General features: G+C 47.7%; 1 protein-coding gene across 5 annotated transcripts; it reads left to right on the plus strand.

Moving 5' to 3' along the window:
- The first annotated feature begins 23096 nt into the window (after window positions 1-23096).
- ZBTB21 (zinc finger and BTB domain containing 21) lies at window positions 23097-41904 on the plus strand. 5 transcript variants are annotated; one of them, XM_029215054.1, is made up of 3 exons: window positions 23097-23172; window positions 26110-26307; window positions 34624-41904. In XM_029215054.1, exon 3 carries the CDS (start codon window positions 34636-34638, stop codon window positions 37786-37788), a length of 3153 nt encoding a protein of 1050 aa, XP_029070887.1. In that variant the 5' UTR covers window positions 23097-23172; window positions 26110-26307; window positions 34624-34635; the 3' UTR covers window positions 37789-41904. The 5 variants fall into 5 exon arrangements, with proteins under 5 accessions (XP_029070887.1, XP_029070886.1, XP_029070888.1 ...); XM_029215053.1 differs by lacking the exon at window positions 23097-23172 and adding an exon at window positions 23713-24127 and having other exon boundaries at window positions 24586-26307; XM_029215055.1 differs by lacking the exon at window positions 23097-23172 and adding an exon at window positions 23713-24127.
- The last annotated feature ends 12253 nt before the right edge of the window (window positions 41905-54157 follow it).

Genomic DNA, 54157 nt, shown 5'->3' on the forward strand with positions numbered 1-54157 from the left:
GTCAAGGTGCATGTATTTTTCGAATCGGTGTTTTGGGGTTTGGGGGGTTTTCCGGATGTATACCCAGGAGTGGAATTGCTGGGTCATATGATAGTTCTATTTTCAGTTTTTGAGCAACCTCCATACTGTTTTCCAGTTGGCCTCTTTCTTGACTCTGCAAGCAGCATTGGACACTGGATCACTCCCACCTTCTAGAACACTTTTGTTTACCTACCTCTCCTGGCCTATGTGATGCTTTTGTGTGGATTTTAAAAAGCCACTGCTCAGAGCAGATGCAACTCCATGGGCATCCAGCCCATGAGCAGAGTGAAGGTGGCCACCTTCACCTGGAGCCTTTGTGCAGTGCACAGACTGCACAACTGCACAGGGCAGTTCTGCAGGACTACGGGCTGAGGATGGGCCATCTGATAGCAAGACGTCAGAGGCACAGAACAGGGAACTCGAGCAGACCCCAGAAAAGGTAGGTGGGGGTAGGACAAGGTTTCTGGAAGAAAGGCAGAATGGAGAAGGAGAGGGCATGTCTTCCGGTGGGATAAGAGCTTCCCAGTGAACTCTCACCGAGAATCTGACCCGGTGCTTACGTGAGGGCATATTCTGGAGTAAGGCTCGTGATGCATGTAACTTACTCTCACGTGATTCAGCTCCATATCTATGTATGTATGTAAAGGGGGAGAGCAAAGGCTCAAGCAAACGGGGTCAAAGGTAGATGGACATTCTTTGTACTCTTCCCATACTTGCAATTTTCTGTAAATTTCAAGTGATTTCCAGCTAAGGTGCTCTTTTAAAAAGAGATCAGAAGTTGCCAGGGGCTGGGGAGGAGAGAGGGGTGAACAGGGAAAGCTCAGAGGATTTGCAGGGTGGTGACACTACTCAGGACGATACTGTGAGGGCGGATACGTGTCATCCCACACGTGTCCTCACGCATGGCATGTACAACACTGAGGGACCCTTAACGTAAACCATGAACTTTGGGTGATAATGATGTGTCAATACAGGCTCACCAGTGGTGACAAATGTACTATCTGGTGGAGGGTGGCAGTAATGGAGGAGGCTGTGCCTGTGTGGGGAAAGGGGGTATATGGGAAATCTCTCAATATCGCTGTGAGCTTAAAACCATTCCAGAAAAATCTCTTATTTATTTATTTTAAATTTATTTATTTATTTTTGGCCATGCCACGTGACTCTTGGGACCTTAGTTCCCTGACCAGGGATTGAACCCGAGCCCTCATCAATGAAAGCGCGGAGCCTTAACCACTGGATCACCAGGGAATTCCCCAAATGTCTTTAAAGTTTTTTCTAAAAAGTAGCAGCGGCTGAACCCATAGGACACCCAGTCGACAACCTGGAGAGCCCACCTTCATGCAACCCCGGATGGACCGTGGCCCAGGACCGTGTGCTCTCAAGGACCTACAGCAGCAGATCAGCTTCTCAGAGGCCCAGGTCTCCCCTGCAAACTCTCCATCTCAGGCCTCCCCCAGCATGGGGCCCTCGGGGTTAGGCCGTGGGCTATGGAGGGGCTGTGTGGACAGGAACCCAGGAACGCCCACATAGGCGGGAACTGTGCGCAAGGAACAGTGGCCGGATGCCGCGTATCACTGTATTCACATCCAGGAAAGGCGCCACTGCCTTGGGTCCCCACGTGCAGGCGTCTGGAGAAAGCTGGTCCAGAGGCCACAGCTGAGGTCTGGAGGCCGGGCTGAGACCTGCCACTTCTGCCCGGACTCGACTTGCTCAAGCCCTCAGAGAGAGGCGGACGACCAGCCCCAGGACAGCATCTCCTGACCTGACCCAGGAGGACAGCCTGGCTGCACCTCCCAAGGAAAAATCCCAAAGGTGGCAGGAGCGGGGTCTGGGCTAGTACAGGGGGGCAGGCCCACAACCTGAGCTCCACCGAGAACAGGCCTGAGGCTCCCAGGCTGACCTTCAGCGCCCGCTGCTTGGCCCGCTCGTAAGCCGTGCCGGGGAACCAAGGGATGGGCAGCTCTTGCCACGTGCGGCCAGCCTGGGGCAGACAGAAGCCAGCGGACAAAGGCTTGGCGGAGGAAGACAGAGCCCCGCCCAGCACAGTCACCACCATGTCGCTTTCCCCATTCTCAGGTTCAGGGTTGAACATGGGCTCCCAACCGATGCAGTTTCCAGCTAATGTTTCCCTGCAAGGTATATAAACATCATAGCATTGGTTTTGACTCTTCGGTTCAAAAGTATTCGCCCAAACGAGTGATCTCACCATTCACATTTCTGTGTATAGAAATATCCAAAGGAGACAAGTCTCCCGAAGCAATGCTTGCCAAAGATATCCTCTCCTAACATCCTTGTTTATGGAAAAATTAAGTGTCTGTACTGAAGGTTCAGCAAAGAGTCGGAGGAAGAATCCTTGTGTGACGGACGCCAGCACAGTCCCAGAAAACCTTCCTACGTCTTCTGTTTAAACAGATCAGGGGGCTCATGCCCCAAACCTAAAACCCAGAAACGAAAAGAGTTAGGAGAGATTGCTCTGAAACTCTGTCTTCCTCTAGGCTTCTCAGGGGAGTATAGTACAGGGCAAGAAAGTTTTCCCTTCTGCCCTTCTAGGTTCTTTGGCTGGTCTGATCATTAAATCCACATAAGAGAGATTCACGGGAGAAACAAGCAAAGAAAATGACTTACGTATGGGCAGCCAGGTAACTGAAGCTTGTATAATGTCTTGAGGAAGGAAAGGGGTGGGGTCTGGGGACACGAAGGGGAGGAGGGCCCTTCACAAGGAAGGCAGAGGAGATGTTTGGAAAACAAAGGTTGCCCTGTTATGCAGGTAAGTTTCTCAGGTAAAAAGGCATCCCTGGTGAGCGCTCTCTTCCTGGTACCTTCCCCCTCTGCAATGTAAGCAGGCAGAGGGGGAGGTATAGAAATTTTCCTGAATCTGCTGGGGGTTTGATTGCATTTAGCCCAAAATAATCACGAGAAAGTGGCATATTTTGGGGTGGCAAAACGTGCCCCCCTTCAACAGCACGATTTCAAAAGACGTCAGGACCCTGTGAACTTGAGTCTTCACACTTTTGAAGGAGAGCTTGTTTGGCATTCTTTATGTTTTTCTCTTTAAGATGGATTTTATCGAGGTAAAATGTACATATGATAAAATTTACTCATTTAGTGATATATACCTCTATCAAACCATTATGTTGTACACCTGAAACTAATACGATGTTATATATCAATTATATCTCAATAAAAGCGTTCATCACTTGCAGGTGTACAGCTCTTCTCCGTCAAGATATAGAGCTTTCCCATCACCCCAAGAAGTTCCCTCCTGTCCCTTCCCTGTCAATCACCTCCCCGCCTCAGCACTCCTGACTTACGTTCCTATATTTTTGCCTTTTCCAGAATGTCACATAAATAGAACCATAGAGTACGCAGCTTTTAGTGTCTGGCTTCTTTCACGTAGCACAATGCTTTTGAGGTCGTCATGTTCCTGTCTCGGTAACTGTTTACTGCTGAGGAGGGGGTGTTCCGTTGTATGGAGGTGACACTACTGCTTTATCCAAGTGCCAGGTGATGGCCATGTGGGTTGTTTCCAGTTTGGGTGATAAAGTTGCTAGATGTTTTCTCCTCTCGTGGGTAAACACCTGGGAGTGACACAGATGGCTCACGGGGGACCGCATATGTTTAACTGCAGAAGAAACTGTCGACCTGTCTTCCAAAGGGGTTGTAACACTGCACGTTCCCGCCCGCTGTGTGTGAGTCCCATACCCCCACAGCCTTGCTGACACCTGATATTGCGGGCCTTTAAAATGTTACCCATTCCAACAGGTGTGTAGGGTATCTCATTGTGATGTTAAGGTTCGTTTCCCTAATGACTAATGATGTTGAGCAGCTCTTCGCGTGTTCATTTGGGGTCTGTATCTCTTGTCTGGAGTCTGCTCAGCCCATTTTTAGAAATGGAAGCTGCATTTTCTTATTCCGGCTGCTCATGAGTGGTGGGGTGGGAGGCATCTCAACCTGTCAGTTCTAATCATTTTCCTTCATGTCACCTTTAGGACGCCCTGAGCATCCCTGAGGTTCTGTAGGACACATGCAGCCAATCTGGGAAAGCTCCTCGGGGTAAAGATCCCAGTACCTGGGCACGTGGGTCATTTGTGAGTACATGAAGTCCTCTCGTGGACGCTGTAGGGATGGTTCAGTAAAGTGCCTCTCCAATTCTGTGTTCACATGCTCTCTTGAGTGGGAAAGAAAGTGTGGACCATGCAGCTGTTGCATTTAGAATCCCCTGAACCTGAAGCCTGCCTGGTGCTGGGCCCTCAGGGGTGGCCGATTTCAGCTGGTCTGAACAAGTTCTTCTGGCAGTGAAGGCCACAGGAGCCCTGTAGCAAGGCCACCTTAAGGCTCTAGACGGGAAGGGCGTGGCTGGACCCAGAATGGACTGCCCCAGACCTCTGGAACCGCATACACATATGCTAAGAAGGGGTTAGCCATCTGTTGATGGTGCTTTTGAAACCCATTCTGGAGGCACGAGCCCCGCCACGGTCTGGGTGGGCAGCTTCCCAGAGCACGCAGAAGTCCAGGAGATGCACTTTGAACGCACGACTCAGCAGCTCATGGGAAATGTGACTTTTTAAAATGGAGAGCGACTGCGTGAAGTCGTGTGCATGCTGGGAAATCAAGGTAGGTTTCCTTGCGTGGTAGATACAGGCCTTCACCTGACAATGTCAGCGGACGCACCCACTTGGGTTTGAGGAAAGATGCAGTCGGAGGACCAGAGAACCAAGCCGGGGCCTGCAAAAGGGGTGCAGCAGAGCGGGCTGGCAACCAGGCAGATGGATTTAGGGCCTTGGGGATAAGCAGGCAGGAGTCAGGCTCTAGCACCCTGGGATTGGGAGCTGGTTCATCCAGGGATGGAGAAGTCCCTCCAGGGTCATCAGCCATTGCGGGGAAGGGGCTCCAGGGACAGGGCAGGGTGAAGCCTCCACACCAGCATCACACATAGGACGGATTACGATGACAAAGTGCAGTCGTCCTGCAGGTGGTTGGAGGAAAGTTATGGCACAGTAGGTACCACCAGGTCTGGCTGGGTTGGGGGAGGGTGGGGTGTTGTTGCCAAGCAACGGGTCCCTGTGTCCTCCGCCTCCCCACCCCCAAGCTGGGTCCCATGAATTGACACGTGTCCAGCACTGCGTGAAAGTGTCAAGCCCTGGAGCTCCTGGGCTCCTACCCCCCACCAAGGTCATCGTCCTCCCTGTGCACAGTCTGTGCGGCCCCTTAGCTTCAGCCTGCAGTGACCCACCCCCCAGGCTCCTCCCACCCCCACACAGCCTGGCTCCTGCTGGCTACGCCTGATGCTCTGGGGCCCGCTCCAGCTGGAGGACATTGGGCAACTTGTGGAGCTGCTTTTGATTGTCAAAACTAAGAGGGTTGCTACTGACATCTCATGGGTACGGGGCCAGGGATTCTGCTCAACCTTCTACAGTTCACAGGATGGCTCCCGCGCCCAGGAATAATTCAACAGCCCCCAGCACTTCCTGATTCACGTCCGTCAGGCATCCAGCCAGCCCGTGACAGATGTGTCCAGTGCAGCGGCCCGTCATTGACACTTGTGGTACTCTAGGCCATTGAGATGCTTATGAATTGCCATGTCGTCATGAGCTATCATTAACTCCATTGTATTTTCATCCTCATCAGGGAAAAAAGCAATAACGGAAAACGCAAAGGTAAGTGGAGAGGGCGTGAGTGGCAAATATGCCTGATCATTTGTGCATAGGTGGGAATGAAGCGGAGTGTCTGTTGATGACGCACAGTTATGGCCGCACTTCCGTCCTGCACAGACGTCGCGTCCAAGGTCTGAGAAACCCACGTGTCATTCTCTTCAATGGTGAGCCTTCTCTATTCTCATTCTTGCATTGTTCATTTTAACTGGGAGGTTTACAAAACCTTAACTCATTTTCAAAACACAAAACTAAATTAAAAACTAGATTAGTCATATGTGATGGTTAATTTTATGTGTCAACTTGGCTAGGCTGCAGTACCCAGATTTTGGTCAAACATGATTTTAGATGTTTCTGTGAAGGTAATTTTTTAGGCGAGATTAATATTGAATCTGTAGACTTTGAATAAAACAGGTTGCCCTCTGTACTGGGGGGTGGTCTCATCCAATCAGCTGAAGACAAAACAGGTCGACGTCCCCCAAAGAAGAAGGAATTCTGCCGAAAACGGACTTTGGGCTCAAACTGCAACTCTTCCCTGAGTCCCCAGTCTGCCCGCCCACCCTACAGATTTTGGATTTACCAGCCCCCATAACTGTGTAAAATAATTCCTTAAAATAAATATCTCCCTCTCTCTCAATATACAATAGATATATAGATACACAGACACACAGACACACACACCCTGTTACCCTACTGATTATTGGTTATGCTTCTGTGGAGAACCCTAACACACTACATTTATTATTTTTCTTGTAAAACGGCACTTGTTTGAGATTTTTAAACGGCTGACACTTCATTATTCACACGACATTGGCTATTCTTCCCTTCACAAAGATTTTTTTTTCTGTTTTTCAGGATATTGAATATATTTCCCTGTGCGGTACAGTAGGTCCTTGTTGTTTATCTGTTTTTTATATAGTAGTTTGGGTCTGCTAATCCCAAACTCCTAATTTATCCCTCCTCCTCCCCTTTCCCTTTGGCAACCATAACTTTGTTTTCTATGTCTGTCCGTTTCTGTTTCATAGGTAAGTTCGCTTGTGTCATATTTTAGATTCCACGTATAAGTGGGGCATCATGATATTTGTCTCTCTCTGACTTACTTGTATGATCATCTCTGTGTCCATCCATGTTGCTGCAAATGGCATTATTTCATTCTTTTTTATGGCTAACATTTCATTGTGTGTGTGTGTGTGTGTATATATATATATACACACACACGTATATATATACCACATCTTCTTTATCCATTCATCTGTCGATGGACATTTAGGCTGCTTCCATGTCTTGGCTATTGTGAATAGTGCTGCTATGAACACTGGCGTGCACGTATCTTTTCAAATTAGAGTTTCCTGTGGACATACGCCCAGCAGTGAGATTGCTGGATCATATGGTGACTCTATTTTTAGTTTTTTGAGGAACCGCCATACTGTTCTCCACCGTGGCTGCACCACTTTACATTCCCACCAATGGTACACAAGGGTCCCCTTTTCTCCACGCCCTCTCCAGCATCTGTTATTTGTAGACTTTTTGATGATGGCCTTTCTGACCGGTGTGAGGTGGTACCTCACTGTACTTTTGATTTGCGTTTCTCTAACGATTAGTGATGCTGAGCATCTTTTCATGTGCCTCTTGGCCGTCTGCATGACTCCTTTGGAGAAATGTCTATTTAGGTCTTCTGCCCATTTTTCGATTGGGTTTTGTTTCTTTTTTTAATTATTGAGTTCTATGAGCTGTTTGTATGTTTTGGAAATTAAGCCCTTGATGGTCGCATCGTTTGCAAATATTTTCTCCCAGTCTGTAGGTTGTCGTTTCATTTTGTTTACAGTTTCCTTTGCTGTGCAAAACCTGTAAGTTTCCCTTCACGAAGATTCTGAATTCCACCAATACCTGGGTCACCGTGCGCATGTGTAGCTTGTATAATCACAGTGGTGAGTACGTCTGAAGAACAATGTTGAAAGTGGCTGTCCTGTCCACCCATGGCAGGGGTCCATAGGCACGGAGACTCTGCCAGATCCAGCTGCATGCAAGACACAAACAGAAGCTCAGATCACGTGTGTCTCCCTCCTGGGTACAGGGAGAAGGGAGTGGGAAACCAGCTCGATTCGGAATGGAAAATGGGACGTTTAGAGGAGAAGGAAGCTCAGGACAAGTTGAAGCCGGAAAAAGCTGGACCAGAGTTAGAGGAACTGTGCCGTGAGACACAGGGGAAAGGGCTCCCCACTGCTTGAAGCTGACCAGCAATTCCCAGTGGATGATGGTACTGAGGACCAGGACCTCATATCTCGTTTTACGTTTCATAGACGCTAGAATGCAAAGGAATGCAATAAATATTCATTGAATGAACAAATGAATGAGTAAATCCCATAAAGTCAAAATATAAGAAGTTTCTGTGCACACACAGGTGGGTTAATTCCTGTACTCTCCCCAACTATTAATGAAACCTCACATAGGAGCAGCCAGCACCTGCTCTAACACATCCTTCAGTGGTTGCCCAATGCTCATTTGTGAAATCCATTTTTAAAAATCTGCTATTTCAAGTGTCTGGAGTGAAAATAGTGTCCCCACCATTTTTAGAAGTTTCCACAAGAGGCAGTGTGGTGGGGTGAATCGTGTCCCCCAAAAGATATGCTGAAGTCCTGACCCCAATATCCGTGACTGTGGCCTTCTTTGGAAACAGGGTCTTTGCAGATGTCATCAAGTTAAAATGTGGTCGTTGTGGATGAGCTGGTCTGTAATCTAATGACTGGGGTCATAAGGAGAGAGAGATAAAGACACAGAGGACACACAGGGAGGCCGTGTGACAACGGGGCAGAGACTGGAGTGCTGCGTCTACAAGCCAAGGAGGGCCATGGAGTGTGGCGCCCACAGAAGCTGGGAGAGGCGGGAAGGACCCTCCCGTAGAGTCCGCAGAGGAAGCATGGCCCTGCTAACTCCTTGATTTGGGACCTGTGGCCCCCAGAACTGTGAGAGCACAAAGTTCTCTTGTTTAAGCCACACGGTCTGTGATGTATAGAATGAGTGCACATAAAATGGCACAGAACAAGGCTATGCTCTGAGAGCCAGTACTAGCAGTGAGCTGAACAGGAAACAAATTCTGAAACAAGTAACTCATACTCTTAGAGGTTTACATCATGCTGGGCACCTGTCCACTGTCTAACACTTGAGACTCACTAACTCAACCCTTCAACAACCTAGGGGGAGACCAAGGCACAGAGAGGTTAAGTAACTCACTCAAGGTCACACAGCTCATCCCTGGCAGGGTAGGGATGTGACTCAGTTTGGACCCAGAGCCTCCTTCTTCAGCACTAAGTGGTCCAGCATGTGGACCTCTTCTGTCGCCGCAGCTGAGCCTCTGGATCTGGAAGCACGCTCTCTGCAGCACCGTGGTCTCCGTACGAAGCTCCAGGGTTATTCCCAATGAGACACTTTGCGGGCAGCACAACGCCTAGACTTGAAAGTGAGTCGGCCGTGTCAGGAGAGATGTGAGTGCCTTCACTGGACAACTATTCAGTGAACAGCTACTATGTGCCGTCACCACCAGAACGGTCAAAAACTCTGGGTCAGACCTGACCGCACACATTCAGCCCTTCCCCTCCTCCTTGCGCCCCAGCCCCACCCTCCCACCTTCAACCCCGCCTCCACCCAACAGCTCCCTACTCCATCCCATCCCTGCTCCAGGCCTCCCTCTCTCAGCTGCCTTGTGCATGTGACCAGGCCCCACCCCTACATCTCTGACCGCGCGACCCAGCCCGACCTGGCCCTGTCCACCGCCATCAGAGCTTATGACTATCTCCCAAGTCCTATCTGCTCTCCCCACGTCAATCCAATTGTACCACCCCCAACCCCTGGCCCCATCTTCCTTTCCACCCTCATCCCCCACTACTCCTCCTTGATCTTCATGCCTCATCTGGTCTCCAAGAGCATGAAGCTCCTCTCCGTGACAGGCAGGATGCTAAACCCTGGGGCTGCAAGCAGGGAGAAAAGGTGCGGGGACAGGTGACAAGGTACCTGCGATTGCCTCCAAGTGATAAGTGCTGGGCCCCGAATGCACCTGAATCCCAATGGAACAGCGAGGAAAAACTACTTAGCCCCGTGCAGAGGTCAAGGAGGGCTCCCCAGAAGAGGTGACACCAGGTTGAGGCTGGGAGAATGGCAAGGAGCTGGCTAAGCATGAGGTGGGAGAAGGACATTGCAGGGAGGAGGAGGGAGAAGCTGTGTGAGCTCCCTGAGCTGAAGTTAGCTCTACCGGATGGCATCTTGGCCCACCTGCAGGCTTCAAAGGGCTGGAGAGACAGGCTGAGCTGCAACAGCCCAGCCTCATGTGCCTTGCTAAGGTCCAGAGATGGCAGGACATCCCTAACCGCCACTGTTGAGTTCCACTCCGCTTTAGGTTCTATTCATACATAGAACATACATTCCTGGTTCTCTTGCCAGATGCTTCCTCACCTCCTCTGGACCCAGAGAGACAAATAGCTTGGGGCCGCTCTGCTGGGGGCAGCCTCTCAGAGTTCTTGTAGGGTCACTGCAATTGGGACTGTGATCTTAGGCCCGCTGTGGCCGTCCCACGCAGTGCTGGGCATGTGTCAACGCGTGGGACCCAGCTTGGGGGTGGGGAGGCGGAGGACACAGGGACCCGTTGCCTGGCAACAACACTCCACCCTCCCCCAACCCAGCCAGACCTGGTGGTACCTACTGTGCCATAACTTTCCTCCAACCACCTGCAGGACGACTGCACTTTGTCATCGTAATCCGTCCTATGTGTGATGCTGGTGTGGAGGCTTCACCCTGCCCTGTCCCTGGAGCCCCTTCCCCGCAATGGCTGATGACCCTGGAGGGACTTCTCCATCCCTGGATGAACCAGCTCCCAATCCCAGGGTGCTAGAGCCTGACTCCTGCCTGCTTATCCCCAAGGCCCTAAATCCATCTGCCTGGTTGCCAGCCCGCTCTGCTGCACCCCTTTTGCAGGCCCCGGCTTGGTTCTCTGGTCCTCCGACTGCATCTTTCCTCAAACCCAAGTGGGTGCGTCCGCTGACATTGTCAGGTGAAGGCCTGTATCTACCACGCAAGGAAACCTACCTTGATTTCCCAGCATGCACACGACTTCACGCAGTCGCTCTCCATTTTAAAAAGTCACATTTCCCATGAGCTGCTGATTCGTGCGTTCAAAGTGCATCTCCTGGACTTCTGCGTGCTCTGGGAAGCTGCCCACCCAGACTGTGGCGGGGCTCGTGCCTCCAGAATGGGTTTCAAAAGCACCATCAACAGACGGCTAACGCCTTCTTAGCAGGTGTGTAATACAGTTGAATCCCTTCCCATCCGAGACAAAAGCTACTTACTGGATACACGCTGCCACGTTTGGGAGTGTTTGTTAATTAATCCGGCACTGATTAAAGCAGCCAGAGCAAAGGTTCAACAGGCAGGGGTGGCAGGCTGTGGGGCAGTGGCCAGAGTGGAGCTAATGGCATGCACGAGGGCATGAGAAGGAAGTGGAAAAGGGGGAGCAGCGGTCTGGACTGGGCCCTAGGGAACACCTCCCTCCCTCTCTACCCGGCAAACCCAGGGAGTCACAGTGCCCTAGAATCACCCCGCTGGATGTTTGCATCAGTGCCTATGCCTGCTGTCTTATTTCAGGCCCTTTCCATTTCCCATCGCAAACATTGCAGAAGACCCACAGCTTCCAGGCTCTTCCCTCTCCTCCCCTCCAGTCCTCTGCAGAACACCCAGGCTCACCAGCTGGACATGTCTCTCCCGATGGTAAAATCTCTCACTCTGTCCTTGTCACCCAAGGGAAGGCATGGGCTCACAGAGCCCGCACCTGTCCATGCTCAGCCCTCAGCCCCGTGGGCACCAGCTGGGCCCACGTTAGTGCAGTGTGGACTCCGTGAAGGCAGGAGCTTTGCTTTACCTATTGATCTGTCCTAAGGGCTAGAAGAGTGCCCAGCATGAAGTAGGTGCAGGAGAAAGCAAGAGAGAAAGACAGAAAGACAGAAAGAAAGAAAGAAAAGAAAGAAAGGAAGGAAGGAAGGAAGGAAGGAAGGAAGGAAGGAAGGAAGGAAGGAAGAAAGAAAGAAAAAGAAAGAAAAGAAAAGAAAGAAAGAAAGAAAAGAAAGAGAAAGAAAGAAAAAGAAAGAAAGAAAGAAAAGAAAGAAAGAAAAGAAATGAAAAGAAAGAAAAGAAAGAAAGAAAGAGAAAGAAAGAAAGAAAGAAAAAGAAAAAGAAAGAAAGAAAAGAAAGAAAAAGACAGACAGAAAGAAAGAAAGAAAGAAAGGGAGAGAGAGAGAGGGAGGGAGGGATGGAGGAAGAAAGAAGACAAGTAAGTGACCGTTGGGTTTGGTCCCATGGAGGTCACCGGTGACCTTGGCAAGTGATGGAGACTCAGGAAGACTGGAGTGAACTGAGGAACACCCAGGGGGAGGGGTGTGAACAGAAATGGGGACACAGACACCTTCCAAGTGTCCTGATCATGCTGTATTTCATGTTGATGACCTCATGCACACCATTGGCAAGTTGAGCTCCTTCAAGACGGGGCCTGAGCCTTGTGCATCTCTGCACCCCACTAGCAGCACAAGCACCCCCGCCCCTTGGCCCATGCTCAGTAAACTTACTCACTGAACACCTGGATAAAGCTGTTGGTGAGGGCTTCCCTGGTGGCACAGTGGTTCAGAATCCGCCTGCCAATGCAGGGGACACGGGTTCGAGCCCTGGTCTGGGAAGATCCCACATGCTGCAGAGCAACTAAGCCCGTGCGCCACAACTCCTGAGCCTGTGCTCTAGAGCCCGCGAGCCACAACTCCTGAGCCCGTGTGCCACAACTACTGAGGCCCGCACACCTAGAACCCGTGCTCCGCAACAAGAGAAGCCACTGCAATGAGAAGCGTGCGCACCGCAAAGAAGAGTAGCCCCTGCTCACTGCAACTAAAAAGAAAGCCCGCGTGCAGCAATGAAGACCCAACGCAGCCAAAAATAAATAAATAAAAAATAAATAAAAGCTGTCGGTGAGAAACGTCACTTTTGCTCATAACCCATCAGCCATAACTGATGCCCCCTAATGGCAGGGGGCAGGACATGTAATTATCATGAGTGCCCTGGGGTGGTCAGAAGGAGACTCAGAGAGAAGCCCAGAAAGTCTCTGCTGCTCTGTAAAAGGGAACCCCATTCCATCCACTGTCAATGGAGCCCCCCTGGGGCCGGCGCCCACCTGCCTCGCGTCTTCACGCTGAGAGACAAGCGTGCTGAGGAAGACGTGGGCTCTGCCCTTGCACAGCTCTGAACCTCAGCCCGGTGACAGGCATGTAAACCCACATTTCTTCACGAGAGGAGTGTCCCAGGCCCCCAGGTGTTGCTTGTTGGGAGGGTCAGAGGAGCAACACCCAAAGGTGGCCTTTGAAAGATGGACAGGAGTTTTCCCGCTCACTTACTCTGGAGTGAGGCAACACAGCACTCACACACCGTGTGCCCCAGATCAAGGACAACGGAAGGTCTGTCACAGGCACTGTCAGATCCTTCACAGAGTTCCAGTTACTCTGCATGAAACCATTTGGGTCATTAGTGTACTGCAGAACCCTGAAAGTTAATTTAGAATTTCCTGATTATCAATGAATGTCTATTTCCCCTGTCATTACAACTCCGTGGTCAAGTTTATAATTGCTATAATTCAGTAACGAATTTCACCACCAAAAATAATTTTGAGCTGGCTCGGTGAGCGTACATTAGCGTTACCTTAGTAAAGCATCAGAGGAGCGAAGCATCCCAGTGCCACGGATCAGACCCGCCCCACCTGCCATGGGTCGCTTCACACTCCAAGCTGTACCGCAGGAGCCAGGCACCGCCGCGGTGCTGACCTTCTCTTCAGATCCTGCACCCGGCGTCCCTAACAGGGCTTCACTCAGAGCACATCCGGGAACTTCCCCCCTCGCCCAAACTTAATACGTCTTTACTTAGCAACATCTCCTAAGGTCCTACTTTTAAAATATTATAGATTTGTATGGAATTTCCTCGCATTTTTCTGTACGTGCCAATTTATAGGTTTCCCTGGCTTTTGTATTGCCATTATTATTTTCAAATGGGAATACGTGCAATTTTGAGCACATTACTTCTATCAATTTATTATGACATCTGTCGTATCACATGAGGGATTCTGTCTTTATTTCGTGACCTTTTTTGTTAATCTGCATCATTGTTTTCTTTTTTTAATTTATTTTTTATGGAAGTATAGTTGACTTATAATGTGTAAGTTTCTGGTGTACAGCAACGTGATTCAGTTATACGTACATATATATATTCTTTTTCCATATTCTTTTCCATTATGGTTTGTCACAAGATATTGAATATAGCTCCCTGTGCTCTACAGTGGGACCTTGTTGTTTATCCATTCTGTGTATAATAGTTTGCATCTGCTAATCCCAAATTCCCACTCCACCCCTCCCTCACCCCACCTCCTCCTTGTCTGTTCTCTATGTCTGTGAGTCTGTTTCTGTTTCGTAGATAAGTTCATTTGTGTCGTATTTTGCGACACTGCGGTGGCTTCTCTTGTTGCGGAGCACGGGCTCTAGGCACGCGGGCTTCAGTAGTTGCGGCGCACGGGGCTTAGTTGCTCCATGACATGTGGGACCTTCCTGGACCAGGGATCGAACCCGTGTCCCCCGCATTGGCAGGCGGATTCTTAACCACTGCACCACCAGGGAAGTCCCCATGCATTGTTTGTTTTTTGCGGTACGCAGGCCTCTCACTGTTGTGGCCTCTCCCGTTGCAGAGCACAGGCTCCGGACGCGTAGGCTCAGCGGCCACAGCTCACGGGCCCAGCCGCTCCGCGGCATGTGGGATCTTCCCGGACTGGGGCACGAACCCGTGTCCCCTGCATCGGCAGGTGGCCTCTCAACCACTGCGCCACCAGGGAAGCCCTATCATTGTTGTGTAATCTCATATTCAGGATCACCCCAGGCTGATTCTGTTTCACCCCATGCATCTTGCTCGTCATTCTCACCATCTCCTCCAGGAACACTTTTATCTGCACTTATTCTAGATCTAGTTATTTTTCCCTGGAATACCTTTAAGTAGTTCTTTAAGGAAGGAGTAGAAATGACAACAATAATACCTAATTCTCGTTGAATGCTTACTATATGCTAGGCAGTGCTAAGGAGGACCTTTATTGTCTCATTTAATCCTCATACGTGTGTCTCATTTAATCCTCATACATGACCCGCGGAGGTGTGGATTGTCAACGCTCCGGTCTGAAGGATGAGGACTGCAGGTTGCCGAGGTTACGTATTAATAACTTGCCCAGGGCCACCCGGTTATTCAGTTGAAGAGCTGGCACTTATCAATCCCACCACCGTACTCTCAGCACCGCCTACTCTGCCTCTTGGTGCCCTCCTTAATAAAAAGAAAAAACATCAACACCCTGCATTTCTTGCGCTTGTGTCTGAGCCAGACCAGCCGTGCCTATTAAAATCACCGCAGCTCAAGTTTTCTTTCACTGTGATCAGTGACAGTAGGTTCATCATTCCTAACTGCAGAATTAAACCCTAGTTTCTCAGCTGAGGGAAGCTTCTTCATTTATTGTGCAGTTGATACCAAGTTGCAGACTTGCAGGCCTGTCAGTTTCAGTAACATCTCCACAACAGCTCAGCTATGCTTGGTGACATTTTGTTTTTATAATATGTCCCATCAATGGTATAATTTTTGCTTATTATCCCTTTACCGTTTTATACAGATTGGACCCTGCTAAAAACATTACCTGAGCAATTCTCTCCTGAAAGTTAGCTTAGACCTGCTAAAACAACTGATGGCTTATAGTATACTACAGTATGATTATCTTGGTGGCCACTTAGATTTTTTGGTACCTGAGCCCAAGATAGGCCACTGACTCTTGCAGGCACTAAAAGGCAATGAAAACAGTGAGGTCCCCTTTCTTGCAGCACTGGGAGGGGATTTTAGTTTTAATTCAGAATTCTGATGAGCTAACTTCAAGCCCAGGAAAAAGATCACAGCACTTAATTTTAGAATAATTATTACACTACTGATGATACAGTGGTGAGAGTATCTCAATAAGCATGCCATCAGGACGAAATCAATCACTCCAGTCCATTGAGTGCAAGGGGAGGACTAAATCTGAAACGGAAATCAGATTTCAGAGGGATGCCCAAACGTTTTTTCACGCTTACCTCCCTATCACATACTCTGAATACTTTATTTTTTTAATTTAGTCGATTTTTATAAGTCAAAACTCCTTGGGAATGTTTCCAAGCATCCTTTGAGAATCCTAGACTTATCATAGCCAGTGATACGTCAAGTGAATTAAATACGCAGGCTTGGTAAAACCTCAGATGACATCACTGTGGTTTTCGGTCATGGGTCAGCCTCACCTATCAACTTTCGAAGTGTTAAAACATTGGCAATGATTTGCCTACCTTGTTAAGAAAGCAAGCAAGCATAAAAGGGACAGAGTATCTATTTTCAGAAGTAGTCATTTCACAGAGAACCAGACAGGGTACCAAATCAATAGAGTCACATACTGAGGGGGGGATTCTGTCTAATGGAGGAAGCAGATCAAATCATTTGACCCAGTTTTTACGAGTGCTTCGTAAGCAAACTCCAAGTTCTATAATGTTTTATCAAGTCTAGTTCTATAGTTGCTATTTTAATATTAATTGGGGGGGGACTATTAAAGACGCTTAAATGTGTCAAATGTATAGCATAAAACATGACAAATATCAAAAGGCATCTTGGAGGTGATTAAGTACAGTAAGTACTTTTAAAATCAAATTTAAATGCACGTTTGTATTTCTTTTTTCAGTAGGGTGACTCACGTTCTGGACCAGGGTCAACGACGCTCACTCTTACTAAAAGAAAAGGGGCAAAGCTTTAAAGTCTCCAAGACTTTTTTTAAAAAGGAAAAGAGAAAGAAACAAAAAACAGTGGCATCTCTGATCTTTTAAAAATGGCTTCAGGGTCAGATCAATTTAGTCAGCGTTTTTAGCCCTCTGTTCACTCTGTGCACGGAAACACACAACGCTGGAGGTCCAAATGGGACAAAGTTAGCCATTTGTGAATGTCCTGGTGAGAGGCACCCCCATTCCGCTCGTAGGTACCCAGAACAAACTGCTGTTTGGGAAGGGCCGCCCCACCAATACCCTTTGCTGAGTTCGTTTTTCTCCCACAATCTGGTGTCTTGGTCTAGAGATCCAGAATGCCTGTCAGCTCCCTCGTGCCTGCCCTGGACCCAGCACAGCCTGTGTCAGGGATGAAGCTGGAACGCCTTGCTTCGTGGCCATTTACGGGAAGCGGGTGGCTGATTGATTCCAGAGCTCTCATTGTGGCACAGAGAGGACAGAGGCTGGCAGGGCCACCTCCTGCCTCAGGCCCGCCCTGCATCTGGGTCCCCGGGAGAGGCGGAACTGCCTGCCTTGGGCTCCACAGCTCTGAGCACACACGGGTCTCACAGAGTTTACACCTGGACTGACAATTCACATCTATTTCCCCAGAGAGGATGCCAGCTCCTTGAGGGCAGGGACCACCCGGTATTCATCTTTGCAGTCCAAGAGCCTGGGGCACGGCGGGCACGTAAATCATAATACTGAAGGTGGGGAGGGTGAAAAGGAGAGATGGCCGAGGGGTGGACCCGATCCGCTTCCTCACACGCCTCACTCTTCACAGAAAAAGTAGCTCATCAAGCACAGGCCGTGGGCTGCAGGTCCCTCAGCTTCCTGCTTCCTTCTAGGTCTCCTGGCTGCACACGCCTTTCTCCCTGCCCCGACCACCTAACCTCAGCTCTGGGCCCTGGGTTACCCCTCCCCATTAGAAGAGAAAGAAGATAAGGGCCAACCAGTTAACCATGCTTCCAGAGATCTGAAATATTTTCAGAGTGGCTTATCTGCAGGTCTCAGCCTTTGCTGTCTGCCCTGGTTCTGACCTCTATCGCTCCACGGCCTGGCCTTTGCGAGCCTCACCTTCCTGGGGTGTAGACGGCCGTGGTCATTCTAAAGGGCAGGGGAGCCGTGTGGGTCTGATCACGATTGAGGGAAGACATTTGTTCAGCAGGGGCTGCCATTTTTCACCCTGCTCCACGGCCTGGGGACGTAGATCCATCTTCCTTTACCAAAGGAATCCCACGGTGCAGCTATTAAAAGAACTGCATGCCTCCCCATCTTTCATGAGAGCAGCTTATGGAAGGGCACACAAGAAAACCCATCTAAATCCATGTTCTTATTGCACGGTTCATAATCAAATACCCAGAATTACAACTTATATTGAAAACACACACACACACACACACACACACACACACACACACACACACAGAGTCCTCTCCCAACCTTGCCGAAGGCAAAAGGGCTGCTAGGAACTGGCGTTGAGGTGCTGACGTGATTCAGTTGCTATCAGTGGCAACTGTCAGCCGAATTGGAGGACCTGGAGGTGTCTAGGTCTTTAAGGACCAGGGTGATGGGAAGAGAGAGGAGGGGTGAGCAGGTCCTGCCTCTAAAGAGAAGAGCACGGCGGGCTGAACCTTCTACTCGGGGGGTTCTTCAGTTCGGTACCCTCCCTTTTCTTACCGTGGTGTGCAAAGACCAGGCTTCTCAACAGTGAGGACACAGTGGAATTGACACTCAACCCAGCCCAGTCTCAACCATGCTCAAGAGAGAGCTGGGGCCCACCCAGTTCTGAGGCTCGCTGGTATCTCATATGGCATGCACCATGAGGGTGGTTGTCATAATCCATTCACACAGAATCGAACATTTCACCACTTCTCATTCCCTCTTTTCTCCTACATAATCGTGTGCTTTTCAAAGACCTTCCCCCACGGCTGACATGGAAACAGGAACACTGTGCTCACGTGTCGTAGGTTAAAGAGTAGCCTCCAAAAACATCTGGTCCTAATCTCTGGAACCTGTGATGTGACCTTATTATGGAAAAGGGGTCTTTGCAGATGTGATTAAGTTAAAGGTCTTGAGATTGGAAGATGATCCCTGATTACCTGGGTGAGGCCTAAATGCCATCCCAAGTGTCCTTAAAAGAGAAAGGCCGCAAGACAAGGAATGCCAGCAGCCACCCAAAGGTCAGAGGCCACCAAGAGTTTCTCCCCTGTATCCTCCTGAGGGAGCGCGGTCCCACTGGCACCTTGATTTCAGCCCAGTGATACTGACTTCAGATTTCTGACCTCCAGAACCATGAAAGAATAAATTTCTGCTGTTTTAAGTCACCAAGATAGGGGTAATTTGTTAAAGAAACCACGGAAAATGAATCCGCCTCTCTCTACCTTAACCTGACTGTTTAAAGGGACAACCCCTCGACTTAACAGGTTGGGCAAATTTGGACGTCTAGACACAAGTTCAAAATGAAACAGAGAATCACAGCCAGTTAAAACTTCCCACTTCCAGGGAATTCCCTGGCGGTCCAGTGGTTAGGACTCTGCGTTTCCACTGCCAAGGGTGCGGGTTCAATCCCTGGTCAGGGGTCTAGATCCCGTAAGCCACGTGGCCAAAAATTAATAATAATAAATAAAATCTTCCCACTTCCAAATATGTAGAGGCTTATGTTTTTAAACCCCAATTTACAAAAGGGCTGTTTGGTACAAGAGATACAAACAAGTCGAGTTATGGTATTACTGACACAGACTCAGACATCACTGTGATAGTCTCTGAGGGAAAACTGGCCATCGAGGGCAGATGGCCCAGGACACAGTGCTAGCGACAGGCCCAAAGCTCTGGGACTCACAGGTTCACAGGCACAGTCTCTGCACCAAGAGCCCACAAGTGAAGCAGCTGACCTGCGAGCAGCTGGTAACCGATGAATGATGTCACAGCAAAGCCACCGCAGCACAGGGGCAGGTGGCCTGGGGCTGAAGTTTGGAGGAGAAACGGGATCTGCCAGCAGGCTGAATAGGAAAAGGGCATCTGGGCAGTGCCGGTCCCAGCCATGCGTGGCTGGAGCAGTTGGTGCAGGGGGGACGCCCAGAGCCATCTCCACTCCACTTTGTAGGTCGTGCCAGCACTGAGGCCGCAGACAACATCCAATTTGCACTTAGAGAGATAAATCGGACTAAAAACGTTCTGGGTTGGCACGGAAAGGCGCAAACCCGAAGCAGGAACGTGGCTGAGTGGCTACAATGGCTGGCCAGAGGCCCTGGAGCCAGGGAGCAGCAGCAGAAGGGCAGGTGAGGACAGATCAGGGGCGTTTAGAGGTAGATTGATAAGACTGAGTGACGGCTGAATGCAGACACTGAGAGAGAAGAGTCTAAAATTACCATCAGCCTTCTGGCTGGGGTGACAGGGCAGTCCCACTAAGTAGGACAGGGATAGGGGAGGAAGAAAAGGTTCAAGGGACGACAGAAAGAACTTAGGAAGTTGAGCTATGTGAGCGCAGATCTGTAGGTTATCCAAACGGTGATATCTAACGAGAAGCTGTCCAGATAAATGATGTGAACTGTGTCTAAATAAATCTACATGTACATGGAGCTAGAACTCCTGCCGGGATGCATCCGTGTATGGATGGCACACAATAAAAATATGAACTCAAGGTCAGGCACCACGCTGGGCACCGGGCAGGCAGAGGGGAACAGGAAGCCCACTGAGGGGGAGAGGTTGCTGGCAGGCAAATCCAATAGCAAGTGCACACGTGTATAACAAGCTACACAAGCTGCTATGGGAGCACAGAGGGGGGGCCCAAATGCATAATGAGGCTGAGTGATAACAGGGGAGGGGGCTGGGGGAGTCCTGGAGGAAGGAACGTGAACCAGCAAGATAAAATTATCAAGGGGAGACTGAGTGTGCACAGGGCAGGGGGAGGAAGAGCTCAGGGGAGAGGACGACGGACAAGGACACTCAGAGGTGAGAGGCAGAGTGTGACTTGTTCGGAGAGGACATGTGTCCACGTGGGTGCCGGGGGACGCGGGATTAGAGGCGGGCTGTCACCAGTTTGGTCAGTCACATTACGAAATTTGAATGTCATCCTTAAAGCAATAGAGAGCCATCAGCAACTTAAGCAAGGGAGTGGCATGACACCTTTGGCTTTTTAAGAGGATCACTTGAACTGCAGCACGAGGGTGGATTGAACGGGAACATCCTGGAGGCTGGGGAGCAGTTAGGAAGTTGGGGACTGGCCCGTGGTTACATTATCAGAGGTACAGCCAGGAGGTGGATGGCCCCGGTTTGGTGACGGGCAGAATACTGGTGATGAGGGAGGGGCTCTGGCTCAGGCAGCTGGGCTCACATCCCAGGGATGCACAGGACTGCATGGGGTGAGTGAAACAGGAGGGCCACAGTCAGAACGTCAGGAGACCCAAACTGTGAGGACGGTCTGGGCAGAGGAGCTGACACAGGAGGCTGAGAACCAGAGGTCAGATAACGGGTAGAAAATCCAGGGGAGGGAATTCCCTGGAAGTCCAGTGGTTAGGACTCCGCGCTCTCACTGCCGAGGGTGCAGGTTCAATCCCTGGTCGGGGAACTAAGGTCCCGCAAGCCATGTGCTGCGAGGCCAAAAAAGAAAAAAAGAAAAAGAAAAGAAAATCCAGGGGAATGAAGCATCACTGAAACAAGTAGGTTTGAAGGAGGAATTGGTAGGGTCACAAACCAAAGAGCCAACTGAACAAACTGCTGGATTTAGCAGTCAGGTCTCTTTTAGTGAAATGGCCTGATCACATGGCTTAAAGAGGAGACACCAACGTGTATCTTCCTGAGGCAGCTGGAAGGGATGCAGGCAGAAGGCGATTGCTTTTGGCATACGGTACAGTACACTGAAAACTAGAAAATCCAGCTTCTAGCTCTGGTTACACAGCTGGTACACGTTTTCTCACCCGTAACGTGGGGACAACTATGTGTGCTCGCCCAGCCTAACCACAGGGGACCCTAAAACTCAAGGCCCTTTGAAAGACTTATAATCACTGTTCTTTTAGTTCAAAGCCACTTTTTGCTCCACCACCATTCAGTTCAAAATACAAAGACACTTTTTCAAGTTTTTAAAGAGTTGCAGAAGAAAACTTTTAGGTGCAAGATTCTTCCTTTGAGACTGAGTCCTCTTAAAATTAGTGGAACGAAAACAATTGACAATAGAGCTGTTCATTTTGCAACACGTTTTTAATTTTAATCAACCTAATGCAAGATTATTTCTTGCACATGTTCCTCAGACGTTTCATAAATTTATTTTTTACCTAGGGTCGTATGTATAAACTCAACTTTAAAAAATTAAATTTATCTGAAAACTGACATTTGGAAAATATTAAACAACATGGATTTAAAAGCCAGGAATTTAAGCATTGGTCCTAAAAATTATCACTTTAAAAGGCAGTCTCGGGAATTCTCTAGCGGTCCAGTGGTTAGGACTCAGCGCTTCCACTGCAGGGGGCACCGGTTCCAGCCCTGGTCGGGAGACTAAGATCCTGCATGCACCCCGGCCAAAAAACAAAACAACACGCAGTCTCCTCTCCATTCCAATCTGATGTGTTTTGTTTACCTTGCCTAACAGAACCTTTCTGTAGAGTTAGTGTTTACAGTTTGGCATTTCTTTTACACTAATTTTCTGGTTTTGAATGAGAGGGAAGTGAGTTTTCTAAATAATGGGCTTGTAATACTCATGCAAGAAAACGACAGTCTAGGAGACAGCAATTGAGAATTGATATTAGAGAAAGTAAGTTAGTTGCCCAGTAAGCCAATGCCTATTAAAAATGAAGGTTTTGTCTGTGAACACGCAACTGACAAGTGGATGCCACGCGAGGCTGAAGAGCAGAGCTGCCACCCCTATCTGCTCAGGCGGGGTGAACCTGGAGGCCCTTCACCCCAAGTCAGCACCGAGCGGTCCCCAGCGATCGGAACGCCCAGCTGGGAGGAAGCGTTAGCGCCCAGGTTGGTTCTCAGCAGGTCGGACGCCGCACGCCGCGCGCCTCCACGCCCTTCGAGAGGCGTCCACGCCGCCGAGATGCACCTGGACCCGGGCACCAAGGGGCTGCCGTCGGAAAACAGTCCTCCGAGGGCCGAGCGGAGGCGCCGCCGCAGCGCACCGGGCCGGGAAGGGGCACCACCCGGCGTGCCCACCGGCGCGTGTCCCCGCGGCGCCAAGCCCACCGGGACCGCCAGGCAGAGCGCGGTTCGCGCCTCCGCGATACGCGTCCCTCCGGCCGCCGCCGCCTCCCATCAGGGCGGCCCACGGGGGAGGCGCGCCCCGCCTCGGGCCGGGGGAGGACGCCGGCGCGTGCGGCTCAGGAGGAGGAACACCGGGCGGAAGGCGCGCGCGGGAGGACGCGGCGGCGGTGGCGGCTAGCCGCCTGCCATCGGGCCCGCCCCCGCCCGGCCCCCCGCGCCGCGCACCTCCCTCGCCCCGCCCCCCGGCGCCTGGCGGCCAATCACAGGGCCGCGCACGTGACGAGCGCTGCCTGCGATGACCTCATCCCTGGTGTGGGATGACGTCAAATTCAAGATGGATGGAATCACAGCGGCAGCGGCGGCTGCGGCGCGCGCGAGCCGAGTGTGAGCGGGAAGGGGCCTGGCGTCTGCCTCGGGGTTGAAGACCGGTGAGTAACTGTCAGGCCCCTGGCCCTAGGAGAACTGCGGGGCCCGTGGGAGGCCACAGCCTCCCCGCAAAACGCGGCCTTTCCTGACGTAACTCTGAGGTGATTTCTCTCCTCCTTTTTCTCTCCGCCGGCGGGTTGCGGGCTCGGAGCGCTTCTGCGCGTGCGCCGGGCCCGGCTCTCACCGAGCATGCCCCGGGCTCCCACGTAGCCCGTTGTGCCTTCACACTGCGCATGCTCCTTGCCCGCACTTGGCCTCGCCCTCGCCACTGCGCACGCTCCGTCCCTCACTGGGCTTCCCTCGCCGGGCCCGGCGCCGTTGCGCCGGGCGGTTGGGGCGCCTTCCGGCCGCGGGCGCGTGCTCCATCCCGGGCAGGCTTGGAGGCCGGCTGGTGTCTGCCGGGGCGCGCGGGCGTACGCGGAAGCTGCGGGGCCGGGGGACCCCCGCACCTGCCGCGGCCAGCGCCCCCGCCCCACCGGCCCTCGAGCCCCGCCTGGCGGCCGCCGGCGCATCCAACCATTGACCCGAGTGGACTGCTTGCCCCGCCTCGCCTCGCCTCCTGGCCGGCCCCCCGCAGACCCCCGGGAGGACCGGTCTCCCCGACTCTCCAGCGCTGGCCCCGAGCGTCTCTGCTGGAATGCGGAGCGCCTCCCCCGCCGCTCGGGAAAGCCCCCGTCTGAAACCTGCGGCCGGAGGCGTAGGTTGCCGACCGGCCGCGCTGGAGACCCCCGCCCAGAGACCTCCGCTGGCCGGACTCCCCGAGATCTTTTCTCGCCCAGACCGCTTACCTGGCGCGCGTTCGCTGGCCCCCGTACGGGAGAGCATGGCTGTGACCGCGGGAGCGCCCCTCGGTCCCGGCCCTCCACCCGGGTTGCTGCGCGCTCCGACCGCAGCGCCGCGCGGTTCTGGAGGACGCCGCTTCGGCAGCACCGTTCAGAGGGGTGACCGTAGAGACAGGTTCTCCAGCGGGGCGGCCTGGCAGTGGGAGGTGGGGGAAGCGGTGACCGGAGCCCGCGCAGTGCACAGCGCCCTGGGGGTCTTAGGGCGGGAGCCACCAGCCCCGCTCACGCCCGGCATCTGAGGGCGCCAGGTATTGCGCAGCGTCCAGGACTGTTGACAGCGGTGACCCTGCGTCATCCATGGGGAGCCTGCGTTGTGGTCTGATTCCTTGTTCGGAAGAAAGTGGGTTAATCCGTGTCAGAAAGGCTTCTCGTTGACAGTTACTTTTGAAAACTTTTACCCGCTGGTGCTTGGAGTAAATCCTTCATCCACCTTAATGACTAATAGTCATGACGTTTAAATATGAGTACCAGTAAATATCAATGGTAAAAAGAAAGTAGACATGGGGGGCATTGGTTCACTTCAAAATAACGTTGCATCTAATTTATTCTTCCTTTTTACACTGTTCGGTGTAGAGTGTGCTTCATTCTCTGGAAATAAAAGTTGCAAAAGATATGACCCCTGCCCTTGAGGAACCTGACCGTGTTCATGACAGGGCGTGTTAGGTGTGTAACAGGAGAGGAGCCAGGGTATTGAGAGGGTCTCTGGGTGAGGGGAGACGACCAGAGGGACCAAAGCCAGCGGGGGTGAGGAGAGCAGACGCCAGAGCTGACCACGAGCAAGGCTTGACGGGGGATGGGCACTGGCTAGAAAGGAAAGAGAAGAGGTTTCCAGTTTGGGAGACCTGCTGGCTGGCAGCACACCGAACTAAACAGGAAATACGTGGGGACCGGCAGATGTGGGAGGGTAGGGTCCTAGGTACCATCCTGGACAAGAGGGCTGTCCTGTGATGGACGAGTCCCGAGAAGCCTCGGCAGGGATACAGAGTTGGAAGTCATAGGCCGGTAGCAATTATGGCCACAGGCACTCACGCACAAAGCGAAGACCACTGCCACGCGCCGCTATCTGTGCCAGATGCTGGAGCAGCAGAGATGAGCCAGCCCAGGCCTCGAGCCTTGGTGATGGTTTCTCTCTTTAGCCAGTAGGCACCTGCTGGGCCTGCACTAAGCATTAGGAACACACAGCTGACAAGAGGGGTTCTTCCTTTTAAGGACTCTCATGAGAGGGTAGATATAAAGGCAGATCATTCAAAATAGATGTATTATTGCAGAGGGGACGAAGTACTGTGGTAGCTTAGATGGCTGAGCTACTGGCCAGGAGCACATCACTAGAGCTTTGTAGAGATGGTGACGGTTGAGCTGGATCTTTCTGTAGAGGTTAGCCAAGTAAAGGAAAGGTAAGAAAGACGGTGGAAATTGGGTGTGCAAGTTTGTAGGGTAGATGCTCTCCCTCATGCTGTCCAGTAAGGGTGGAGAGACGAATTGTGATCAGAATATGAAGACTCTTGCATGCCAGTCTGTAGAGTTTGCATTTTATCTAGGGAGGAATAGAGAAATCAATATAGTATTCTAAAGGGCACTGGTGGGACCAGCTCTGCTTTAGGAAAACAAAAGGCACGGTCTCCACTCCTGCATCTAATCAGAGTGTCAGAGTACAGAAAAATCAACAGGTATTTATTGTTGTGTGAGACACCACGTTGGGCATTGTGAAGAGTGTCAAAAGACATTAAATAGATTCCTAGTCCTTAAATAGCTTTTACATTTCTGCTGGGGAGACAGACAACTTACAGTATTCGGCACTGAATAAACACTGCGTAAATGGTGTCCCTCTGTAACGCTGCAGTTGAGAGGTGTTTGCTCGTTACAAACTGCAGTGGTCAAGGAAGGTGTGTATATAGCTAGGGCTGCCGTAACAGAGCACCACAGACTGGGGGCCCTGAACACCAGCAATGTATTTCCCACAATTCTGGAGCCTAGAAGGCCAAGATGAAGGCTCTGGCAGGCTTGATTTCTCCCGAGCCCTCAGCTTGTGGACGGTCATCTTCTCTGTCTTCACATGGTTTCTCTCTGTGTCTGTGTCCTTATCTCCACCTCTTACAGGAACACCAGTCACGTTGGATTAGGGCCCACCCTTAAGGCCTCATTACAACCTACGGCCTCTTAGAAGACCCTGTCTCCACATACGCTTACATTCTGAGGTGCTGGGGGTTAGGACTTCGACCTAGGAATCGCAGGGGACAGTCCAGCCCACGACCGAAGGCTTAATGGAGGAAACGGCCTTGAGCTGAGCTTTGAAGGGTGAGTAACGTTCAGCTGGGCGGGGGCGGGGGCGGGGGTGGGGGTCTGGGACATTGCAGGTTGGGTGACAGGAGAAGCAAGACCTGCGGGTGGTGTCTCAGAGACACAGTATCTGAAGCAGGAAGTTATCACGAGGCGATAACTAAAGGAAAGAAAATTTTAAAAGTAGTTTGAAACCAGATTTACAGAGCCTTGAAGTCCATGTTTTTTAAAGTTTTTCATTTTAACCTAATGGAGAACCATCGTTTTTATCATTTTATTTCTTTTTACTCAGGTCTTAGGTCTCAGCTAAACTGTCACATCGAGGCATTTCCCAACCATCCCCTCCAAACTCTGGTTACCTACCCCCCGTCATAGCTTCCTATTTATTTCCATTGTAGCTCTTAGCACAGTCAAAAGTTATCTTTTTTTACTTGTTTCCCTGTTCATCGTCTGATTTACCCCACTGGAAAGTGGGGGCCTTGTCCTGTGCGACCCTGTATTTCACCTGTGTCTAACTGTGCCTTGCCTGTAATAGGAGCTCGGTAAAGAAGCTGAATTCATAATAGTAATACTTAATGTGTGCGTCCAGTGGATGATCAAAGTTTTGTTTTCGGAAGCTCAGTCAAGATGGATTTGGAGGCCATGATAGGAAGGACGAGTACCACTTGGAAACCTATCAGTCAGGGTCCTTTAATGACAAGGGCAGAAACCGCCAGGCCAGCTTGAATAGAACAAGAAATTGAAAGGTAGAGAGAGGGCTGCTCTTGACATTGAAGGAAAGACAAAGAATTGGGCCGGGAAGGATGGAAACCAAGGTAACTGCAGGAGCCCGCCAGGGCTGAGATAAATCAGCTCCGCTAGTTGCTGCCTTTGTTGTTCTCAGCCCATATTCCAAAGGAGAAAGTTTCTAATGGACTGGGCATTGGTTGTGTGCCCAGTCCTGAGCGAGGGGAGCACAGAGCCTCAGACTCCTTGGGACGGGGGTGCTCTGTTAACCGGGGTGCGTTCTGCTGGGTGAGGCGGCGCGCACACCCTAAGACCAAATCAGACCTCCTCGGGGGACACGAAACCTGTGGTGAGATGGGGTCCAAGGGGGTGACATCGCTGCTCTTGAAGGGTCAGATCAGCGAGGCTGGCTTTGAAAGCCCAGGCGCTTTCGAGGATGTCTGGACATCTGCATTGTCTCCAAGTGAGCCATGATGAGATGTAAACTTAGAGCTGACTGCCTGCCACCATCTCATAGTAAAATCAAATGGAGAGAGTCAGGCCAGACCCAGAGGTGAGGGTTTGGGAGTGAGTGGGGTGTGTGTTTATGTTCCGAAGCCAAATGTAGATGCTTTGTTTTTCTAACTACATGTTTGCTTTGTGTTATATGCATTCCTTCTTTCTCCCAGTGTCATGGTTAGGGCTATATAAGCGATCTCCAGCATTCCAAAGGCTTGTGTGCCTAGAGTTTAGTTTCACGTTAATGTTTTGGATTAAAGAGAGATTCTCCTATAGAACTGGAGTAAGGGTTTTGTGGGCTGGTCTTGGAGCAAGTTTGATTTACAGTGTACCTTAGCTCTGATACCAGCCTGAGTGTTCGTCTCCAGAACTCGAAAGCTGCTGTGAGGTTATTTGGTCCCTTCTCATCTCCCCTTCTGCGCCCACTGTTCACCTCCTGATGTCCTTTTGTCCGAGTGTCTAGCTCTGCTTTGCTTCTGTTTATATCCCTGGAATGTTCTATAGTCCAGAACTGCCTACCTTTCCTCCATCTCCTTAAAAATCGTAACTTCCTACAGTTGGTATAAAGAGGGAAATATTTGCATTGAATTACGTTATATTAAGATATGAATTCCCTGCCCCTCTTAGCACTCGGTACCTGAGGACTTTGAGGTGGTGGTATGAAATAGTTTTCTGGAATCCAGTTGTGAAGTGCGCCGTAGCCATTCTAGGGAATTGGAACTTCATTCAGGCCAGGGGCTTCTGGAGTTTCTAAGCCCTGTCACTATTAGATGCATGTTTCTGGAAAGTATCTACAGTAGAATGGTGAAGAGTGGAACTTGTAGTATTGATATCATTAGAATTGTCCGGTTAGCAATGAGTCCCCCATCTTCCCACAGGTCCCCACCGTTCACTCATCGACCCTCCCACCCCTCGGCCAAATTAACTGCTTCCTGTAAACAGTATTCTCGGCACTTTTTGTATGCTTCGTTATATTTAGTCTTACATGTCTGTCCTACCATGGAAACGTTCAGGAAAGGAAGCAGAGGTAGTAAAGTGCCCGCATGCAGACGGGAAACACTACATGCACCAGGAGCTTGCACACATACGGTGCCTTTTGTTCTTCGTAAGAATCCTGCGTGGTGGGCAGTGTTAGCCCCATTGAACAGGTTGAGGAAACGTGTGCTCAGGTTGAGTGATCTTTACAAGGTTACATACTTAATAGGTGGCAAAGCCAGGATTTGAGACAAGTAGACTAATTTGAAAGTCTTTCCCGTGGAGCTATAGTGATGGCCATGAATGGTTAACTGTATAAAGATTCTCTCATTTTGAAATATCAGGAAACAACATGAAATAGAAACAATTTAGGCAGAGTTTGGGAAGATACTTGTGTGCAGGGCTCCAAGCAAGCCTGCCCTGCTTCAGGAGCTGGTTTTCCCGGGGGATTTCCTCCCAGCCTTTTCTATGGTAGAGGGACCTTTTCTTCCATGTTTCACCCACTTTTCTTGTAAGAGCACCAAGGTTTCCACCGTGACTGAAGTGGTGGCAGGAGCTCAGGCGCTGGAGGCTCATGCACATGAGCAGTGGGCAGGAGGGGCCAGGGATGCAGCGACAGCGCACATGTCCACGTCAGAGCCTTCAGACCTGGGGTGCTCTGTCCTCTGTGAGTCAGAGGTCCTGAGTGTCCACGAGAGATTGGAGTTTGATGACCCAGCAGATTTATGGAGGAAAAGGTACCTCCAGCACGAAAGCTGGCCTCACCTGAGGCTGAAGAGCAGACAGGCACACGGCTTTGAGCATTCAGTCTGCACATCCACCAGCTACAAAGGGTTTTCTGGATTATCTCATGACACGCAGCAGTCATGATTCTCACCCCCGTTTTTGCCTGCGTTCTTAGTGTAGCATTTTATATTTTTAATGAAGTTGTGAAGCTCAATAAATATACCTACTGTGTCATTAAAACACAAAAGTCCAAAATGTTAATTGTTTGCAGCTAGACCAGGAAAGGGGCCATTGTTAAGCTTTGATGATTGAATTAAAAGGTAAAAGCAAGGGCCTCTGTGTGAAGGAGAGGAGTCTGCACTGTGTGCTCCTGTCACCCCAGACACCGAGAGCCCTTGTCCTGGGCTCCTGAAGAGGATGGGAGAGGTCACTGTCCTCCGATGACCCTTGGGGGGCCTTAATTTTGCTCCGGGGGCCTCATGCCTCCACCCCCTCCCCAGCCTCATGACCCGCCCACCCCTACATGTGTCTTTTGCTCCAGCCAGGCACTTGGCCTTGGCTCTGTACTGAACACACTGCTCCTGTCCTTGAAGTGTCCTTCACCCTTCCTTCCTGACGCCCATATTTTCTGAGTCCTGCCTGTTCAGGAAACTTCTTTTGTAGAATCCCTTCCCTGACCTTCCTCTCACCTGGATCCAGTGCCATCACCTGTACTCCATCTGTGCCTCTGCACCCTGCCGCCTGGTGCTTAGCACACCGAGTGTGTGGTGGTTTGACTTGCCCTGTTCCCACGCAAGACCAGGAGCTGTAAGGCAGGACCATGCTTGTCAGACTGCCACCCTCCCTGTCTGGCCAGTTCTAGCACATACTAGACCGGTGCCCAACCATGAGAAGTGTGTAACGTGATGACCAAGAATCCAGGCTCTGGGGCCTGACTCCCAGCCCCACAATTAACTGACTGGATGACTTTAGGCACACTACCTGACCTCTCGATGCCTCGGTTTCCTAATTTGTAAAACAGGGATGATGGCAGTACCTAGCTCAGATGTTTATGTGGGAATTAAAAGGTACGGTATGCAGGTGAAGAGCATGGCCTCCAGAGCCAGGTCACCTGGTGTGAATTCTGCTCTGCTCCTGACTGTCTGTGCAAACTTGAGCCTCAGGCACATAGCCTTAACCCTGTGTGCCTCAGTTTTCTCAACTGTAAAATGGGGATAATGATGGTACTACCTCCTAGGGTTGGTGTAAATATTGAGTTAAAGCCTGAAAACTGTTCACAGGGCTGCATGGCAGAGCAAGCGCTCAGATGTTAGCTGCGGTTCGTGCCCGATCAGTGTCTAGGGAATGGTATGGAAAAATCAGTACCTGGAGCTGTTCTGCACTGGTTATCAGGAATTTGGACATGCTTAGCCACTTCTCAAGCAGGCGCTCTCGATGATGACTATAAATTAAGGCTAGAGTCGAATGAATAGTTTTAAATTCCAAATACTTTTCAGGGACGGACACCATTCCTCTTACAACTCAACTCTCAGTGACTTATTTTTCCCTAATTTCCTGTTTCGTTCAAAAAGTATGGAAGCCTGTGGTTTAGGGATTAGAAGCAGTTACTTAGAACAAAAATAGAGGTCACGATAATTTGAAGGAAGAAAAAGAAGGAAACTTTTCTGAACAATGAACAGTGAGAAAATGCGGGTTTCTTGGCCTGTAGGAATAGGGAGTGGATGATACGTGCATCAGCGTTGCTTCATGTCCAGGGACGTAGAAAATCTCACTTGGTTTAGTCCTCACACAGTCCCTCGGTTTCTTAGTTGGGGTTCCCCCAAAAGCAGACCCTTAGACAAGGATTCAAGTGTAGATGTTTATTTGGGAAGTGATCCCAGGAAGCATAAGAAAGGTTGCAGGGAGGGCTTCCCTGGTGGCGCAGTGGTTGAGAGTCCGCCTGCCGATGCAGGGGACGTGGGTTCGTGCCCCGGTCCGGGAAGATCCAACATGCCGTGGAGCGGCTGGGCCCGTGAGCCATGGCCGCTGAGCCTGCGTGTCCGGAGCCTGTGCTCCGCAACGGGAGAGGCCACAGCAGTGAGAGGCCCGCGTATCGCAAAAAAAAAAAAAAAAAAAATGTTGCAGGGGAAGTGAAGCAGGAAAGGATGCCCATGAAGGGTACATTAATTACCAGGTTCCTGCTCACATTTAGAATATCTAAACTGAATTCCTGAAAAAATTCTGAACCAATTTTTCAAGCTTCATCTCAAGTAAGGACATCCTTCCAGTTCTGGCAGAAACCTTGGAGACACCCTTACCTCCTCACCTTCTTACCCTCTGCAGTCAGTCCGTTAGAAATCCTAATGACTGTCTTTACGTCCACCGCTGCCCCGCTGGTCCAGGCACTGTCCTGTCTCACCTGCATCAATGCGGTGGACTCCTAGCTGACTTCCCAGCTTACACCCTCTCCCATGGTCCATTCTTTGCAACAAAGCCAGAGGAATCTTTCTGGAACAAAATTCAGGTTGTTGTCATTCCTCTTCTCAGAATCCAACAGCTGCCCTGGTAAAAAGTGCAGTCCTTCCAGTGGTCCCCCCAGCCCTGCACAGTGTCTCCCCAAGCTCCTTCAGTGTCATCCTCCACGGCTTCTTCAGCTCTGCTCCAGCCCTGCTGTTACCTTGTCTCTTCCCTATGCCTATATGCTCTTCCCTCAGTGATCCTTATGGCTCATCCTTGCGTCCTTCAGGCCTTCTGAAATGTCACTTTGTTGAGTGAGTGAATAGGTGAATGACGTGAAGTTCTGGTAAAATTTGTAGTATGTTATAGGTGCTGAATAAATGGTAGCGATTATGGTTTTCTTTCCTGATTCTCACAGTAACATTATTATCCCTACTTTACAGTGGGGAAAACTGAGGCTCAGAGAGGTTGATTAGCTTAGAGCACTGACCTTCAAACTGTCTTAACTCTGACCCACAGGTAATCTAGAGATGATTTAAAGTATATGGGAGGATGTGCATAGGTTATATGCAGATACTACACCATTTCATATAAGGGACTTGAGCATCTGTGGATTTTGGTATCCGCAGGCTTCCTGGAACCAATCCCCTGCAGATACTCAGGGACCACTGTACATCTCACCCCAGTGCCGGCTTACATGTGTGGAAATGTATGCGTATAACTTGTGAAAGTTTCACAAGATCGTAGTCAGCCTTACTACATTTGAGACATTTGGACTTTTCTACTCTGCCCTAGTCAGTTTTTTTCAGTTGTTCACTTCAGACCACTAAATTGATTTTAAGAAACCCTTTTGAAAAGTACTTGTCCAAGCTTTTGATTCTGCATCTGCTGTTTTTCCCTGTGGCAACATCTGAACTAGCTGTCTCAAAAATTAATTGCACTAAAAATAGTGTTCACAGCACGGCTGAGTTATGAGTGTGGCATTATAAGCTTATTCTTTGCTGACCTCTGTAAATGATGACAGGGGTTTCTTTGCACATAAATAGATGTGTGATTACAAAGACAGTATAGTAGGATTAAGGGAGAAATTTAAATGGCTAATCAAAATAAAGGAAGGGAAAATCTCCTTCTCAAGCACTCACCATGGAGGTGAAGCGATGCCAGGCAAGAATGAACCGCAGCTCGGTACAAGCTGACCAAGGCAGTTGTCTGTGGACGGGCTCCAGGCGTCGTCTCTGGAAGCAAAGTCACATCTCCAGGTCAGTCAAATGGAGTCATTACCTCAACAGGAGCCAGATCAGTGGTGAAGAAGACCGGGGATCACGCTTGGTCACTCCAGGTGGTGGCCTGGGAAACTCTTCCCTGCATATTCTCCTGAAGAGCGCAGAGGCTGGTTGACCAGCAAAGCCTGGTCCTTTGAAGCCCGAGGAGAACCTGCAAACGTGCGGGTACCTTGTTTGGTGTATCTCTAGCTCACCCTCTAGGGAATGATAAAACTGTCCAAATAGTCTTAGTTACTCTGAATCCATTTTATATTAAAAAATAAATGTCATAACTATTTTAAAGAACAAGATGGCATTATAAAACCAACCCAGAGACGAGACATTACCGTAGCAGCAGCCTGAGGGAAGTGTCAGATTTGGAGAGTCAGGCGTCCTCTCTGTGTGAAATGGCTTCATCTTCGTCAGAGGTTAATCTGGACCCTTTTATGCTGAATTAAATATCTATTAACCCTGCAGTTTCTGAAAATTAATTGCACATTTGTCAAGTCCTTACTAGGTATGACATACAGGCTCAAGTAATTTTCGCAGCAGCCCTAAAGGAGGGCACAGTTGTTACCCGTCTCACGTGAGGGACCTGCTAATCTGAGATGCTAGTGGACCACAAGGGAGGATCTCAACCCCAGCCTCTCGGCAGACACCCACCCCCGCCACCAGCCCCCCACTAGGCCTTTAGATCTCACCTTTAGATTTGAAGGGAGTTTCAGTGAAATCTCAAGTCAAACCCCTTAGTTTAGAATTAGTATAATTAAGTCTAGATCCAGGCTAAAGCTTCTACTGTGCTATTGTTGAAAGTGTAATTTGGTAAGGAAATAGTGTTCGGATTGCAAGGTGTTTAGCATAAGAAAGAAAACAAACTTTTTTATTCTTTAATATTTCTAACCTTTGCTAAACACTTTGATGCAATCGTAATTAGCAAATGATTTTCCTCTTTCCAAATTCTTACCTATTTTTAAAATTTTTTTATTTATTTATTTTTGTGGTACACGGGCCTCTCACTGTTGTGGCCTCTCCTGTTGCGGAGCACAGGCTCCGGACACGCAGGCTCAGCGGCCATGGCTCACGGGCCCAGCCGCTCCACGGCATGTGGGATCTTCCCGGACCGGGGCACAAACCCGTGTCCCCTGCATCGGCAGGTGGACTCTCAACCACTGCGCCACCCGGGAAGCCCTCTTACCTATTTTTGAGACCTCTACTTTACAGCCTATTGTTAATTCACATTGTGTTTAATCATATTCAGTAATAAAACTGCTTTCCTTTCAGAATTACGGACTTTATGGGGTTCGGTACTTCATACTTACTCTCTGAGCCAATGAAGGATAGAATTAAGCCTCAAACGGATATGGGCCCTAAATATGGATAATAAACCTTGTTTTCAAATATTGCTTCTCTGCGTACCTGCCAAGTTCTAGCTGCTTTTTTTTGCTGGTATGGAAATGCCTGTTACAGACCTTAGTGCTTCAAATTCTTCAGTTTTAATGATTGATGACCTACTTAAGCCATGAGACTTGCTTCTGTATATTTTCCTTGTTATTTAAGTAAGATTATTCATCCAGAAACCTCTTGTTGGGCCACAGTCTGCTAAGCATTGGCACCTGTGAGAAGACAGCTGACGTTCCCGGCCCTTGAGGAGCCCTCATCTGGGGGAGCTTCTCACCACCCTGTTCACGGCGATTGCACGTTTGTCTTTCAGGTAAGCCTGAGCATGGAGGGGCTGCTGCATTACATCAACCCAGCCCACGCCATCTCTCTCCTGAGCGCCCTCAACGAGGAGCGCCTGAAAGGGCAGCTGTGCGACGTGCTCCTGATCGTGGGGGACCAGAAGTTCCGCGCGCATAAGAATGTCCTGGCCGCCAGCAGCGAGTACTTCCAGAGCTTGTTCACAAGTCAGGAGAACGGGTCACAGACTGTGTTCCAGCTGGACTTTTGTGAGCCAGATGCTTTCGACAACGTGCTGAACTACATCTATTCTTCGTCTTTATTTGTGGAGAAAGGCAGCCTTGCTGCTGTGCAGGAGCTAGGCTACAGCCTGGGCATCTCCTTTCTGACCAACATCGCTTCCAAGACGCCCCAGGCCCCCTTTCCAACGTGTCCCAACAGAAAGAAGCCCTTCGCGGAAGACGATGAGAACAGTTCTCAGAAGAGAAGCGTCATCGTTTGTCAAAGTAGAAACGAGGCCCAGGGGAAAACCGCGAGTCAGAATCCAGCCGACCTCAGCCACCCTCCTCGGCCCTCCCCCGGCATCGCTGTCCCGGCCAACGCCAGTAAGGCCCCCGGTCCCAAGCCCACGGAGCCAGCGCACCACGTGGCAGCAGCTGAGAAGAGTCGGCCGAAGGATGGCCCCGCGGGCCTCTCGAGGCCCCCCGAGCTCGCCGGGCCATCGGAGGAGCCGAGCCGAGGCGGCCTGGCCAAGCGGGGCGCGGCGCCGCCTTCGAAGCCCCCGCAGGACCGGGCGGCCGCGGACGAGAGGCCGGGCGCCAGCGCTCCGCTCCCCCGAGGCGTGGCCGTGGAGCTGGCGCTGCGGAGCCCGCGGCCGCCCGTGCTGTCTCTGCGCGGCGCCCCGGAGACGCCCTTCCTGCTGAAGGAGGCGGGCCGGGGCGGCGGGCCGGGCGAGGACAGGAACCTGCTCTACTACTCCAGGCTGGGGCTGGTGATCCCGGCCGGGGGGCCGGTGCCCGGGGGCCAGGGCGTGGACAGAAGCGGCCCGCTCGTCAAGAGCCTCCTCCGCCGCTCGCTGTCAATGGACAGCCAGGTCCCCGTCTTCGCGCCCGCCGCCGACCTGCAGCCCCCGCAGGGCTCCTGCTCGGGCGACGCGGCGGGGAGCTCACTCGGCGCCTTCTCTCAGGGGCCGTCCTCCAGGGACGCAAGCGAGGCGGCGGCCCCCGACGCCCGGGCCCCGGTCCCGCAGCCACACCGCCTCCGGTCCTTCAGCGCGTCTCAGCCGGCGGAGCGGCCGGGGGCAGCCCCCGGGCCCGAGGTGCGGGTCAAGGCCGAGCCGCGCAGTCCCCCGGAGCCCGGCGACATCATCCGTGTCACAGTGGGGGACGCTGCAGCCGCCACGAGGGACCTGGTCCCGCAGGCGGACGACGACCGGCAAGACGCGAGCCGACTCCCGGCCAAGAGGCGGTTCCAGGCGGACAGGAGGCTGCCGGCCAACCAGCCGAAGGCCGAGGGCCGGGGCTCGCCGGGCGCGGGAGACCCCCGTGCGGAGCGCTCGAGCCCGCCTCTCCTCGAGGCCGACTTCCCGGGTTCTGACTTGAGCAAGGACGAATTCGGCGAGCTGGAGGGTGCGAGACCAAACAAAAAATTTAAATGCAAACACTGCCTTAAGATCTTTAGGTCCACGGCCGGCCTTCACCGGCACGTGAACATGTACCACAACCCCGAGAAGCCGTACGCCTGCGACATCTGTCACAAGCGCTTTCACACCAACTTCAAAGTGTGGACGCACTGCCAGACGCAGCACGGCATCGTGAAGAACCCGTCCCCGGCCGCCAGCTCGCACGCCGTTTTGGACGAGAAATTCCAGAGGAAGCTGATCGACATCGTGAGGGAGCGGGAGATTAAGAAGGCCCTGATCCTGAAGCTGCGGCGAGGCCGGCCCGGCTTCCAGGGCCCCGGCGGCTCCCCCGTGCAAGCCATCAAGAGGAGCCTGAGGTCCCGGGCCAAAGGCGCGTACGTGTGCACGGCCTGCGGGAAGGCCTACCGCTTCCTCTCCCAGCTCAAACAGCACGTGAAGATGCATCCGGGAGAGAAGGCCCTTGGGGCCGGCAGGGCCACCAGGCCCAGGGAGCGCGCGGCGCCCGGGGGCCCAGCGGGCGGCGGCTCCGAGCTCTACCTGTGCCGCCTCTGTAATGCCAAGCTCTCTTCTCTTCTAGAGCAGGGGAGCCACGAGCGCCTGTGCCGCACGGCCACCGTGTGCCCCTACTGCAGCCTCAGGTTCTTCTCGCCCGAGCTCAAGCGCGAGCACGAGGGCAAGTGCGAGTACCGCAAGCTGACCTGCCTGGAGTGCATGCGCACCTTCAAGTCGGCCTTCAGCATCTGGCGGCACCAGGTGGAGGTGCACAACCAGAACAGCATGGCCCCGGCCGCGGGCGCCTCCCCGCCCCGGCCCGACCTCAACGGTGAGGCCAGCGGCCCGACCCGGCCGCAGGCCCTGCCCGAACCCGGCCGGGCCGACGCCGCCACAGCCACCGCCGCCGCCGCCTCCGAAGACGACCCCGCGGGCGGCCGCGGCCCCGAGCCCGTGAACTTCGACCCGGAAGACGCGCCCTGCCTCCCCGAAGACCTCAGCCTCTCCAGGCCGCTGAAGGTCCAGGTCAAAGAGGAGCCGGCGGAGGGGGCCGAGGAGGAGGCGCCCGAGCCCGGCGCGGCCCCCAAGGACCTGTGGCCATGCGAGAAGTGCGGCAAGACCTTCCCGGCGCCCAAGCAGCTGGAGCGGCACCAGGAGCTGCTGTGCTCCGTGAAGCCCTTCATCTGCCACGTCTGCAACAAGGCTTTCCGCACCAACTTCCGGCTCTGGAGTCACTTCCAGTCCCACATGGCTCAGGCCGCCGAGGACCCGGCGCACAGGGAGCCCGAGGTGGGCCCGGGCCCCACTGGCTCCCCGTCGCCGCCCCCTCTGCCCCCGCCGCTGCCCAAGATCCAGCCCCTGGAGCCCGACAGCCCCACGGGCTTGCCCGAGAACCCGGCTCCCAGCGCCGACAAGCTCTTCGCGGCCCGGGAGTCAGACACGCTGTTCTACCACGCGCCACCCCTCTCCGCGATCACGTTTAAAAGACAGTTTATGTGCAAGCTCTGCCATAGGACATTCAAGACGGCGTTCAGTCTCTGGAGCCACGAGCAAACCCACAGCTAAAAGGCCGCCCGCCTCGCTCCTAGGAGACCGGAGCCCCTCGCCGGATTTCAGCCTGTGTCGTGAACTGTGTCATAAGGAACAAAATATCTTTCCGAAAGGAGTAATAAAGGTTGCGAACTGTCATGCTTGAATGTAAGTTTGAGGGAAACTAATGTTAATCAGCAATGTCCTTACTCAACCCAGAAAAGCTCCAGAACACCTTGTGCTTCTGGACCTACAGCCACAGGATGGCTTGCCTTTGTTACTGTTGAAATTTGTTCTTGGTCGTGTGCATGGTTCCTCATTCCACGGTATCAGTATAATCTTTTACTTGAGGTGGTTTGGGGTTTTTTGTTTTTACTGATTTGCAATTAGTGAAACACTGTTCAAGTATTTCTTCTTTTGATTCTCTTAAGACGCCTAAGTTCTGGTTAAATCTCAGCTGTGTTTGTAAGTCCAAAATGTATCGGATCGAAGTGGAGTAGTTTGCAGTATTAAGATCTTAGAATACTTCAGCAATAAAAAATGATAAACCTCAACTTTAATAAGTTATCCTGACACTTGATAAAAATAAATATTTGGTATTTTGTGGTCATTGAGAACTTTTTTTTGTATGAAAATTGTGAGAAATATAAATCAGCAATAGTAACACTTAGATTTTTATAAAATAACAAAAAGTTGCTCTTGGGTCATTTCATATAATTAGTGATGGAAGACTTGGGAAATGAAAACATTAAGATTTCTGGAAGCCCTCCACGTCGGTTTCCAAAGCTTCGGTAGTGGCGGGCATGGTAATCAAACGTGCTCCGTCACGGCTCTGAATTCAGACCAGCACCGAGGGGCTGTGCGTGTTTGCTTTCCTCTGGTTTGCGCCGTCACAAATTGAAACTCTCAGTGTATTGGGGACAGAGAACAAAGCTAGCATATGGCACACATTTTGAATTTAACAACATTAGTGTAACAAGTAAGGTCAGGACATACATTTACACAGATCCCAAGCCCCCGGAGTGAGCACAGCTGCTCTAAATCCCAAATTACCGTTTACTCTCAGACACTTGAAGCAGAGGGAGAAGCCACACCGCAGTCTCCACGTGCTTTTCAAGAACAACATATACAATATCAGTTTTCCTGCCTCTCTGTCTTGTGATTTCTGGTAGAATTTTTTGGAGTTTATGGTGGTAAGATGTCCACAGTGAGACCATTCTGCTTTAAGTCACTGCTTAATATTCCATAAATATGTATTAAAGTACTATCAAGGGTCCAAAATTAGTGTTTGCTACTTATTTTGGCCCATAGGGCTTGGGCTTCTTTTCTTTTTTATTATTTTGTGTAAATTGTAATTCAAAGCCTTTCGGTGAGTGTAATCCAAAGTTCAGTGGGGTGTTTCAAAAGGAAAAGTTTATTTCATTGGCAGGGGTGGGGAAGTGAGCTATATAAAAGTAGAAATATTGTTGAAACCCCTAAATTCTTTCAAGGTAATGATGGATTAAGCCTCCAGGTTTATTAATTTTTTTGCAAGCTGTTCTTTCAGATAAGAAAGTCAACTACTGTGACTAAGAAGTAATCTGCTGAGTGCTTAAGTTGGTGCTCTAGCAGAAGAGAAGTCTACTCACCAGTCTCATAACCCGCATTCCATACCGACGGTAGGAAGGGGATTCTTATTTTTTATTGAAACACAAGCATTTTTATAAAATTATAACTGACTTTGTACATTGTAGAAATTACATATGAAAGTTTGCCTTTTATTCTTTCATTTGGAAACTATCAAAAGTCCCCAAATATGGATACTTCCTATTTTTGTTCTTAAATTTGATGGAGAAAGTAAAATCAAATCAAGTTGCAGTTATTGATTATTGCCATCTTTATGGTGTCTTGAAGAAATCTATGCATTTTAAAGACAAAACGAAAACATGTGATTTTATGTGATGGATTACTGTTCTTTGAATTCACTGCCTGTATAATGTGGTATTTCTTACTCTGAACGTCCTGGTAGCTATCACTTCAAAACAAGCCAGTTTCCTTCAGAGTGATCATTACTTATGGCTGTGGAAGGATGGGTTAGTAATTCCATGATACATGGGATCTTGGCGTTGTAAATTCAGGATCCCAGGACTTGAACCTTTATGCTACATTTTTGAAGATTTTTTAATAACGTTAATGAATAAAAAATATTTTTGATCTAAATATAGGCTCTGCATATCTGTTAGATTTTAAAAATTGCCAGTGTTTGGTCTTGTTCACATTTTTGTCTAGGCAAGGAACATAAGATTTCAAAGAAAATTTTGAACCAAAAACATTTGTAATGCAGTTCTGGTTTTTCTATTACTTTTTATACTGTACCTTAAAAGCATCAGGCTGAAAGAGTTTATTTTGGTGGTCAAAAAATAGGCTTCCACTCATTTAACTATTTTAAATGTTAAGATGTAAAATAATGAAAGACACATAAATTGCTTTATTCAGTAAAGTTTTGTTTAAGAATGTTTATCTCAGCCAGTAGGCAAATACTTGGTATAAGACAAGTTGGCCTTTTCTTGCTGAAACACGTTAGCTAGTAAAGATATTCCTGAAGATGGTTTTTTCTGATTGTAATTAATTTTTGAGAATGTAAAAAGCTCATTATTCCTTGTAAGTATTCAGGATGCCTGCTTTTTTATGCAATTGTGGAAAGTATGTCAGATGTTTTAATATATTCTTTGTTAATCTGAAAACTTGTTATTGAATCGTTTTCTTCATTTGGGGGAGGGAGGAACACCACAGAAAGTGTTTTTATCCAAGTAAGCAATGGAGGTAACAAATCGTGTGCATTTTTTACAGGTAAAATATCTAAAGAGTAATAGAATATTCACCTTTAAAACTAGTTGTGGTTAGTATGCGTTTATAATTTTGTCAAAATATACAGCTAACAGTTTGGCAGTGATGTTGTCTGCATTTGTAGGGAGATGGATGTGGTTCCTGGTTTTCTGTTTGGGAACAGATCATCATGGCCTTCTCTTTAAAAATATGCCCCAGCACTTAATCTCGGTGATAGTCTGATCCACACACAGCACCCATTGGTGCTAAGAGTAGAAACTGAGACAAGAATAAAATGTGCCCTTTGGTGGAGAAAAGAGGTTGTAATCAGGCCAGCCGGACGGTCGGATGAGGGAGGGACAGGAATGGACTGATCCAAGTCGGCCTTTGTTCCCTCAAACTGTGTGTGTGTGTGTGCGCGTGTGTGTGTGTAGGGATGTGTGTGTGTACAGCCAAAATCTGGAACTTTAGGAAGTAAAGTTATTTTCATTTTCTTACTGCAAAAATAATGTCATTCATAACAGGTTTCTTTATAAATTGCACTAATTAATATTGGAATGTTACGAGTCAGTTTATCAATTTCTGATGTGTCTGAGGTTTTTTTGCAATAATTGTGAAAAGCATTATTGATTTAAATAATGCTAGCACATATTCTTTAATAAGTTCTTTAACACTGGCTTTTTCTTTTAAGTTTTACAAATAGGTTTTTCTCTTGTGGCTTTAGCACTTTAAGGAGCTTGACGTTTGCATAGTTTTTGGTGTGCCCACTCAGCGCTTCCGGGCTGTGTGCACTAGGGTGCCCCGTTGCCACGTGACTGGGGAGAAAACTCACTGTCCGTGTTTAGATTCTGGAAGAGAAAAAATGAGTCAATGTCAGGTTTTTAAAAAATTCCATTTAGAGACAGTCGTTTGGGAACCAAAGTATTTTACTGTAAATCTTTAATAAAACAGTTGAATTCAGTGCTCTTTAGTCATTTATTAGTGCTGTCCAGATTTTCCACAAAGTTATACTTGGTTAATACTAATTCTCAAAAGGTGATAATTTCTTATCGACATTAATCCAAGGCAGTTTCAAAATTTTCATTGAATGAATGCTTATTGCTAAAAGAAAAACAGATGTGGCTGCTTTATAACTGTGTGTATTTTGTTGTCATACGCCTCAGCAGAGAAATCATTGTTCAATTTTATTTAGGAATAAGCTTTTTTGGACTGAAAACTCATAGTAAAATAGGACTTCTACCTAATGTTAAGCCATTGCTTATTTGTATCCAATTATCTGTTTACTTTGCTTAAATCTTGACTAAGGTTGATTGGAGTCAATAAATTTGTACTGTATTTTGTTTTGAATCATGGTCTCATTGGGATGTTTTGGACTTTAATTATATAATGAATAGAGTTTAAATTTATGAAAATTTAATTTATGAGGTAAAGCCCTCCTCTTTGGGTAGTATGAATAGCCCCTTGAATCGTGAGAGAGATTTAATTCCCCTACCGCTCCAGGTGGCTTGTAGAATGAAATTTGCCCCGAAGCTTAAATTACTTGGACACCACAAATACATGATAATTAAAACCCCATCGGGGACTTCCCTGGTGGCCCAGTGGTTAAGACTCCGCACTTCCCCTGCAGGGGGCGAGGCGTGGGTTCGATCCCTGGTGGGGAAAGTAAGATCCCACATGCCACGTGGCGAGGCCAAATAAAGAAAGAAAACCATAAGCGGCAATCTTTATCCACCTTTTTTTTTTTTTTTTTTTTACTGTTCAGATGAGTAGTTTTTAAGCTGATTGATTGTGGGGTAAATGCATGAAAGGAATGTGTTTAGCACCCTTCGTTGACATTTCAGCATAGCAATCAATAAACTAGTTTTGTTTCATATTTTAAGGGTTTCCACGCAGCAGCATCTTTTATCATTCTCATCTAGCTCTTCCAAAACACCAAGACGTGTTCACTCCTTTGCTGTTAGCTTTCCCTGCAAGTGAACAGCTGGGGTGACCAAAGCCGAGTCCATCCATCTGGGCTTGCCCTCGCCTCTTCCCGTGGTTTTGTTTTCCCCGCCTGATATCCCAAACTAGCCTCTCCTGGGAGTCTCTGGTTAAAAGTTTCTTGAACACACTGCACCAGGAATAAGTGGTTTAATCTTTATTTTAATCTGCTTTAGCCCTGCTATTCAATTTGCCACCAAATTTTGTTTTGTTTAAAAAACTTAGGTTTGCCTTTTGTTCTTAATAATCACGGCTTTTTGAGGTTGGGATTGTGGCACTCCTGTTACATCCTCGGTCCTAGGCACACACCCAAGACAGGCAAACGCTTGTGGTGACAAAACCATGTCTCCAACATGGAATACTTCCCCAGCCAGAGGCCAGATCTTGGCTCTGTGAACCGTGGAAGTTGAGTGGCAGGTATTCCTCCTACACGGCATTTGTCTGGGGAAAATGTTCCCCATGTTGTCACAGAAGCACTTTAAAAATAAAGCCTGGTGTAGCCCTGCTGTAGCCTGAACTTGGCTATCGTGATCGGCCATCAGCCCCTACCCACTGCATTAGGGTGCCTGCGTCCGTTTGTTGACCTCACAGTAATGCAAACCTGCTTTTCAGCCAGCTGTATGTCTTAGGTCCCACTTACTGCGGTTGGCATCATTTCCTCCAGAAAATACTTCCTTCCCCTATCCACCCACTCCTCACTCCAGCCCAAAGTGCTCGTCCTCCTAAGTGTTCCCATAAGACCCTGACATGGTCCTGCCATTCCCCTTGCCACCTCGGTCTAACCATGTATGGTTTATGCCACGAGGCTGGGAGGGGCCCGAGGGCAGAGGCTGTTATTATCCATCCTCATCTCCAGGGCCAGGCAAGGGAAGGGATCTATTAAGTATTTGATACATAAATGCAGCAACAAAATCTTGTCTGAGATGAAAGACAACCAGACTGATGATTTTCAGCTAATATTAGGAGACTTCCTGAATACTTCTGCATATATTTCCCAGAATATTTTGATTCAGCTACTTAATAAGAGACCCAGAGTGTATTTTAATTTTTCCATGGTTCTCAGTAAGCCCAAGGAGGAATGGAAATGTTCAATTAGCAGGTCTTAGGTTGACGAGCCCCTTGAACTGTGCAGACGCATCACCCTTGTGCTGCTCTCGCAGTTCTGGGTGGGTGGCCCATCACGGCTAAAGTGCCCGTTAGGTCACGCCAGTGTGGCCAGTTGCCTGGTAAGTTCATCAGTAAACCTAGGAGTAGCAGTAGCTAATCGATAGCTCTTCCTGGTGATGTAGGAATAACTGATGCAAGTGCTCTCATGGCATGTGAAGCAGGCACACGTGTGTCTGAGAGTTTGTAAAATAGCAACAGGCTCGTTTTCCTCCCATATTATTTTTATTAATTTACTTATCTATTTTGCGGTACGCGGGCGTCGCAGTGCTGTGGCCTCTCCCGTTGCGGAGCACAGGCTCCGGACGCGCAGGCTCAGCGGCCATGGCTCACGGGCCCAGCCGCTCCGCAGCATGTGGGATCTTCCCGGACCGGGGCACGAACCCGTGTCCTCTGCATCGGCAGGCGGACTCCCGACCACTGCGCCACCGGGGAAGCCCTCCCATATTACTTTTGACTTTCCCTTCCTGTCCCCTGCTCCCCCGCCCCCTTCTCAGATACCCCAGTCCTCTCTGGTCTCCCTCACTCTGGAATATCCCTCAGTCTGTCTTTGACTTTTATGGCCTTGATCATTTTGAAGATTGTGGACCAGCCATCCTGTAGATTCCCTCAACTGGAGTTTGTCTGGTGTTTTCTCATGGTGAGACCATGTCATGCATTTTTGTACCGGAATGTCACAGAGGCCGTGTTCTTTCCCTGTCAGCCTATGGGTGGCATGCGACGCCTGTTTGTCTTGTTACTGGTGGTATTAATTTTAATCATTCGATTGAGATCTTTTCTACCAGGTTTCTTCATTATGTTTTTCCCCTTTGTTGTTAATATTTTGCAGGGAGACGTTCTGAGACTATGTAAAATCCCATTATTCCTCTCAGTTTTACCCACTAACTTTAGCCATCTGTCGATGTTTCTGTGTCTTGCCTGAATTATTTTTATAATTGTTTCCAAAGGGAGATTTTCTCAAACCTTCATTCTTTCTTCATTTGTCTGTGGGCTTTCTACTACAAGAAATTAATTTGTTCATTTACTTGTTTATGTCTTGTGGATTCATGGATTCCTGTTCTATTCAATGGGTTATAATCAGTTGTCACCATTTTTTTTTTTTTCATTTTCATGCTCAGATTATCCTAGATTTAGCCAGTGGGAGCGTTACACTGGCTTCTCTGACCTTTGGCATGCCCCCTTCATTCCTTGAGTATCTTCTCACTTCCTGACACATCAAGATGTTCCAGACCCATCTCATTCCTTCTCTGCCGGAGCCTGGAGAGTCTGATTCCTTTTAGTGGAGAATGGTGTTTGAAGACCAGGATCTGGGCGTTAAGCATGCTGATTCTAACTAACGTGTGGAGGCTCCCAGGCCCTTCTGTGGACAGGCTTAAAGGGGAAAAGCACACACACACATCTGAATTTATCTGGGAATCCTGTAGACCTATTGACATATTCAGAAATCTATGAGTTCACATCCATAGCTTCAATTCCAATCCAATACCACACGATGTATTCTTTGGCTGCCTCTCTCCAGGTTTGTATCTCTCCTCTGTGACGGTGAGAAACTCAGCTCGCATTACCTCAGTTTCCCTGCCATGTAGCCAATCTCCAGCCCCCCTTGGGCCTGCTTTCCACACTCAGGCTGACTGCCGTCCACGTGGGGATCTACCTTATGGCTTTTAACAGAGGAGAGAAGGATGGAAGGAAGGAAGGAGGGAAGGAAAGGAGGAAGGAAGGAAGGGAGGAAGGAAGGAGGGAGGGAGGGAGGACTATAATTGTTTCTTTTTCCTTTCAGTTCTATCAGTTTTTATGTCATGTAGTTTAACACTATGATATTAGGTGCATAAATGTACAGGGTTGATTAATTGACCCCTTTAACATTTTTAAAATGACCTTCTTTATCTACTGTGAAACCTCCTTTGTTTGTATTAATATAACTACTCCAGCTTTCTTTTGACTAATTTGAGCGTGGTATTTTTTTTTCCGTCCTTCTACTTGTAACCTATTTGTGTCATTATATTTAAAGCATATTTCCTGTAGGCATGTATTTGGGTACTGATTTTTTAAATCCAATCTGGCATCTGCTGTCTTTTAATCAGGGTATTTAGATCATTTACATTTAAGGTGATTACTGATCTGGTTGCATTTAAATCGACCATCTTATTATTCATTTTCTAATTATTTCACCTATTCTGTGTTCCCTGTTTTCTTTTTTTGGATTAACTGAGTTTTTATGATTTCGTTAATGATTTTTTAATTACCTTACCTTATGGGTGATATAAGAATTGACAGTATATGCTTCTCAGTCTTTGTGCTTGGTTGTCATACATTTCACGTCTGTGTATGTCATTAGCCCCACAATACATTGTCATTATTTTGCTTTAAATAGTCAATTAAATTTTTAAAGGAATTTAATTAATAAGAAACAAAGTCTTTATATTTGCCCATATAAGTTTCCATGCCTTGAGCCCTTCATTTCACCTGCAGATCCAAGTTTCCATATGGTATCATTGTCCTTCTGCCTGAAGGACATTAACATTAATATTTCTTGTAGAAAAGGTCTACTGGTACTAAATTATTTCAGCTTGTCTAGAAAAATCTTTATTTTGCCAATTTTGTTTATTTTTTATTGAAATATATTTGATTTACAATATTGTGTTACCTTCAGGTGTACAGCAAAGTGATTCTGTTATGCATATATATGTATATATTCTTTTTCTAAAATTCTTTTCCTTTATAGGTTTTATTTTGGCAATTCTGAAAGATTGTTTTGCTGGGTATAGAATTCTAGGATGGGTAGGGTTTTTTTCCCATTTTAAAGATATTGCTTCGCTGTTTCTACCTTGAATTATTTCCAGTGAGAAACCTGCTTTCCTTATCTTTGTTCTCATATACATAATATACCAATTTTGCTTTTAAATTTTTCTCTTTGTTACCAAATTTTTTTGCGTGTGAGAAGAGTGGCATTGTTTTACATTAAGTTCTTTTTACATAAATTTACATCACATTTTTTTATTCAAACAGAAAGTCACAAAAATTATCATCATCCTTATCAGTTCACTCAATCCCACGTAATTAATTTTTTTCATCTTGATCATTTGTTAGCAATTTTATGAGTTCATGAGTTTTCCATCAGAGTTCTGAACATGCTTATTCATTCAGTTCAGCAGTACAGTCAGTTACCAGAAACCTGTACTTGTCAGAGTCTTTTCCGTGAATTCCTTGAAGATGAAACGCTTTTATAGGAACGTTTTTGCAGAAGCATCAGAGTCCACCCAGAACTGTCTGTAAATGACAAAAGACTTGAAAATGGCCACAGTTAAAGATTTGATGAAAGTTCATAATAATGCAACTGACAAGGAAATTTAGTTATTTCTGAGATATACATTTTAAAGTAATAACTAGAATTATGACTTATAACGTTATACCAGAACACGTAAGATTTTTAGAAATTTCATGTAATGTCTGAAACATTTATATTAACATATTTCCATACAAATACCCCAAAGAAAGTTTAGTATTAGTTTTTCTAGTGTTTTTTCTAATTTTTGAATTTTATTTTATTTTTTTATACAGCAGGTTCTTATTAGTCATCAATTTTATGTATAAAACACATCATCATACATAGCAGTGTATACATGTTAATCCCAATCGCCTATTCAGCACACCACCATCCCCACCCCACCCCACCCCCGCGGCTTTCCCCCCTTGGTGTCCATACGTTTGCTCTCTACATCTGTGTCTCAACTTCTGCCCTGCGAACTGGTTCATCTGTACCATTTTTCTAAGTTCCACATACATGCGTTAATATACGATATTTGTTTTTCACTTTCTGACTTACTTCACTCTGTATGACAGTCTCTAGATCCATACACGTCTCAACAAATGACTCAATTTTGTTCCTTTTTATGGCTGAGTAATATTCCATTCTGTATATGTACAACATCTTCTTTATCCATTCGTCTGTCGATGGGCATTTAGGTTGCTTCCATGACCTGGCTATTGCAAAGAGTGCTGCAATGAACATTGGGGTGCATGTGTCTTTTTGAATTATGGTTTTCTCTGGGTATATACCCAGTAGTGGGATTGCTGGATCATATGGTAATTCTATTTTTAGTTTTTTAAGGAACCTCCATACTGTTCTCCATAGTGGCTGTATCAATTTACATTCCCACCAACAGTGCAAGAGGGTTCCCTTTTCTCCACACCCTCTCCAGCATTTGTTGTTTGTAGATATTCTGATGATGCCCATTCTAAGTGATGTGAGGTGATACCTCACTGTAGTTTTGATTTGCATTTCTCTAATAATTAGTGATGTTGAGCATCCTTTCATGTGCTTCTTGGCCATCTGTATGTCTCCTTTGGAGAAATGTCTATTTAGGTCTTCTGCCCATTTTTGCATTGGGTTGTTTGTTTCTTTAATACTGAGCTGCATGAGCTGTTTATATATTTTGGAGATTAATCCTTTGTCCGTTGATTCGTTTGCAAATATCTTCTCCCATTCTGAGGGTTGTCTTTTCGTCTTGTTTACAGTTTCCTTTGCTGTGCAAAAACTTTCACCTTTCATTAGGTTCCATTTGTTTATTTTTCTTTTTATTTCCATTACTCTAGCAAGAAAGATCTTGCTGTGATTTATGTCAAAGAGTGTTCTTCCTATGTTTTCCTCTAAGAGTTTTATAGTGCCTGGTCTTACATTTAGGTCTTGAATCCATTTTTAGTTTATTTTTGTGTATAGTGTTGGGGAGTGTTCTAATTTCATTCTTTTTTTTTTTAACATCTTTATTGGAGTATAATTACTTTACAATGGTGTGTTAGTTTCTGCTTTATAACAAAGTGAATCAGTTATACATATACATATGTTCCCATATCTCCTCCCTCTTGCGTCTCCCTCCCTCCCACCCTCCCTGTCCCACCCATCCAGGTGGTCACAAAGCACCGAGCTGATCTCCCTGTGCTATGTGGCTGCTTCCCACTAGCTATCTATTTTACATTTGGTAGTGTGTATATGTCCATGCCACTCTCTCAGTTTGTCACAGCTTACCCTTTCCCCTCCCCATATCCTCAAGTCCATTCTCTAGTAGGTCTGTGTCTTTATTCCCATCTTACCCCAGGTTCTTCATGACATTTTTTTTCTTATATTCCATATATATGTGTTAGCATACGGTATTTGTCTTTCTCTTTCTGACTTCACTCTGTATGACAGACTCTAGGTCCATCCACCTCACTACAAATAACTCAATTTCGTTTCTTTTTATGGCTGAGTAATATTCCATTGTATATATGTGCCACATCTTCTTTATCCATTCATCAAATGATGGACACTTAGGTTGCTTCCATCTCCTGGCTATTGTAAATAGAGCTGCAAAGAACATTTTGGTACATGACTCTTTTTTGAATTATGGTTTTCTCAGGGTATATGCCCAGTAGTGGGATTGCTGGGTCATATGGTTATTCTATTTGTAGTTTTTTAAGGAACCTCCATACTGTTCTCCATAGTGGCTGTACCAATTCACATTCCCACCAGCAGTGCAAGAGTGTTCCTTTTCTCCACACCCTCTCCAGCATTTATTGTTTCTAGATTTTTTGATGATGGCCATTCTGACAGGTGTGGGATGATATCTCATTGTAGTTTTCATTTGCATTTCTCTAATGATTAATGATGTTGAGCATTCTTTCATGTGTTTGTTGGCAATCTGTATATCTTCTTTGGAGAAATGTCTATTTAGGTCTTCTGCCAATTTTTGGATTGGGTTGTTTGTTTTTTTGTTATTGACCTGCATGAGCTGCTTATAAATTTTGGAGATTAGTCCTCTGTCAGATGCTTCATTTGCAAATATTTTCTCCCATTCTGAGGGTTGTCTTTTGGTCTTGTTTATGGTTTCCTTTGCTGTGCAAAAGCTTTGTAGCTTCATTAGGTCCCATTTGTTTATTTTTGTTTTTATTTCCATTTCTCTAGGAGGTGGGTCAAAAAGGATCTTGCTGTGATTTATGTCATAGAGTGTTCTGCCTGTTTTCCTCTAAGAGTTTGATAGTTTCTGGTCTTACATTTAGGTCTTTAATCCACTTTGAGCTTATTTTTGTGTATGGTGTTAGGGAGTGTTCTAATCTCATACTTTTACATGTACCTGTCCAGTTTTCCCAGCACCACTTATTGAAGAGGCTGTCCTTTCTCCACTGCACGTTCCTGCCTCCTTTATCAAAGATAAGGTGACCATATGTGCGTGGGTTTATCCCTGGGCTTTCTATCCTGTTCCATTGATCTATCTTTCTGTTTTTGTGCCAGTACCATACTGTCTTGATTACTGTAGCTTTGTAGTATAGTCTGAAGTCAGGGAGCCTGATTCCTCTAGCTCCGTTTTTCGTTCTCAAGATTGCTTTGGCTATTCGGGGTCTTTTGTATTTCCATACAAATTGTGAAATTTTTTGTTCTAGTTCTGTGAAAAATGCCAGTGGTAGTTTGATAGGGATTGCACTGAATCTGTAGATTGCTTTGGGTAGTAGGGTCATTTTCACAATGTTGATTCTTCCAATCTGAGAATATGGTATATCTCTCCATCTATTTGTATCATCTTAAATTTCTTTCATCAGTGTCTTATAATTTTCTGCATACAGGTCTTTTGTCTCCTTAGGTAGGTTTATTCCTAGATATTTTATTCTTTTTGTTGCAATGGTAAATGGGAGTGCTTTCTTGATTTCACTTTCAGATTTTTCATCATTAGTGTATAGGAATGCAAAAGATTTCTGTGCATTAATTTTGTATCCTGCTACTTTACCAAATTCATTCATTAGCTCTAATAGTTTTCTGGTAGCATGTTTAGGATTCTCTATGTATAGTATCATGTCACCTGCAAACAGTGACAGCTTTACTTCTTCTTTTCTGATTTGGATTCCTTTTATTTCCTTTTCTTCTCTGATTGCTGTGACTAAAACTTCCAAAACTATGTTGAATAAGAGTGGTGAGAGTGGGCAACCTTGTCTTGTTCCTGATCTTAGTGGAAATGCTTTCAGTTTTTCACCATTGAGGATGATGTTGGCTGTGGGTTTGTCATATATGGCCTTTACTATGTTGAGGTAAGTTCCCTCTATGCCTACTTTCTGCAGGGTTTTTATCATAAATGGGTGTTGAATTTTGTCGAACGCTTTCTCTGCATCTATTGAGATGATCATATGGTTTATCTCCTTCAATTTGTTAATAGGGTGTATCACGTTGATTGATTTGCGTATATTGAAGAATCCTTGCATTCCTGGAATAAACCCCACTTGATCATGGTGTATGATCCTTTTAATGTGCTGTTGGATTCTGTTTGCTGGTATTTTGTTGAGGATTTTTGCATCTATGTTCATCAGTGATATTGGCCTGTAGTTTTCTTTCTTTGTGACATCCTTGTCTGGTTTTGGTATCAGGGTGATGGTGGCCTCGTAGAATGAGTTTGGGAGTGTTCCTCCCTCTGCTATATTTTGGAAGAGTTTGAGAAGGATAGGTGTTAGCTCTTCTCTAAATGTTTGATAGAATTCGCCTGTGAAGCCATCTGGTTCTGGGCTTTTGTTTGTTGGAAGATTTTTAATCACAGTTTCGATTTCAGTTCTTGTGATTGGTCTGTTAATATTTTCTGTTTTTTCCTGATTCAGTCTTGGCACGGTGTGCATTTCTAAGAATTTGTCCATTTCTTCCAGGTTGTCCATTTTATTGGCATAGAGTTGCTTGTAGTAATCTCTCATGATCTTTTATATTTCTGCAGTGTCAGTTGTTACTTCTCCTTTTTCATTTCTAATTCTATTGATCTGAGTCTTCTCCCTTTTTTTCTTGATGAGTCTGGCTAATGGTTTATCAATTTTGTTTATCTTATCACAGAACCAGCTTTTAGTTTTATTGATCTTTGCTATTGTTTCCTTCATTTCTTTTTCATTTATTTCTGATCTGATCTTTATGATTTCTTCCCTTCTGCTAACTTTGGAGTTTTTTTGTTCTTCTTTCTCTAATTGCTTTAGGTGCAAGGTTAGGTTGTGTTTTCGAGATGTTTCCTGTTTCTTAAGGTAGGATTGTATTGCTATAAACTTCCCTCTTAGAACTGCTTTTGCTGCATCCCATAGGTTTTGGGTCGTCGTGTCGTCATTGTCATTTGTTTCTTGGTATTTTTTGATTTCCTCTTTGATTTCTTCAGTGATCACTTCGTTATTAAGTAGTGTATTGTTTAGCCTCCATGTGTTTGTATTTTTACAGATCTTTTCCTGTAATTGGTATCTAGTCTCATAGCGTTGTGGTCGGAAAAAGATACTTGATACAATTTCAATTTTCTTAAATTTACCAAGCCTTGATTTGTGACCCAAGATATGATCTATCCTGGAGAATGTTCCATGAACACTTGAGAAAAATGTGTATTCTGTTGTTTTTGGATGGAATGTCCTATAAATATCAATTAAGTCCACCTTGTTTAATATATCATTTAAAGCTTGTGTTTCCTTATTTATTTTCATTTTGGATGATCTGTCCATGGGTGAAAGTGGGGTGTTAAAGTCCCCTACTATGAATGTGTTACTGTCGATTTCCCCTTTTATGGCTGTTAGTATTTGCCTTATGTATTGAGGTGCTCCTATGTTGGGTACATAAATATTTACAATTGTTTTATCTTCTTCTTGGATCGATCCCTTGCTCATTATGTAGTGTCCTTCTTTGTCTCCTCTAATAGTCTTTATTTTAAAGTCTATTTTGTCTGATATTAGAATTGCTACTCCACCTTTCTTTTGGTTTCCATTTGCATGGAATATCTTTTTCCATCCCCTTACTTTCAGTCTGTATGTTTCTCTAGGTCTGAAGCGGGTCTCTTGTAGACAGCATATATCCGGGTCTTGTTTTTGTATCCATTCAGCCAGTCTGTGTCTCTTGGTGGGAGCATTTAATCCATTTAAATTTAAGGTAATTATCAATATGTTATGTTCCTATTCCCATTTTCTGAATTGTTTTGGGTTTGTTATTGTAGGTCTTTTCCTTCTCTTGGGTTTCTTGCCTAGAGAAGTTCCTTTAGCATTTGTTGTAAAGCTGGTTTTGTGGTGCTGAACTCTCTCAGCTTTTGCTTGTCTGTAAAGGTTTTAATTTCTCCATCAAATCTGAATGAGATCCTTGATGGGTAGCGTAATCTTGGTTGTAGGTTTCTCTCCTTCATCCCTTTAAATGTGTCCTGCCAGTCCCTTCTGGCTTGCAGAGTTTCTGCTGAAAGATCAGCTGTTAACCTTATGGGGACTCCCTTGTGTTTTATTTTTCCCTTGCTGCTTTTAATATGTTTTCTTTGTATTTAATTTTTGACAGTTTGATTAATATGTGTCTTGGCGTGTTTCTCCTTGGATTTATCCTGTATGGGACTCTCTGTGCTTCCTGGACTTGATTAACTATTTCCTTTCCCATATTAGGGAAGTTTTCAACTATAATCTCTTCAAATATTTTCTCAGTCCCTTTCTTTTTCTCTTCTGCTTCTGGTACCCCCTATAATCCGAATGTTGGTGTGTTTAATGTTGTCCCAGAGGTCTCTGAGACTGTCCTCAGTTATTTTCATTCTTTTTTCTTTATTCTGCTCTGCAGTAGTTATTTCCACTATTTTATCTTCCAGTTCACTTATCCGTTCTTCTGCCTCAGTTATTCTGCTATTGATCCCATCTAGAGTATTTTTCATTTCATTTATTGTGTTGTTCATCATTGCTTGTTTCATCTTTAGTTTTTCTAGGTCCTTGTTAAATGTTTCTTGCATTTTGCCTCTTCTATTTCCAAGATATTGGATCATCTTTACTATCATTATTCTGAATTCTTTTTCAGGTAGACTGCCTATTTCCTCTTCATTTGTTAGGTCTGGTGGGTTTTTATTTTGCTCCTTCACCTGCTGTGTGTTTTTCTGTCTTCTCATTTTGCTTATCTTACTGTGTTTGGGGTCTCCTTTTTGCAGGCTGCATGTTCGTAGTTCCTGTTGTTTTTGGTGTCTGTCCCCAGTGGCTAAAGATGGTTCAGTGGGTTGTGTAGGCTTCCTGGTGGAGGGGACTAGTGCCTGTGTTCTGGTGGATGAGGCTGGATCTTGTCTTTCTGGTTGGCAGGTCCATGCCTGGTGGTGTGTTTTGGGGTGTCTGTGCACTTATTATGATTTTAGGCAGCCTCTCTGCTAATGGGTGGGGTTGTGTTCCTGTCTTACTAGTTCTTTGGCATAGGGTGTCCAGCACTGTAGCTTGCTGGTCGTTGAGTGAAGCTGGGTGCTGGTGTTGAGATGGAGATCTCTGGGAGATTTTCGCCATTTGATATTATGTGCAGCTGGGAGGTCTCTTGTGGACCAGCGTCCTGAAGTTGGCTCTCCCTCCTCAGAGGTACAGCACTGACTCCTGGCTGTGGCACCAAGAGCCTTTCATCCACACGGCTCAGAATAAAAGGGAGAAAAAGAAGGAAGGAAGGAAGGAAGGAAGGAAGGAAGGAAGGAAGGAAGGAAGGAAGGAAGGA

Source organism: Monodon monoceros, unplaced genomic scaffold (genome assembly GCF_005190385.1).
Source record: "Monodon monoceros isolate NGI ecotype Baffin Bay Population unplaced genomic scaffold, NGI_Narwhal_1 Super_Scaffold_11, whole genome shotgun sequence".
Classification (NCBI taxonomy): Eukaryota; Metazoa; Chordata; class Mammalia; order Artiodactyla; family Monodontidae; genus Monodon; species Monodon monoceros.

Coding starts and splice junctions, on each gene's coding strand:
- ZBTB21 (XM_029215054.1), top strand. CDS start 34,636: ATGGAGGGGCTGCTGCATTACATCAACCCAGCCCACGCCATCTCTCTC.